Here is a 71,369-nt window from a genome sequence, read left to right on the forward strand (position 1 = left end):
TTTATGCCAATTCATATTTTTATGTATCAAATTGTGCTTATTTTCTAAAGAAATAAAAGAAAGTCTTTAAATGAGCTCTAAGATGTATCAAAAATTGCATATTTTGGTATTTGTGCCCCAATATTCTTATTATCATAAAAGAACTTTGAAGTCATTAAGAATTAATGATCCAACATGATGATATATTTTTCAAGTATATGAGTTTTGCACTTATACTCTGAAAATTAATTAAATTGCTCTCATGTTGATAAAATACTTAATATATTGGGCAAAAGATCTTAAATGAACGAGCTTTCATACTTATTATTGAAGAGAGGTTAGATTTCCATTCGTGCTTTCTTTGAATATCATTCGTGGTACTTCTTGAATTAACTTAAGAAAGATTCCATCTACACTTGAGTTGAAAACTATCCTTGGAATCACATTCGATGTGTTCTGCTCTGAAATTATCTTAATTGACTCTGATCTATGCTCATTAATCTTATTCTAACGTTATTGCCTTGAGTTATATGATTCATATCCTTGCAATAATTTGACATGCAAATCAGAGTACAATATTTGAGTATTCTTATCTTTGTGCTTAATGTTTCACAATCTTTTTGATGTTGTCAAAAAGGGGGAGAAATATCTAAGTATATGCTCATAATGCTGATTATGTTAAGTTGATTAAATCTAAAGCATTATCATGAAGTATATTTTAAAGATATATATTTTCTACTTCAAACAACTTAGCTATGCATTACTTCTAGAACACAATATATTGCATATACTCCAAGTTTTGTCATCATCAAAAAGGGGGAGACTGATGACCCAAAGATTGATTTAAAGATTGATTTTGATGATCACAAAACCTTGAAGTATAAATACTAATGTTTGTGTTGCAAGAAGAAAGATTATTTATTTTGCAAGGAACATAGCAAGTTGGAAGAATTCAAGAAGGCCTCCAAAGCTCTCAAGAAAAGTTAGAAGAAAGCCACACCTCATTGGCCCAAGATTCAAGTTCAAAGGCTTCAATTTAGAAGAGCAAGTTTTAAGAAAAAAAATTCAAAGGAAAGGCACTCGAGTCGACTCCTACAGTTCCGAGTCGACTCCAAGGAGCAACAGACAGCCGGACAGAAAGATTCATCTCAGAACCTGTCAACGAGTCGACTCCTGAAGAGCGCGAGTCGACTCCGATGCTTGCCGAGTCGACTCCTAAGGAAGCAAGAGTCGACTCCCAGAGAAATACAAGGCAGAAAAGTCAGAGAGCAGTTTTCGGGTCTGAGATTCGAGTCGACTCCAGTGGAACGCGAGTCGACTCCGATGGTTGGCAAGTCGACTCCAAAGAAAGTGAGAGTCGACTCTCAGAGGAACACAAGGAAAAAGTCAGAGAACGTTTTTCGGACTCTGAGATTCGAGTCGACTCCCGCAATACGCGAGTCGACTCCTAGACACCGCGACCCCAAAGAAGACAGAAGACCAATCTGCTGTGTCTGAGAGCCGAGTCGACTCCTAGAAAGCTCGAGTCGACTCCAAGGCAGCGGTACACCAAAAGGGCAGAAGACTTAGTTTCGGAAACTGAGAGCCGAGTCGACTCCGGGGAAGTTCGAGTCGACTCCAAGACTGGACGAGCCAAAAGACAGAAGATCGGGAGTTCGGGCTCTGAGCGCCGAGTCGACTCCCAGGACAGTCGAGTCGACTCGAGTTGGCCAAGTTGAAAATTGGCTCCGTGGACTTCATGGGATGAGCCGACTCCAAAAGTGCAAGGTCAGCTCCAGATTTTGGCGAGTCGACTCCGGGTTAAGTCGAGTCGACTCCCAGTCGAGAAGACCACTTTAATTCAAATCTGGAACAGTTGCCGAGCCGACTCCAGAAAAGCATGAGTCGACTCCTGCTACAGCCGAGTCGACTCCAGATCGCGCGAGTCGACTCCGATCCCAACGGAAACTTTGTCAGGAGTTGCAGACTGTGCACAACGGCTCTATTTTTCTCTCTAACGGCTAGATTTCTGGTTCCACGACATGTAAAGCTATAAAATCAAGAGGAGAGCTAGGGAAGACGGCATGGAAGTGGGAGAGAACATTTAGGAAAAAAATTTCAAAGAGATTACACGGAAAATCTCCCATAAGCACAAAAGGGCCATTCAAAGTAAATAGAGAGAAGAAGAGCATCCAAGTGAATCCCAAAGCTTCCTCTCCATCCGTGTGCTGCCTCGGTGATCTTCTACTTGTGCAAAATCAGAAGAGGGTCAAGTAAAGAAGAAGCCGAGTTCCTCCATCTACAAATTTATTTGAGGGCTTCTTCCCTTTACTTTACTTGTTTATATTTGCTATATTCGCTTATTTGAGAAGCTTGTACTTGATTTAAACTCTTGCTCAAAATATCTTGTAACTTGATTCAATCAAGGGATTGAATCAAGGGGTTAAGGTTTGTTGGTGAGCCAAAGGGAAAAACCAACGTTGTAAGGTTGTGGTTGGTGAGCCTTTGGAAAAACCAACTGGGTTGGATTGTGAGCCTGTGAAAACAATCGGGTGGTTCTAGTCGGTGAGCCTGGAAAAACCGACCGAGTTCGTTGTGACCTCGTAAAACAACAAGTTGGGTTGTGAGCTTGTAAAACAACCGGCTGTAATCTGTAGGATTATAGTGAAATTCCCAAGAGGTCTTGGGGAGTGGATGTAGGTGCTGGGGTGCACCGAACCACTATATGTTTGTTGTGTTTATGATGCTTTTTGTCATTGTCTATCTTGCTCACTTACTTACCTAGATAAATTGCATGCTTAACTCTTATCCGCGCATCCTTTAGTTGCAAGCATATTCAATTTACTTAATCAAGTCTCATTCGATAAATCAACCTATTGCTAAGTTTAAATTCCACTGTGCAACTATACAACTTAGCATAATTAATTAAAAAGTGTTAGAAGTAGATTAAAAGTTTTATAAGACCCAATTCACCCCCCCTCTTGGGTTGTATCTACTGGGCAACACAATAAAAAAAATTCAATGAATTATATATTAGAATAATTTATTATCTTATTAGAATAATTGATTACCAATTTTGTGCTAGCAAAGCAATTATTGATTGAGATCTAATATGTCATAAATGCAATAGAGAATTCAATGAATTATATATTAAAATAATTTATTATCTTATTAAAATAATTGATTACTAATTTTGTGGTAGCAAAATAACAATTATAATTAAGATCTAATATATCACAATTGTAATAGAGAATTTAATGAATTATATATTACTAACAAAAAAACAAATATTTCTTTGAAATGTTAGCAATATATATATTATTTGGAATCAAAAAAAATCTATTTTAGCACAGCAAAATTAACTCTGGGCCGGGCTTCGGCCCAGCAAAAATTAAAATTTTCTAACAGATAGAAATAGGAGAAGAAGAACAAAAAGCTAAAAAAAGGGGATAAAACGTACAAAAAAAGGTTTTTAAGCAAGAATAAAGATTAAAATCTTGAAACAAAGTTAATTGGAGCTCACCCCGATTGTAAGTTACAACCCTTTGCTTAGACGTTCAGGGTTTGAATCTTGGACGGTGCATCTCCAAAAACTTAGATCCGTGTAATTATGGTGACCCTCTTTTTCTTAAAAAAAGAAAAGAAAAATGAACAAAAATCCCGAAAGAATGGAATAAACTTGCTCTGTTCAAACTTTATTCAACCTTTGTGTACAAACTCCTTTTTTTTTTCAAATAATCATTAAAATCTGAGGAAAGTTCCTCCCTCATTTCTAAAATTTGTTTTAAAAAAAATCAAGACCTACCTGGTTGCCTCCAAACAGAGGAGGTGCATCAGGACGTTCTGGGATCGAACTCTCAGCCTCAATAACAGAATATTTTGCAGCACAACCATCAACCACTGATGGTGCCGCCTCCGCTGCCAAGATCATCCTCATAATTTCGTCCTCCTTTCAGATGCAGATGAACTCAGTGTGGCTGCCTCTCTATTTATGCCTTCACAACCTCTACTATAAATTGCACCTGGCCTAAGAAAGTGTTGTGTATCTTGGCATACATTGAACATGACATGGAAAGATCACTGGCTCAATTTTCTCATTCAGCAAGGACTTAAATTCTATCCCAATATGAACGGAAGTATTTACACCGAATAAGAATCCACTGAACCAACTGAGGAAACCTGAAACGTTAGCACTCAGTTCTTTCCTCTCTTTTTTTCTTTGGATCAACATGGTTCTATTTTCCATGCATGGATTTTTGCCATTGCTTTCTTCCAGATGTTTTTGTTTAGCACGCACTTACAGCATTTTCTTACAGGTGTCACTGCTATAAAGTAGAGCCTGTAGTCCCTCTTCAGCACGAGCGACTCGATTTTCTGTGAAGCAACGATTAGCATTTCAGCTTTTTCTTCTATTTTATTGATCTTGCTCTTATATCTAACTGAATGTTTAAATTAAAAAGGTTCTGGTTTCGACAGCTGCATTGCATCAGTAATAATTTGAACCCAGGATGAGGAAATCTTGTTGTAATTCTGATGATTTGGTCAGTGCTAGTTTCATCCAACATTGGACCAAGAGGATTGCATCCCAGGACTCCGTATCTTGTGTAGATTTGCAAATTTAGATGCATGAATATGCGGATAAGTCTTCCTGGTTCATTCACCAAATCTGTTCTGTTTTCAAATTGTTTCATGTGCAGAATTCATAAAATAACAATAATAATTACTAATAAGAATAAGAAGAGGAAGAAAAACAAGCATTAGAACTTGGTTATAGTTTTTCAGATCAGAAAAAGATGAACATGAACATATCTAAACATCACAATCTAGGGTGGCAATTCAGTATTAGAGCACATTAAACAACCAGCCCACCACTTCAGCTTTCTTCCTTTTGTCAATCAGATGTTGCATTTGAGACTTGCTTTGCTTACACTTCTTGAGCCCTGTGGACATAGGTTTCTTTGTTGAGGCAACATTTTTGTTTTGGCATCAACTGTTGCATCACTGATTTTATTATACTTCATCCATAAGAAATTGCAAACTATTTTATGAAGTATAAATCGATGCAGAACTTTACCTTAAATATCCTAAAATTTTTTGGAGATGAAAGATCTGTATTAATTACAAAAATATTACAACATTTATGGCATTCATATTTCTGTGATTCACTCCGATCATCAATCTAAACTTATATTTTATACTTGTATGTGTTCTTCAGACACTTCCACCCTCGAAATGTCTCCCTCATGGCCATCCTCCAAGCTCTCTATAATCTGTTTAAGGACGAACTCCTCTTCCATTGTTAGTTGCTTCATGGCCTGTTCAAACTGTTCTATCAAATCTGGATCAAAGACATTATGGACACACCCTGTTTCTCCATATCCGGGATCTTGTGAGACAAAATTGCCAAACTTTGGTGTGACATAAGAACCCGGGGAGAACACTTGGCCTCCTAGTTTAAGCCACTCTCTTAGACTTCCAGTCCTCGAGAATTCGAAACCTGGAACTTTGAGAGCTGTGAGCTCCTTTGCCATTGCTTTTCTCTTGGCACCCTTTTCACTCATTTGGTCAGGTTTTACATCTACATTTTCCTGGACACCAGCTTCTGTTCCAATGCTTTTCACCTCCAATTCTTCATGCTTCTCCTCTTGTTCAACACCATTGTCCTCCATCATCACAGAGTTTGTCGAACATTCCCTTATCAAGCTCTCTGAACCTGTAGGAAGTAGAACATCTGTGCTCCTACAAGTTTCAGTCATGTACTTTCCTTCCTCCAACGAGTAATTTCCTGCCACCATTGCATCATAGTCCTCCACTGTGAGGATGCTTCTAGTTTGTGTGACCGCACCATTGCTGTTATCTTCGATCAAACTGAAGCTTGTTGACGGTATCGAGTCATTGCCTACAATGAACTTGTAATCTCCATCCTTATCAATGTTAGAACTTTCCACATTATGGTGATGCTCCCTCTGCTTCTGCTCTCCTTCTTCTTTACCTTCTTCCAAGCCAGCCAACAACTCCCATGCATTAATCGTTTCTATGTTTGTGAGCTCATTTTCTGGATTTGCAGTATTATCAGACTCTTCAAGGTCCATGGTTTTGGAATTTGCGGGCTCAATTGTTGCCTCTCTCAGTGATGATGACTTGATCCTCCTAGCCACTGTGTTTGCAGTGCAGAGAAGAGCAAGAAATTTGTCTCCTCCATCCTTTGAGACGAGCAATTCCTCTAACCCATTAGTTTTCCTCTGTTTGCTTTGCTTCACCTCCTGTTGGAAGCTTCCCGACCTGGTTAGTATCTTGGAAGAAGCACAACCCATTTTCTATCCACCAATCTGCATGCAGAGAAGAACAGCTCATGAAACATCCATCATTCTGCAGATGTTTTAGTAGCTAAATGAACAGCATCTCTTCAGCAGGGTAAGAAGTGATTCATCTGATCAATCGTCGAATCACAGTCTGGGCCACTGATTGGAACACAAGTGAAACTATAAAAATAAAAGTAGCAGCAATTTTGCTCAGTTTTTTTGTGGCATGTTGGATGAGTGAGGACTCTAATTTCTGCCCATGTTTTGAGTTGATGGTGTTGTGGAAACAACAGAAACGTGTGCTTATATCTAAAATTTAACACCTTGTAGCTTAAGGAGACTTTAAAGTACATATATCAGGCATAAATTGTTCAAAACCACAAATTGGTGGTTGTGAGACTTCACATATCTCAACACAGGCGTTTGGCCGTGTGGGAGGATGCTAACTCCTCTTTCTTTTTTTATCATAGCATTTCCATCATTCAGTAAATACATCAGGGATACAAGAGTTCATTAATTCTTTTCAATTTTTTGATGACCTTTTTTTGCTAAGAAGCTGTTAAAATATTTGTAGAAGAAGAAAAAAATAAGAGAAAAAGAAAGAGACAAGTGATTTTATTTCTCCGTTCTGTCATATTCGGTACATCTCATGGATTATATATACTCATGTACAGACTCCATACAGAAAAAATAATATAGACTAATATAAGATCATATTAATAAAGAAAAATAATACTTGCAAGTTGTTTTGTAATCTCTAAAATCGCTCTAATAAGATTATGATAACAAAGAAAAATAATACTGACCGATATAGGATCACACTAATAAATAAACATAATATGGGCTGATACATGTTGTTATGTAATCCCTAAAATTATGCCAACATAAGCAATACTTTAAAAATCGATCATCATGTTACAAAGGCATTGGTTATTGAAACAGACATTAACAGTTGAATATACTTCATCAAAAAAAAAGTTGAATATAAAATTTTTGGATCTAGTATATGGACATACTCTAGTTATTTCAAATCTAAAATGAACTTTTGCATATGAGAACCATATAATCGTGTGTGTGTGTGTGTGTGTGTGTGTGTGTGTGTGTGTGTGTGTGTGTGTGTGTGTGTGTGAGAGAGAGAGAGAGAGAGAGAGAGAGAGAGAGGGAGCAGATGCCAAAAGAAAAAAAAGGGAAAATTATCAAAATATCAACTTGTTCTGAATTTTCTGAACAACAATTGAAAGAGAACAAAAGAGGGGCAAGATTGAAGGTTACTAATCACATACTATATATGATTCATATCTGCCCAAAAAGCAATTGAAACCCTTGTAGGCCTTGTCTGAATCACCATATCTTATACATCTCAGATAAGAATTCGAACCAAATCATCTGATGATTTGCATACAGACTAGAGGCATAAATTAAAAAGAAGAGGTAAAACAGTTGCAGAAAAGTATAAAATAACCACCACTCTTATACATCAAGTTCAGGAGCATTTGATATACTTACTCAATTGACCAGATTCATCAAAATCCTCTTGGTTTCTCTTGAAACCCTTCTGCTGAAAGTCCCCTCACCCTTTGAAGACCATTGTTCTGTCCCCAGATAAAAACAATGGCATGTCTGCTTTGGTGTTCCTCACTTCATCTTCTAACAAAATATGATTTATAAGACCAAAGGCGCCATATTCCAATTACGAGGCCCGGAGTTCAAGTCAATCACGCTCTAAACAATTCAGCCAATGCCTTTCGGATTGGGTGGTGTCACCAACCAAAATTTCAAGTTTGAACTTTCTCCCTTTGTTTGATACCAGCTGCCACCTATTCCGCCCTTGGTTCATAAGCAAATTACAGATCTACGCCATTCAGATTTTAATTGGAACCTTGGAGTTATTGTTTGCTAATAAAACCAAATGGTTGTGATTGTGTCGACTTGTCAATCGAGACCATTGCATATTTTGTTTGACGATTGCTTTTAGATTAGTTTGATATGATAAAATGGTCAATAGTCAGCTAAGACTATGTCATTGAAAATAATCAAAGCTTTTTTCTGAGAAGAAATTGTTCAAAGTTTCATATTTTTATCGTGCCAAAAAAAAAAGGTTATATATATATATAATCCTATATAAAAATGGACGGTCAAAGTGTTTTGGCTCTTGCCTCTATGACCATCTGCTCTATGATTGGTGGGCAACATGAGACCGATATGTGGGTTCTCCACCATTTTGTTATGTTTGTAGAAAGAGTATCGATTTTCTTTGGTGTGGTTGTTATGCCACTATATATATATATATATATATATATATATATATTGTGTTTTCTAGATGATTTGTTTTTTTTCCACTTATGCATGCCTTCATAGTCGCAACTCTATGGTTGTTTTTGTTCTGTTTGTAGAAAGAGTATGGATTTCCTTCGGTGTGGTTGTTATGCCACTATATATATATATATATATATATATATATATATATATATATATATATATATATATATTTGTTTTCTAGATGACTTGTTTTTTTTCCACCTATGCATGTCTTCATAGCCGCAACTCTATGGTTGTTTACTACAATTTTGCCCTTCCTAAAATACAAAATAAGCTTTGAGATGTGCATATTTGGTTGGAACGAAATGCTAAAAAACTTTTTGGCAAAAAAATCATCGGCAAACACGGTCCTCCATAATTCTTTCTATCTATGTAGATATTTATGCTGCGAGAAGGTAAAGAAGAGTCATGAATAACTTATGAGCTTCCTTGCTCCATTATTCATACATGTGAATTGATTCCACTATATTATACCCTCTTTTCATTGCTTCTTTTGTACGTAACCACTATAATTAATAAAAGTTTGGGCATCATACATCACTTCCCCTTTTATGCTTTATTTTTGTATGATAATAAACACAAATCTTACAATCTCCTGCTCTCAATTTCTAATTGAAGGCATAGACCATAGCCATGTTCAGACACTCCATTTGACCATTTTTGGACTAGAATTTTTATTCACGATCTATCTCTATAAGTTCACAATATGCCTAGAATTTGTATATTAACTCATACAAACATTTTATTTTCAAATAAAGTTTCTAGCCACCATCAGTTACCAAAGCAAAGGATATTTTAGGGATTTTAATTATATATAATTACGTAGACCATAGCCATGTTCAGACACTCCATTTGACCATTTTTGGACTAGAATTTTTATTCACGGTCTATCTCTATAAGTTCACAATATGCCTAAAATTTGTATAATAACTCATACAAACTACGTAATTATATATAATTAAAAGCCCTAAAATATCCTTTGCTTTGGTAGCCGATGGTGGCTAGAAACTTTATTTGAAAATAAAATGTCTAGTTCTCCATCGTTTAATAGTGATTAATATGTTATAACATTCAAGGTATAAGTAATCAATTAAATATCATTATTTTAACATTTTTATTATTCTTCCTTAGCATAGAAAGAACAAAAGATGATTTTTTTCTTTTTTGATAGTAGCACAAATATTCTTTTTATATAATTCTTGATATCTTAAACATAATTAATCTAGGACCAACAACTCTACTACACCCACCTATACTCTTCATAGAATTAGTTGCTCTTGCTTCAAAATAATATATAGAAATGCTATGAGACATGAGTCACACCTTCAACCTTCTAAAAAAAAAATTATATATATTTGTTACATGATGAAAGTTTTTGGAAATGGTTATAGCTCCAATCATGAATTCTAGGTGCAAGTTGCCTTTGAAATTTATAGTTTCTCCTCTAATTCAAGTTCCACTGATCTCAAGGTTGCTCCTCCTGGTGGCATCAATGATATTTCTTTCAAGAGCAGGGTCGAAACAAAACCTGCCGGCGGAACAACCGAAACGGTCGCGAGATGCCAAAAGTCGTGCCCGGAACGAGAGGCGCACTTCTTGTCGAAGATGAGATCCCGACCCTCGACTCAGATCTGGACGGCCCTTCGTATTCGGGAAATGCCGACACCACGCCGCTAGCTGCTGCTCCCTGGATTTATTTAAATCGGTCCATTTTGACTTCAATGCAGAGCGTAGACCAAATCCATTAGTTAAAACTTGTTTGCGTCGTTGGGTCAATTTGATAAAAATAAAAACTTTGGGGTCCCCAGCGGAAAGAGTTGGGTCCATTGAGTGGTTGTTAAATGTCGAGAGCCAAGCTATTTACATCCAATTCGTGCAAGGTGGCAGTAGCAAATCACATCAAAAATTAGGATCTCTATGGCAAACATGATGAGCTAATTGGATTTGGATTATTCTGATTTTTCATATTAAATTTGATTTGGATTCTACTTTTTTTTTTTCATAATCTATTAGTTAAAACTTGTTTGCATCTCCTATATATTTTCTTCTTTTTTCTGACTTTATAGATTGCATGCACACCTGTTATATGTGTGTCGCCGATGTACCAAAAAAAAAAAAAAAAACTTGTTTGCATCGTTGGGTCAATTTGATAAAAATAAAATTCTTGGGGTCCCCAGTAGAAAGAGTTGGGTCCATCGATTGGTTGTTAAATGTTGAGAGCCAAGCCATTTACATCCAATTCGTGCAAGGCAGTCATAGCAATCACATCAAAAATTAGGATCTGTATGGCAAACATGATGAGCTAATTCGATTTGGATTATTCTGATTTTCATATCAAATTTGATTTGGATTCTACTTTTTTTTTTTTTTTTTTCTTCCGAATTCTGCTTTCAATTTTGCAACAAAGAACTTTGGAATGGATTTCAAAAATTACTGTTTGTATTTATATTTTAGTTTTCTGATAGTTTTGCTTCCATCGTCGCCATCCTTATATGGGTAGACAGACTGAAATAATGGCTAGAATGCGCATATTTGTAGCATTATTTGTATTTAAAGAAAAATATAATTGTTAATTATTTTACAAAATCCTTCTTGCTTGCAAAAAATTCGTGTTATCTTAAAATGGATTGTTTTAGCATCCAAATCCAATAAATAATATTTCCAGTAAACATGCCAATGGCATAGCTGATTGAGGGTTGGTACCAGCAGGCTAGGAATCCAGTTTTCACAATAACAAAAGTTGTGCATCTCTACATTAACTTATACCAAATTTTAAAAATATATAATATATAAATATAAGATATTATCGTTAGAGCAGAAAAATGGGTTGCGTCCCGTCACGAGGTATTGTCCGCTTTAGAGAGTCCCCCCATCTTTCCAGGATGGGAGATATCCCTCACGGCTTTGTCGAAAAGGCACCTTGCAAGGAAAAAAGGAATGGAGACCCTTTATAAGCACAACCCTTTTCACTACTCAAGCAGTATGAGACTAAAGGTTTGTGGCCCCCCTTTACACCCCTAACACTACCCCTCCGAGTGGGAAGAATTGTGCGGGGGGAGGTCCACGCACCCGGGGCATCCTATCTGTTAGAGCAGAGAAAGAGGTTGCGTCCCGTCACGAGATATTGTCCGCTTTGGAGAGTCCCTCCACCTTTTCAGGATGGGAGATACCCCTCACGGCTTTGTCCAAAAGGCGCCTCACGAAAGAAAAAGGTTTATGGCCCCCCTTTACACCCCCTAACAATTATTATTTTTTTAACAAATATGATGGGATAATACTACTAGGGACTTTGGATCTCTCTCAGATGGAAAGGGATGCGAATCAAGATTTTTGACTTCTGTTCCAAGTGAGATGCTATTAATATTCAGGATATTGTTTCAGATATTGTTGTCCAAAGTTTGATTTTATATACTCATCAGTGCAGCTTTAAGATCTAAACTTTGATTAGAAAAATAAATTTTAAATTCTAGCCATTTTAGATGCTACTAATCATAATCAACAATGTGAATTTTTAACTCAAAAATATTATTCATGAATTCTATATCTCCTACCAAATACAAGGAGATGTAAAATTTTTTACAAACAATTAGTAAAGCAGCAGATGCATGCATGGTTTATATCAACTAGAAAGCTCAAATATTTCACTGCAACAAATCTAGTACATATTGTGGTTATAATTTTTTCTTTTCTTTACTTTTCTTTTCTTTTAAGTTTTTAGTAAACTGAATTATCATACCAATCTAAAATAAATACATTCGTGAGAATCAGAAAATAAAATATCTAAAAGTTCAAAAAGAATATCTATCACAATCGTCTACAAAATAGATCTAGTATGATCAGCTACATATGTCGTCATTCAGTCTGCAGCACTGTTAACCTCTTTATAAATATATGTTACTCAAAAAAATTATAGAGTTGCTCTATTCTCAAGCAACTCTATTTTAGAGAATGGGTATTGATATCTAAAGAAAGTTAGCCTGATAGCCACCTAACATCTGTCCAGATGTCTCTCTCAAGGATGATCGGAGAAGCTTTCAATTTTTTTTTTTTTGCAAATAACATAATGTTCCATGTAGCACGAAGTCTACCATCGAAATTGTAATATCAACCAATCTAATACTGTTTGCAACTAAAATATCACTTAGCACTTTTAATAACAAAACTAATGGTATTTTTCAGGAAGAATAAATCTATTGATATGTTTTACCTATCTCTGCGAGTTAAATTGTTTCCCTAGCATTATGATATGGGGTTATCAGTTACTTCCAATTTGCTCCCAGTAATGCATCAAAAATCGCAAACCAACAAGATCCAATGGTGAATCTGTTACAAAAAGAGATCCGTTACATTGAGATCCGACGGCGAACACAGCAACGGAGTGAGCCCAACCGGAACCGTTACTGTACCCGTCCAAGACCCTAGTGACTGCCCCGAAACCTCACCACATCGACCGCGCCGCCTCCTTCACCGGTCGCCGTCGCGGCCGAGTCGAAGTCGGGCCTGAGCCGGCGGTGCTCTCTCCATCCATGGCCGCTTTTTCTCGTTTTCTCTCGAGTAAGAAGATTAGGTCGATCTGTGGAGCGATTTCTTCTTATCGGTGTTTAGAATCCTCTCTTTCCTGTCCCCCAAGGTAGTTCTTTTCCCTTTCCTGGAATCCTATCTAGGGTTTCTTTAACAATACTTAGTTATTAATGTTAGATTTCCTGAGGGTGCAGTTAAATTCCATTGTAGATTTTTTTTATTTGTTTTTTTTAAGAATGTTGGCCATCAAAATTGAGATTTTTGATGCCTAATCAAACTCTTTGAGGTTTACTTGTGGTCCTTCTGCCCTCCCCCCCACCCTCCATTCTAAATACAATTCTTATTTGGAAGAAAAAGTTGTGTATATTGAATCAGCCTCATTTAGGTTTGTCAATTTTGTTTTGCATCATACAGCCTCATCCATGTTCAGTTGGACATGGCAGAATTGGACTGCGTTATTTATGGGCAAGCTCAATTTTAATGTTTTTTCTTGCTCATTTGAGTGATTTTGTTGGAAGAGCGGGTTGCAATCATCACCTAATTTACTAAATAAATCATCTATGAGTAGCCTCCTAGTAAGGTTTTCTTTATTGTAATTTATGTGTATGAGGTTTTATGGATGGAATGACAAATAGATAGACAGAGCTCTTATAGAACAGAGCAAGATGGATGAAGTGGATGCATGACTCCAGAGTTTGAGTGATTATCCCATGCTTATGAGCATTCTCTTATTTCTTTTAAGAGAACAATAAGGCTAGTGTTATATCACACAGTATATATCAGGCATCTAGGAGGGGTCTAGAACATAAGATAGAAACATCGGAGAGGAAAATACAAAATTTTCAAGTGGTAAATGTAGGAAAAGAATGGAATTTCATGTCTTTTATGTGTAAATTGTAAAGATTTTTATACTTTATTTAAGTATTACGATCATTTCTAACAAAAACTGAAGGATACCTTAGTGAGAGAGCGAATAGGGTTTCATTGGGATGGTTGGTAAAGAAAAATGAAGGGCTAAAAGAATCTGTATAGAAACTATGAGAAGATATTGAGAAAAGTTTGGTGATCGAGAAATTACCTTCAAGGAAGAAGCATATGTAAAACTGACGCTAACAAGGTCCGCCATACCGGTACCGGTCGGCGTACCGGTGGTGGCCCGAACCGGTACGAAATCGGTCCCATACCGGTCCGTACCGGTGGCATACCGGTCCGAACCGGTGGCTTACCGGTTCTTTAACAATAAACTACCGGTACCGGATTCCACGCTGATCCGGTACCGGTCCCAGGCCGGACCGGTACGTACCGGCCCGTACCGGCCGGTACGGACCAGTACGGCAGACCATGGACGCTAATGTGGGCTATCCTCATGTCATTACTCTCCTTAAAGGTTTAATTCAATCCATGCCTTATTTAAGATGCATTCTTGATGCCAATTGATTTTAAGAAGGTTCAAGGAGGTTTTTAGTAGGAGGGACTGGAACGCATGATGTGAAGATATGTACCCATGCACCATTCTCCTACTTACCTGGTATGTACACAAAATCCAGTATGACTGGTACCATAGGATACATTAATCCATGTGTAATAGAGTTAAATGATTTTATTCCTTTTAACCATATTTTGAATGTCGGGAGTAAAAAAGGATGTCCAAATGAGTTGAGGAAGGAATTGACTTTGGTCGTGGATTTATCTTTGGGTTGGCAATACCATGTTTTAGACTCTTTTCCTAAGCTTTAGAGATTACTGTGCTTTAGGGAGTGCTTATAGGTAATTATAATGGAAAGGAACATGGACCTGTTGTTTGTAACATAGAGGTTAGGGGTGTCATGTAAAAAATTGAAAGCTGTGGATTTTAATTCTATTCTCAGTTTGCATAATAGTATTAAATTTTGATAAAAAAATTGAAAGATATAGATTTTAATTCTATTCTCAATTTGCTTAATAATATTACATTTTGATTGCTATGGACGATGCATATGTAGTATGTCTGGACCACAATTATCTAGTCTTTAGACCAAGTTGTCCTTCAAAGATTATAGAGTATGGTATGTCTTGAAGTCTGGCTGCTTTTGTTTCCTTTGGTCAGGCTCCTGCTAGGGTGGAAATTATTTGTTATGTGATGACACTAGAGAAAATTCTAAGATGTATCAATTCTGCAGCATGTATTCTTAAATTTATTAGGGCTTTCAATCCAAATGTGTAATTTCTGTTGGAAAGATGATGAGATAAGCAGCCACTTGTTTTGCAAATATGAGGTTGTTTAGCAAACCTGATTACACTTTCTTGAGTTAACGAAGATGAATTCCTATGGAGTGAAAGGGCACTGATTTTTAGTGGTTTTTCTAAGTGCCAAGGTGCTAGGCACTTGACTCCTTGCATTGTGTTTTTGGAGATCTGAAAAGAATGGGATAGTATTTGAAGATAAATTAAATCCACTCTCTTAAAGTTGATAACATGAAGATGTTATTATCTTTCAGTTCATATATTTCCAATGTCTGCTAGCATCTATAACTTGGTTTTGGGTCACTTTGAAGTTTGAAGTATTAAGATTCATTTTTTAACTAACATCTATGTGAATCTAGCCATGATGAGGCTGCTTCAATCATCCCTCAGCACAATTTAATTCTCACTCATTCAGAAACTTGAAACCTAGCATAAATCTCTGATAAATCAAACTGTCTCATCCACCTTGCAGTTTCTAGGTCTGTTAGGCTGGCTGTTTGTGGTGAATCAAAAGTTAGGGTCTTCTTCCCATCTCGAAAGAAGTACAATTGTTCTTTAGGGATGCTCTGATTGGGGATGGTGACTAAATAAATGTTTTATCTTTATTATTAATTAGGCTTTCTCAGTAGCTGGCAAGCACCTCTCATAAGGTACATGATAAGTTGACATCCCTGAGAAGAAGGTGGTATTGACTTTTCTCATTTTCTTTGTTTCAAATCTCTGGTAGATTCCCTTTTTTAGGAACTTCTTGTCCATATTTTGTATGATAAAGAATCATAAGACATTTTACAATTGGATTATTGGTGAGGGATTGCAGCGGCATCATCTTCCTCATGATTTATGACCAACTTGATAGACCACATGTAGAAGCAGACCAAAGGCAAGGTTCTTTGTATTGTCTCTAAAAAGTCCAAGGAGCTCATAAAGGATCCTTCTGTTGTGAAAGGTGGTCAAAAGAGATGCTAGGCCTCTTGAATCGTGCCTCCATCTTTGTCGGTGGTCCTTTCAATGTGATAGAAGGTGGTAGTATCTTGTCTCATGTTTTATGGGTGCAAGATTTAGTCCTCTCTCTTACCTATTATTCAATATCTACCAATTATCTCCAATAAAAGAAGAAAGTGCAGTGGATTTCACGTGTTCTTATTACTTTATCTAAATCCTTTAGACCTGTGAAGCTTTTGTTGGTCCAAGTTTGTTTCTCTTCTTTATTTTCTCTTTGTACTTGACCACTCATGTAAAGCTATCAGATTCTTTGCAGATCATTCTTAATCTTTTTTTATCCTTAAATCATTTAGAAATTTTAGTCTGTAAACTTTTGTTGAATGGTTGCTGAATATCTTTTGTAGAAGCTATCCATTCATTTTTTGTTGAAAGATGTGCTTTTGGAGCATCGCTGGCATAATAATTTTATTGATTTGTGGCTGATTAACCTTTTTTTTGGCTGTAATGCATGCCAAGTTTGCCTTGGATCTAGCGATGAACTCAATACCTTGTGCCTAGCCAGTTAGAGTTGATGGTAGCCATTCAGCTTTCTTACATGTCAACTGCTTGGTGGGCATAAACCATGACATAGATCAAGTGTGGTTATTTGTGTAACTAAATATACCTAGCAAATGAATTCTGCCATGGCATATAATTTCTGAACTTACCCGTAAGATTTACTTGAAAGATAGCTTTTAGAGTGGTTGAACCTGTGCTTTGGCTGGTCCAAATTGCACAACCATTTTGGTGACTATTTGCCGCAATAATTTCTGCTTTATATACTTTCTTGATGCTAGGAATTAGTTTTCTTATTGTTTTGAATTGGCGTTCCTGATATATAAGGTTAATTTATCAAATTCTTTATGCTTTTATTATATAATATCCTAGAAGCAAAAGTGTTGGATGGCACAGGGGACTATATACCTGCATAGATTATATTCATGAGTATCTCCAACTTTGTAGCTGCTCTAATATTGTCAATCAACTGTATTTTCCACTCTAAAACCTTCAAACATCTCAATTATTATGGTTTTCATGATAATGATTCAATTAAGTTACTTTCTGATTCTTCAGGAGGGGGGGCATGTGCAAATTACTAGCAACTTTTGCTTGCAGGACTTCTTGGACGGGCTTCAGTAATGGATGTTGCTTGATGCCAATGTTATTTGTACCAAGGCTCACATTGGTTTCTCATTTTTCTCTGTGTTCATGTCCAGATCAGAGAGAATACAAGACTATGTCATTTTCAATGCCCATTGGAATGTCTTCTTTGGCAGTTCAAAGATCAGTTACAAATAAATTATTTGGCCTGCAAAGGTGGCAACCTGTTAGATTTAGAAGCAACGCGTTAGTGACATTGGATACAGAAGATGATGTGGCTAGGTTTTCTCTTAAAGACCCAAGTGCCAAATCACAAGCTCAGACAAAGGGAATGAAAATGCCTAAGCGGCAGAAAATGTCCAGGAAAGCCAAACTAAATGAGCTCAAGTGGTACCGCTTGAAGGCAAAAAAGAAGTTGAAATCTCCCAATCCTGAAGTCAGGATTAGATACAAGCTTGAAAAGGTTGGATACATGATTAGTTTTCTCTCTCATTTTATCCATTTCTTAAAAATTGTTTTTTAAGATCAGTGAATTTTCATCACAGTCATTTATTACTTTCAAAAAGATAAAATTTAGAAACATTTATCTTCTCCAGATCCCTTCATCAGCTGCAAGCTTGTGAAAGTAGTTTTGGGTTCAATATCTCCTTAGAGTGTGCTATTTAAAATTCGGCTGCACTGTAAATATAATTTGATGAAGATATTTATATTTCCTTTATTCTTGATGTATAGTTTATGTTTTAAACCCTTCCTGACTGGCATATGTTTGTAGTTCAGGCTAAAAGGAAAGAAGAATGGCTGATTGAGAAACTGAGGAAATATGAGATTCCAAAAGCTCCAGGACCCGAACATGATCCTGAAATCCTTACTGAAGAAGAGCGGTTCTACCTCAAACGTACTGGTGAAAAGAAGAAAAATTATGTCCCTGTTGGGAGACGGGGAGTATTTGGTGGTGTGGTTCTCAACATGCATCTCCACTGGAAGAAACATGAAACCGTCAAAGTAGTATGCAAGCCTTGTAGACCTGGCCAGGTTCATGAATATGCTGAGGAGCTGGCAAGACTCAGCAAAGGCGCCGTGATTGATATAAAACCTAATAACATTATAATATTTTATCGTGGGAAGAACTATGTGCGACCAGAAGTTATGTCACCTCCTGACACACTTTCTAAGCAGAAGGTAACAATTTTAACCATGTTATCTTATGTGATATATCCATTTCAGTGCAATTCATTTGCATATTGTTAATGTCCATTCACACAGTGGTGGGAGTACATCTGACCCTCCCTGGAGCCCTCAATGGTGGGAGCCTTGTGCACTATGCCACCCTTAAATATCCTTTTGCACCATCATGGCCGATCTTGTTCAGCATGATTAATCCAATGGACATACAATACCTCTAGAAACCTTAGTTCTCTTATCCAAATGTTGTTACTCTGGTACAAGGCTCATGCCACATGCTCCTGCTGACCAAGTTGGGAATTGCAATTCCACTTACATAGGTCACCCCTTAAACATGTCATTGTTGAACTTTGCTTATGTACATGCCAAAGAGATTCTTAACCTCCCAGGAACCACCAAATCACCAAGGCATTCGCTGCTTTGGCACCATGTATTCCTAATGTTCATCTGTGCATTTTTGCTCCTGAGCTACATTCTTAACAGTGTTAATGAAAATTTTAGAACCTTATGATTTATGAATTAGTGAGAACTGTTACTGTTTCCATCAGCTAAAGATATATTTTTTTCCTCTCCTCAGTTTCTCTGACTGACCCGTTGTAAATGTTTGCAGGCCCTGGAGAAATATAGATTTGAGCAATCTCTTGAACACACCAGCCAGTATATCGAGAAGCTGGAAAAAGAGCTAGAGGAGTACCAGAAGCATGTTGCCCTGTATAAAAAGCATGAACAGACTACTACTGGCAACTCCATGAATACTAATTAAATGGGTTTTTCTTTACTTTTTTGGTAGAAATTGTTTCTTAATTGACTTCTATATGTTTGATCACAAAGGACCTTTTTCTGCAATCCGCATTGACTACAGCCCATTATCTTCTTACATATACTTTTGTACGATGAAGAATTCCAACAGATCACTTGATAGAAGGTTCCCACCAATTCGATGAGTGAGCTGAAGGCACTTCACTCGTAGTAGGATTGCTGATCGCCACTACCACCAACAGAGAAAGGAAAAATCCTGGTCTGTGTCCAAGCCGATATAAATTTCCTCATTTGATATGAACTGACGGCCTGATAAGTTGTTGCAGTGTTCTAGGAGACCTAAAAATTAATTAAAACTCCAACAATGTTGTAGATAATGTTAGATAAATATGATATTGTTATTTTGTCAAGAATTTCTTGTTACATCTGTATTGGCATTCCTCTCTATCCCATCTTTTTCTCTGATGTTTTCCTAGAATCATTGTGATAGGTTCCAAGAATCTATTGTGAATAGAGAAAATTCATAAATTATCCAAGATTCTATGTATGCTGTTGTCTATTGAAAATTTTAAACCATTTTTTCTCTTAATTTTAAGTACGGTGTCAATCGTATGCACATGTTCCTTGGTTGGTAAAGAGATCTTGCAACTTAATGATGTTGCGGTTTGGTCCCACCAAGAAGGCATGTCATGGGGTAAATATCATTTGCCTGATCAATTTCTGGTAGATTCGAGTCGGAGAATGCTAAAGCTTTGCCTGCAAATGTACCTCGGTCGCCAAGAAGATGACCATGAAGCTGTTGTCCTTTCATATCCTTTGCAGTGAAGCAATTCTCTCTGCATTCAGCCTTGATGTTTTATTATGGTTTTTGGCCGGCTCGCTCACTGATTTGTAGAATTGCCAACCTCACCATGCATGAGCTTCTTTGAAACCCTAGAGACCTGCAACCATATCGCATATAAACTGCAAGAAATTAATTTAGCCTTTATGGAAAGCCTTACAACTTACAATCCAATAACTCAATGTATAGCAAAAAATTATTTAGTAAACTGGGGTTCTGTGCTCCCTTTTCAGGAGGAAAGAGAAAAAGAAATGCCACATTCACTTGCTATGGTTACATGCCAAAAGTTGCACTTCCAAAAGGAGAAAAGACAGAGCAAGAACATAACAAGTTGGTGGTGAGATGAGCACTCCCTCCACTTGCACTTGTTGTAGTTCCATTGGCCTATGGTTTACAAAAGCATCAAGAAGTGCCCAAAAGGTGCATCTTTCTTTAGTGTATGGGTTTCTCATAGTTGTTTGGTACCTTTAAACTTGTCTTTGTTGCTCTCTTCCAGTATCCACCAAACCAGACATCTTAAAATCCCCCATCTGTGTGGTGTTCCATTGGCAGAAAGTTGCACATTATGTCCTGGTCAGGAGGGATGGACACTTGCCTCCAGTACAAAGCATCATCAACATCTTTGGTCCCACGCATGGGGTAAATGTGCTAGATACTGCCAAATAGTTATAAAAGTCTTCTTGAAGAGAAGAGAAAAACCATAGAGAGTAAGGTCCAATAACTCATTCAACTTTACAAATCTGAAGGGTACTGATACTGAGGGAGTTGCAGTGCTTTCTGGTATCTTTTGGTTCTGTCACAATGAAATTTTATGTTGACAACATAGTTTAACTGCCAATGCTATATATGTAATGGGACTGATAGATTATTGTTGTATGCTACAAGATGTTATCATTTGGGCTATCCTGAGGCTTTTTACAAGTGTTATGGATTTGAAAGTCCCTCAGCGTACAGATACTGAATTCTTTATTCACTAGAGAACCAGTGCCAAAGGAAGATTCCTGAACATCTGGTACTCATGGTGTTTGAAGTGTGGCCCATGACAAAGACAGCAATGAGAGGGTAAGTTATTCTTCAATACCCAATCCTCAAGCAGCAAGAAATAAAGTACCCTCAATATGTTGGTTAGGGTAGAGGTATCATCATATTCCCACCATCAAGCACTCCCCTCTCTATTCCACTTGTCATGATGCTATTGGTTTGCAGTGTTGCCACACTGGTTTGAGACTTTGTGAGCAGCCAAGTTTCAAAATCATCTATAGGAGGACCATGGGTGAGGTTATGTTGTTTGTGACAATGTGAAAGAAATAAGTCTCTACATGCCAATTATATTCTTCAAATTAGTATGACTCATTTTTTTTTCTCCCACTCACCTCTGCTTTTAGTACTTAGTGCCACATATTACCTTACTATTTGTCTCAAAATATGCATCCTGTCGGTTTCTCGGGGCACCATTTGCTGCAGAGTCATTGGTAACATCAGCTTGGATAATTGAATGATATATAATAGTTTGCAATCTCTCTCTGGTCCCCTTCAATTTTGTTTATTATTTCTCCCATATTGGCCCTTAAGAAACTCTTGCATATAAGCAAACCGCAAAGTTTATCTGGAAGAAGACTTTACCATTGCGATCAAGTGGATTCAAGACGAGTATAGGAATGGAGACGGACAGCCATTGTATTGTGACATATGCAGGCTGGTGAGAGATTGTAGCTCCTTTCAGGCCGCTCATATCTACCAAAAGTCGAATAGGGTTGCTGACTGAGTTGCTTTCTTTACTGCTCAATACTCGGAAGGGTCTTTAGGAGAGTCATGTGTCTGTTCCTCCTCTCTTCGCCCCAATTTTTTTTTTTATGACTTTGCTAGCTGTACTCATACAAGATCAGCATGAACAACCATTGTACCAAAAAATAAAAAATCTAAAAATTTATGCAAAACCAACGGACAAATCTAGAGCTTTGTGTGGACATACTGATCACTGCTGCTCTTTCATTATGCAAACAATCATTCTAATTTCTACTTTAATCACCAGTACTTTTATTGCATATATCCTCCTATAAAATAGTTTAGGTGAAATTTTTGTCATAAATATTAGAAGGTAGTGGTTAGATTACGAAGTCAGAACTGATATTAGGAGTATATTCAAACAACCTTTCGTTTAAGGACGGTCATTGCTTGGTGGCTTTTGGTCCCTTGCGTTGAGCTAGAGGCTTTGAAGGGGAAGAAACTTGGACCCCTATATTAGAGGATGTCACATGACTACATGAGAGAGTGTGATTGGACCTTTCATGGCTCGAAAAGGGATCTTAATGGTTGGCAACACATTATTTAAAGGAGACATCTTCCATTCCACTTTGACCGGAAAGCAGGTGGATGACCCCAGTGCTGGATTTGTGGGAGATGGTTTTGCTGGATCAGCGAAGAAGAACATCCTGTCCCCTCATTTAAAAATAAATAAATAAATAAAAAGTAAACATTAAAGATATGTTTGGTTGAAAGGAGTTGGACTATGGAACGAGAATAGAAATAACTCCCATTCCAGCTATTTAGTTGGGGGAGTCTCATTCCTCCGATTCTAAAAAAAAATAAAAATATTCAAATTTTCTAAAATTCAATTCCTACTCCCTCCTGATATTTAAATCTTATTTCAATTCCGATTCCAATTTCGGTCGCGAACAAAATATATCGGAGAATATAGCCATTTCAATTCATTCCTATTCCAGTTCTAGTCACGAACCAATTGTACCCTAAGTGTATTAAGTTATAGCTGCCATGTGGAAGGCTTGTGTAACTTTGACTTTTCAAAATTTAAAAAATTTAGAATTTGAAATTATTGGGACGAAAAAAAAAGATGTCTGGGGAAGAGGGAGGGGCTATCTAGGCTTTCCGAGGTGGTCAGACACCAAGCAGTGCAAGATTGACTAATATATATATATAGGGGATTGATAACCTACTCTCTGTTATGGTAGATTATCAATCTACTCATTTTTCATTGGACAAAAAATACCCTTACTTTTTATGACTGCTAAGGGTATTTATGTCTTTTTACAATCCCACATTAACTCACCCTCTCAACCCTCCAATTAATATTCTCTCCCTCCCTCTCTCTCTCTCTCTCATATATATATATATATATATATATATATATATATATATACAAATACATACAAATACATATATATATATACAAATAAATATATATATATACATACAAATACACACACACACACACACACATACACACACACACCCACACATATACACATATACATATATGTACATGTATGCACATATGTATATGTATGCATATATATATGTATGTATGTATATATATATATGTATACATATATATGTATACATATATATATACATATACATATTTGTATACATATATATACACACACACATATACATATATGTATACATATAGATATACATATACATATATGTATATGTATAGATAAATGTATATATATAGATATATGTATACATGTACATATATGTATACCTGTACATATATGTGTACACCGAAGAGAGAGAGAGAGAGGGAGAGAGTATTAATTGGGAGGTTAAGAGGGTGAGTTAATGTGGGATTGTAAAAAGATATAAAATATCCTTAAGAGTTATAAAAACTAAGAGTATTTTTTGTCTATGAAAAAATGGGTAGATTGATAACCTACCATAACAGAGAGTAAGTTATCAATCCTCATATATATATATATATATATATATATATATATATATATATATATATAATAGATTATTGGGCTGCAATTTTTTTTTCTGGGAACAAGAAATTCTATTATTTTGATATTTAACTTGGTTTCCTAAACACAAGGCCGGGAAACCCTAATAATGTGCTGTGCCCCCTTGCATCAAAATATCAAATAGAAAATGTTTTGGTAATATGGCTGGCAAAAAGTTGCAAAACCAAATCCGGCTAGGAGGTCAGTTTTATATTAGCATCCCAATTTTCAACATTTATTAGATTTTTAACAACCAAAGTGGATCAACCATCATTTTTTTCTTGAACACCCTACAGGGTGATATATTTTGGTTCCATAATAATAAAAATGACTGTTTTTTTTTTTTACTTTTTTTTTGAGCAAATGTAAAATGTGCAGTCCAACTTCAATTATATTGAGTGAGTGCTAGCTTTTCAGTCTAAACAAGCATTTAACTTTCTCCTGCTACAATAACAGATACTTGGATTTTACTTGGATTTTACTTGGATTTCATCATGGCACTGGTGACTGGTGAGCCCAGTGGTCTCTGCACCACTTGGTCAAAAACGAGTCATGCTGCGACCAAGGGAGGGGAATGCAAAATAGCTGGCCTTTAGCCGGTCCCCAGCCTGCCAAGCCTTTAACGTGGTCAGACTCAGGGAGGGGGAGTTCTAGTGTGAATTTTTGAATGCTGGACCCCTACCTTCTTTTTTTTTTTTTTTTTGCTAAAGGACTCCTACCTTCTTTGATGTTGCAGTTGGACTGGTCTTTGCTCCAAATTCCAGTACAAAACCCAATGGCAGATGAGTACAATGCTGAAGCTCCCCCAACCAATATTATAGCTTGTCTTCTTTTGGCCATTTGAAGCTCCCCAACCAACGAGAACTGAGGTCTGGTTCCCTTCCCAATGCCCTTTTACCAGCCCTCCCCTTTATTTCCTGTGAGGACCCAGCTTGGAACAGCGCAAAATAAAGCACCCAACACAGAAAACAAAGGCAGAGACAGGGAACTATCACTGTTCAAAACACAAGATCTGCAGCCTCCCTTTCAAAACACAATGTTGAAATGTATAATATTATATAAATACCACAACATCTAGCTGACCAAACCCATGCATCAGATTCCATTTCTCTTGAGATTAACAACTCATGGGCTTTGGTTAAGGCCACCCTCTTCTACGGTTCTACCTCTCTTTGGTTTCCCCTCAATAGCAGTCTGATTTTTGGGAAAATATATGCTTCTCCTGTGCCTTCCTCCGAATGTGTTGTTCTCCTGTGTCTTGGTTCAGATGATCTTGTTTTAGCTTCTCTTTTTCTAACCTTGCTCTTATTTCTCCTCAGTGGACATTAGTCTGGGAACTGCACCGTTTTTTTCTCATTTGATTGGTGTTTATGGGCCACCACCTTTTATCATCCATTTTTGTAGGGACAAAAGCTTAGATCTTTCCATGTGTTGCAACAAAAGGAGGCATGGGCAGAGGAGATATAATCTCAGGTTAATGTCTCCTCTTCAGCTAATGCTGTTATTGAATCTTTAATCTCACTTTCAGCAGCTGGAGGCAAAGTTATTCCATTGAGATGAGAATCTCATGCTTGAGATATGAATACACAAAGTAAGTTCTTCCTTTCCTTCATATTTGTGGGCTTTTATCAAATTTTCCATTCCAAGGGAAGCTTCTTCAGGTTTTTCACACATTCCATTCCAATGAACATAGGTAGTGATTTTCTTTGCAAATGTTTCAAATTTATCAAGTAACAGACGAAGCTTGTGATTTTTCTTCTTGTCTTCAATCTTCATTCTTTAGATACTCTTCTGTTGCCTGTTGGAATACTCAAAACATTTTGATAACCTCCACGAAGCTTCATTTTCTTCATGGATGAGCCATCTCCACCTGAAGCTCCTCGGGACCTTCCCATTGCTGAAGAGTTCCAGGATCCCACAGAACCAAACACAAGGACATTGACCATCAAAATAGCAGGATCCTCGGCCGATAATGGCGAGAAGTCTGCTCCCATCTCTCCTTCCATTTCAATCTCTCCGCACTTGAACTCCCCCTCCCCACCTTCCTCTGCATTTGTTTCGGCATTACAATCGCCTTATATATCTCCAAGGGCCTTGGAACCGCCACCAGAGAGCAACATCACTCCATCAGCGACACTCCCATCTCCAACCTCTTACTCTGGTTCTCATTCTGATGACATCCCAAGCACTTCCTACACTCCCCCATCAGAGAGATATGATTTCCCCATCGACCCGAGTGATCAGAAGCCGAAGTTCTCCGATGCGGCCCGAATCTCATTCTCCTTCCCTGTCCCCCGAATCTCTATCACCAAAGGCGGCCCTGTCTCCCCTTCCTCCAATACGAAGCTCCGCAGCTGTGATGTCTACATTGGATTCCATGGCCAAAACCTTAATCTCATTCGCTTCTGTAAGTGGCTCAAGGCTGAGCTTGAGCTCCAAGGAATAGCCTCCTTCGTTGCTGATCGAGCGAAGTACTCGGATACGCAGAGCCATGAGATTGCCGATCGAATCATATGCGCGGCGACCTTCGGCGTTGTTGTCGTGACTCCGTCAACCTTTCTTAATGCTCTCAGCGTAGAGGAGATCAGATTCTTTGCTCAGAAGAAAAATCTCATCCCTCTTTTGTTTGATACCGAGCTTTCGGAGATCGGGCGTCTTTTCGATGGGAAGTCAGAGGATAAGGAATGCAGGGAGGCCTTTGAGGGGATGACCAGGAGCAACGAGTTTAAGCTTGAATCAAATGACAGCAACTGGAGGAGTTGTGTATCGAAAACCGTCACCATCTTGCAATCAAAGCTTGGAAGGAATAGCATCGCCGAGAAGGAGACTGAAGGTTTTGAGGAATTACCGTTTCCTCGAAACAGACATTTTGTTGGGAGGGAGAAGGAGCTGACAGAGATCGAAGCTGCCTTCTTTGGATGCAGCGATGTCCATGAAATGGAGTGTCCAAAGCCTGTGCTGGCTAGCCGTGGATTTTCCGATGGATTTGCTGATGAGGAGAGTGATACAGTGAGAACAAATGGGAGATACATCAGCTTGGAAATGAGAAAGTGCAAAGAGCCTACTTTGGAGGCTTGGATCGATCCGGCGATCGAGACGACAAGCAAAGGAAGCCGGCTGCAGAAGCAGAGATCAAAACACAAGAAATCAAGAAGCGGGGGCTGCAAGGGTCATGGTAATGCGAGCGTAGTATGTATAAATGGGATATCGGGAATCGGCAAAACAGAGCTTGCACTGGAATTTGCTCACAGATACTCTCAGAGATACAGGATGGTATTGTGGGTTGGCGGAGAGGCAAGGTATTTCAGGCAGAATATACTGAATCTATCGATGAATCTGGGACTGGATGTCAGCGCCGAAGCTGAGAAGGAAAGAGCGAGGATAAGGAGCTTCGATGAGCAAGAGTTCGACGCATTCCAGAGGTTGAAGAGGGAGCTGTTCAGAGATGTGCCTTACTTGCTGGTCATCGACAATCTTGAGACGGAGAAGGAATGGTGGGAAGGAAAGGACCTGCATGATTTCATTCCAAGGAACACCGGAGCTACCCATGTCATTGTGACGACCCGGCTCGCGAAGGTGATGGTCTTCGAGCCCATGCAACTCCCACCTCTCTCTTTGGCCGACTCGATGCTGCTGATCAGAGGAAGACGGAAGAAGGACTACCCTGCTGAAGAACTGGAAGTGCTAAGAAAATTTGATGAGAGATTAGGAAGATTAAGCTTCGGGTTGTGGGTGATTGGATCGCTGCTATCCGAGCTAGCGATCTCTCCATCTGCGCTGTTCGAAGCCATCGAGAGAATCTCCATCGGCGAGAACTTCTTTTGTTCGGGTTCTACTGATGATGGATCCTGCAGGAATAATCCTTACCTGATGAAGGTCTTGGTGTTCTGCTTTGCCATTTTGGATAGAGATAAAGGAAGAAGTCTTGCATCACGAATGGTTCTTGCCGGTGCTTGGATTGCTCCTGCCCCCGTCTCCTCAAATCTATTGGCTGCTGCAGCTCATAAGCTGCCTGCAAAAGAGAATGGCCTTCATCAATGGGGAAAAGGTCTTGCCATGGCCTTGGGCTGCTACACCAGCTGCTGTTTAGCTCACCATTCTCGAAAGAACGAGGTGGAATCTGCTCTCGCGCTGGTTAAACTTGGCCTGGCAAAGAGAACCTTGAGGCACCCGGGTTGCTGGATCCAATTCCACCCGATCACGCAAATGTTCGCAAAGAGGAGAGGTGGGCTGCCGCCGGCCAAGGCCACGGTTGAGGGCGTGAGGAAGGCGAGCAATGCCATGCTGAACTCGGATCACCTCTGGGCTTCTGCATTCCTTGTCTTTGGGTTCAAGTCAGAACCCCCCATTGTCCAGCTGAAGGCAGTGGACATGGTCCTCTTCATCAAGAAAGCAGCTCTTCCCTTGGCGATCCGATCGTTCATGACCTTCTCGAGGTGCAACTCGGCTCTGGAGCTGCTGAAGGTATGCACGAATGTGCTCGAGGAGGTGGAGAAATCATTTGTGTCCCAGATACAAGATTGGCAGCATGGCTCGCTATGCTGGAAGAAGCAGCTGCATTCGAACCAGAGGGTGGATGAGTATGCATGGCAAGATGTGACACTGCTCAAGGCCACATTGCTGGAGACCAGAGCTAAGCTGTTGCTTAGAGGAGGGCATTTTGACAGTGGGGAGGAACTCTGCAGGACTTGCATTAGCATTAGAACTGTGATGCTTGGGCATAATCATGCCCAAACACTGGCTGCTCAAGAAACACTAGCAAAGTTGGTTAGATATAGAAGCAAGATATGAAGGAGCATTGAACTTTTTGCATTTCAATTGTGCTGATTGATATAAATCCTAGCTTTGTTCTTAGAGTTTTCTTACTCTGATACTTGATAAGTACATGTAGTTCCTGTTTTTCATATAGAAGAGCAGCTTAGAGGAAGGTCATTTTAGTAACAGAGTTGACCAGGTTTTCGGATAGAACAATGGCACAAGTGTATTTAGGGTCTGTAAATATAGACTTTGCATGAAGTTGGTGGTTATGTGAAATATTGTTTCCATGGGATGCAAAGCGAGTCCTTGGCCAATAATAGCCTCAAAGCTGGTTTCGACCTGTCCTGGAGACAGAAGCTGGATCTTAGTTTGATTTTGTTGAGTTGAACAAACACGAACCTGACCAGGTGGAACCCAGTCTAGATATAAAAATGGTAATTTGTGATTCGGTCCGTCAATCCGACTTCTGAATAACCCGCTTTAAGCATATTTCGGTTTGACATAAATAAATTTAGATCGTAAATAGGCTAATCCATTTAAATCTATATATTAAATGGGTTGGGTTCAGATTTAAATCTTTAACATTTGATCTGTTTAGTAATTAGGTTGGGTCATAATCTGATCCATTTAATCTATTTAACTGTTTGAAACTTAATTTATTTCTAACCTATTTAATTCGATCTACTTAAATGGTTAAAAATTCATCTAATCTATCTAATCTAGTTTGAACTGTTTAATGAATGAGTTACATAGACGGTGGGTCGGAGTAGATTATCTATTGGTCGGATTCAAAAATTTTGATTTATTTAATAAGTAGATCGGATTGATCGATAATTTTTTTTATTGAATCTCCATCCAACCTTATTGTCCCTAATGCTATTTTTTAAAAAAATTACCTATATATATTTTTTTAAATTACCTATCCAATCTGCACTAGATGAAAAGCCAATCAAGTGAGGGCTGGGGCGCGCCAGACCTTGGGAGATCCGCATGCATTCAGCTTTTTTCTCGGGAAGGGCCGTTCTGAATCAGCATTCCCTCGGAAAAGGAAGCAGAGAAGAAACAAACACATAGACCAGTAACATACTGGCGTCTAAATGCAGCTACAGCCTGCTGTGGAATGGCTCGTTTGCTGTTAAATTTTGGCTGGGTTGCGGCCATGCATTCACCATTTGCTTTTGTCACTTTCCCCAGGGGTTGTGAAAGATTCTGCAGCACTTTCGTCTTGTCAAGTTGACCAATCATCATGCTTGTCCCCTTTGTCAAATCCTTGCATCATTCTATTTTTCTTAGATCTTCATGTTCTTCCCTAACTACCATATCTTTCTTGCTATACCCCTCTTATGTTCATCTCAAAATCTCATGTAACGAATTGATGGGTCATCCATCCTTCTAAAAAAAAGAAGGAAGAATAAGATATACCTTTGCACTCCCCTGTCTAACAATCTTTGCCACAGCTAGAATGTAACATGTTCTCTGCCAACATTATCCCTCCTCTGCTTACTCTTTTGTAGCCTCCCTCAGGACCCCTAAGTATATGTTTAAGCCTAGATCCCAGCTTTCTTGTAGATGAATCTCTCAAATGGAAATGGAGGACTCAAATAGTTATAGATGAGGTAGGGAAGGGGAAAGATTGTTGCATGAAAGCACCCTTGGAGACAAGTCTGGAATTTTGAAAAAAAAATGGAAAACTTCACTGAGATGCATCAAGAAAGGATTCAAAATAAAAGTAACGTTATTTAATCGGAAATAGTATTGATAGCAGATAGAGAGTTGAAGATGAGTTACAGCATGGAGGGATATTTAAAAGAGGGAGGAGCTTGAAGAGATTATATAATTAGAGAGGAGTATGAGAAAGTAAAGAACATAGACCGGTAATTGCCAGCTGGCACTTCTAGTTGGAAGCTGTAAGTCCAGCCTGAAAAATCTAGCAAAATTTGACATAGAAAGCTTTTTATTTCACACTTTCCATATGATCTAGCAAAATGTAGCAGCCAAGTAGTCCCATCCTAGGTTGAATCACTAAGGATTTCTATTGTGTCCAAAGAGATTTGATGGCCAGGAATGGATTTGAGATTGATAGTTGCTGGAATATAGCATTCCAAAATGTTGAGTAGCTGCAAGGAAAAAGGAACCCGGTGATCTATGGTTTTTTTTATTGGAGCAACAGAAGAGCAGCAATCGGGTCTACTCCGCCGTTGGATGATCCACTGCTCCTTTGAGATCTGTGCAGTGGATGAATGATAGAGTTGGAGTGCTTTAAGATTTATGTAGATTCAATGATGGATGGGTGTGAAAGGAGGTCAATTCTTCTTTTGCTTTTCCTATATTTTTTTTTGGGTAATAAGGTTTTGCCTGGTTCAGCAGCAATTTATACCATCATAATTTGTTACTCCTAAGTATATTTTAGTTAGGAATCGCTCAAAGGCTCGTTTGGTTCGCGGAAAACATTTTTTCTCCTAGGTATATGATTTTTGAAAAACAGATTTCTGAGAAGAGGATGCCTAGAAAATTACTTTTGGCATGTTTGGTTAACAATGGAAAAATGACAGATTTACAGAGTATTTATGTTTAGTTGACCATTCACTTTCCTGAAAAAATTATGTGTAATTCCTATTATACCCTTAATAAAAATTAGGTCTTTAATATTTTTTTAATGCTGAAGGACTTTTTTGAGAAAAAATAAAAATGGAGTGATTTCCGACTCACAGAAAAGTAACTTTTCATATTTCTCATGAAAAAGACTTTCCGATGAAACGTGGAAATCATATTCCTTTATAATTTTTTCATCCCTCTTCTTTGAAAACTCTAACTAAACAAGAGACATCTCATTACTTTCCCATTGACTCCACTTTTCCCTCTTTTTTTTCCGACGAACCAAATGAGCCCTCATATAAATGATAAATTTAATGTAATTTATCAGTAATGAAGTAATTCTAAATAATTGAATTTTCAAAAATATTTGGTCAAGGAAAAAAAAGCTGAAAAATTCAAGAATTCATCAACAATCCAGAAAACATTGTTTTTAAGGAAGAAAATTAGAAATATCAACAAGGAAATAGATATTGGTACTCTCTGTTTTTTTAGTCATAATATACCGTTGACTCATTTTTAATGAGAGCGAACACAGTGGAGGTGTATTCTACAAAATTCAGTGTACCTATAAATCCACGTTAGAAGGAGGTTAGGATTTCAAAATTTCGATCTTCCGCCTTCTTTTCTCGCTCTTCCCCTTCTTCTCTTTCGACTCTTCTAATCTCTCCTCTCGATTCCGACCCTCCCGCCCTGCTTATTCCCCCCTCTCTCGCCATTAATGGCTTCGGCTTCCTTCAAATCCGGCACCAAGAGGTCCACGATCGGCGGCGCCGCGGAGGACGCCGGCTCCTCCAACCGCCGCGGTGGCGGCCACCGCCAGTCGAGGAGCCTCAGCCGCTACTCCGGCCGGTTCCCACGGCCTCCGCCGCCTGAATCCGAAGAGTTCCTGTCGCCGAGGGCTAGGTTCGTGAATAGGGCGGGCTTCCCTGAGATTAGCCTAGATGATCTCGCCTACGAGTTCTTTGGATCCAAAGGGGAGGAGGACGAGGAAATGAGGCCGGCGGTTGTCCGGTCCGGAAAACGGGGTGGTTGCGTTGGCTACGGGGCAGAGACGGACTCATTCCGCCGGCGGGGGAGGTCGGTGTCGAGGCACCCCAGCCGAACGGCAGAGGAAAGAAAGGGCATTTTGGAAAACAGTGGTGGGAGCAAGGGCGTTTCTGAGAGCAGATATAGGAGGAAGCGCTCCGTGTCAGCTGCTCGTCATCGGTACAGCGACTCCGAGGTACATCCGATCAGTTTATGGTTTCAACTTCTTAAAGTTATCATTTTGGTGATCTGGAACCTCATATGAACTCGGAAGTCTGTCATTACGTGAAGCTGTTTTAGTGTAGTGCCATGTTTATGAGATTGATCTCTTTTTGTCTGTCATATTACGTTATGAATTTTTTGGTGGAATTTAATATGTGGTACCCTCCAAGTTAAGATCTTTGAGAGGATGCTGCACTGTTGTGTACCAGGTTCTGGACTAAGACTTATGTTTTAGGTACTCTTGTTTGTCAAATTTCTGTTGATGTTTGTTAATAAATGCAAAGGCTTCTTACGATTGTTAAGTCATAATCACTTATAACTTTGTTGCCATATTGTTATAACTTCTTTTGACCCTGTAAAAGACTATTGTAGGATACTAACTGTCCTTCCAGATACTATACTTCAGGACCACCTCAAGTTTATCTCTTTTACAAGCTCCAACACACACCTCGACTGATCTAATCAAGTCTTTTGGACTTGCAGAAGCAATCCTAAAATTATATCTGTGAAGATAGATGCATGGATGAAATGAAATTGCTAATTGGATCCTTGTTTGATGGACCCATAACATTATTTTCCCCTTCTCTGAACTGCTTGATAGTGAATTAATTCAACCCTTAAAGGTTATATGTGCGTGCAAGTATATGTTTAGTCCCACATCAGCTATACACTAAGTAGATTTTGGATATTTATACAGGGCAAGAAATCCAAATAATACCTTCTGGCTAGCCTTTATAGATGAGGTCCTGGGTTATTAAATATGGCTTTTGATTCTTAATATCTTTGTTTTTGAAGATGATATGATGTAAAACACCTTGCAATCAAAACTTCCCATCATGATAAGTAATTATTGAAAAAGGAAAGCAGAAGAACAACAATAACAGTCGGTCCTCCTGCAATTAAAGTGGGGTGGGGAGGGTTGGGGGAGGCAGGGCGGTGGCTAAGGAATAAAACTCCTAGCTGGTCATACATAACAGGATTGAACAAAGCTCATGATTGACTCTTACATGATCTCAACCCTCCCTTGAAGTTACACCAAGATTATTCTTGGCTTACCCCAATGGATGGGTTTGGGAACTATCTCTACGTGTTACCTGGTTTTATGCTTAACGCCTATTGACTAGTGTCCTCATCTATGGAAGGCACTAGGTTGTATGACAGTAAAACCTGCAGGAAAAACCAAAGCTTACGAGGGTCTAACATATCCTCAAGGTAAGCTAGAAATGAAATAATTGAATGCAGAGACTTTTTGACCACATACAGCCACATCAAATAGGAAAGCACTACTTGAGAAGTATAGAAACAAAAATGCATCAAGGGTGGCAGTTTAGTTTGCTTATGGTGAACATCAAACCTTTGTTTGTTTGATTGATCCGGTGTGATATTACTTAACAAAGCAGAATGTAGTTATATTCGTTAGGAAGGTTAAGGCCTTATTATGGATAAACATAAATAAGCAGTAGAAGTTCAAAGCAAGGTTTTAAATCTTGTTCAACGGGGCCGTCGTGGTTTTCCCATGGAACGGGATGTGCTACTTACTGCCTCACCCCATCCCAACACTTGTGATAGGGGATGGCCCAAAACGTGCCGATCGGGCCGCTACGACAATGGTGGGATAGTTCTATCCCGACACTTGGGATGGTACCCCATCCCGGTGTCTCATGGGACGTTCCACTGGGACTTGAGTCCTTGGTTTAATGTGTTTGCTTGAATGGCTTCTGCTAGGAAGTCATTCTTATAAGACCATCTTCACTTTCTAGAGATCTGCATTCTGAGCTTTCATTCTGCAAAGAGGCATATCATTCTATACGCACTTTCATAAAATGCATCTTTTGGAATGCTGATGATGTTATAAAAACTGTAGAAGCAGTCATACGCTTTCTGTTGTAGTGGGACAGATATAAGATTTGTAGTGAAAAGGCTTGTTCATTTTTATTAGTCGCATCTAGTCTCTTTTAATCACATTCTTGTTCTTCTCTTTGTAGATGGTGCATATGTTAGATCTAGAAAAGGTATGATTTCATACATAATTCCAAAGTGAGGTTTTTCACCTAAAAAAAAAAAAGAAAAACCGAAGGAAGCTTTTGTTGAGAATGTTGGGCCGCTTAATGCTCTCATATTTTACTATCATACTACAATTTAGTTTTTTTGGCTTGGTGCATTCATCTTGAACCTCTAAACAAACATGAAAAGACACGTCCTTTTTTACAGGGTCATTCATCTGCACTAACTGATGATGAAGCACGGAATAGTCATAGACGTAGAAGTGCAACTGAGAAGACCATAGAAGCAGTTTATGCCCAGAGAAAGGTTTGTTACAGCTCAAGGAAGATAGTTTAGAGTGATTATCTCCAATATGTGTTTGTGAATACTTTGAGAGGGGTTAAGAGTTCTATCACTTGAGGAAGCTATTCATTGTGACTTTATATTTCACTTCTCTCAGAAAGAACACCTTATTGAGGATGGTAAGGAGACTAGATTGTATGAAATCATGCGTAAAGAAGTAAGGCATGCAGTTGATGAGATCAGAATGGAGGTTGAAAAGGTGAATTTAGGGTTTTTTTGGAATAATATCTTAGTTTATATATTCATCTCATTATTTCTATAATCTTTGCTGTTTCCGCCAGTGCCTCAAGTGCTAAATTTAGATGTTTACATTTAATACCAATTTACATGATATGTTTGCAGATGATAGCGAAAACAGAGCCCTCAACCATGTTTAATGGTGAATATAATCTGTCAAATGGCTCAAATGATTCTCAAGCTATTGCTGAGATCAGAAGAAATTACACAACCAAACTGGAGCAGGTATGGATGAACTAACTAAATCCTTCAGGATGCTTCTTTTGAGAATTAAATAGTTTCATTGGCTTTATAGTTGATATTTTGATTCATGATTTGGTTCTGTTCGATGGTTTCATTAGTCACCTAGACCACTGTCCACTCTGCCATTGCATTCCCAAGAATATGGAAACTTAACGAGATTCAATTTCCCCCAGCATGGGAATAAATGGGGAATGTTTTGGGAAATATACAAGAAATTCATGGGACAAATTGAGTGCAATGAAGCTACATGTATACTGGGCATTCCAGGATAAGACTTTGTTTCGTGTCTGCACTGCCTTTCTGTTCCATAAAATCTTTTTCTTTTTTGGCTTTTCCATTACTTGTTGCATGCTTTCATTGCTTACCATGCTTGAGAAAATAATATTTCATTTAGTCGTGCAGGTTGACATTCAGCTTCTCGCATCAATAATTATCTGTAATTCGGATCTTTTTGTTTATCTGTGAATAATTATTTCTTTCACGTGTTTGTAATGTTAACGGTTTGTTGAGATATACCTTTTGGATGTAGCTATTTCTTGCGAACCTCCTTATTTTTATGGTAATTACTTTATTACATTATACTTGAGGCAAATAAATATTCACCTTGTTTTTGCTTTTCAGTCAGAGAAACGTACCTTGGACTTGTTGGCTGAATTATCAGTTAAGGAGCAATGTGATCAGGAGCTCACTAGCGCTGTTAGAGAGTTACTTCCTGTTTCAAAACAAACATCCGTACTGAAGAGTCCATCATGGTCCAGAAGAGTAAGCTTGCTGTCATGCTTCCTTTTAGTGTGCTGATGTTATTTCAGGTTTTCATTCTTTTTCCTTCTTTCATGGATTCATGTTCCAGCTGAGCAATGACAGAACTAGGACATCCAAATGTTTGACTGAAGAGGCAGGGAGATATATCGAGGATTTTCTATTAAACGTTGAAGACACAGATATTTCATCCTATGATGGAGAAAGAAGTGAAACAAGTTCTACTATTGGAGGGAGCGCAAAGATCAGAGATTTCATTATGCATAATACTCTAGCAGAAACTCATGAAATTTTGACAGGAGATGCTTCCATGCCTGTTGAAACAGACGGGGTTGTACTTCCTTGGCTGCATTGGGAAACTAGTAATGATGGTTCACCAACACCAAGCCAAGGCAAGATCTTCTCAGTGGTTCCAGGAAATAAGCTGTCTCCTGAAGTAAAGGTAACTATCAATATGCGCATTCCCTACAAGCATTTGTCTATTCACTATGTAATTTTGAAAGTGATGTTGCAAGCTAATGGATCTGCTTGGATAATCATCTTTTATTATTCCCCTTTTTCTTTTAGAAAACTCTTCTTGTGATGATGGAAGTGATATCATAGAAATTGGACAAAGTGCAACAAATGCCTGATCTACTAAGCACCATGAACATCTAATTTCTTTCCAAATTTAGTATGTTGTAGCTTTTTCTTTTTTTTCATTTCCTGCTCATTTCACTTAACATCTTTTTAGCAAATAAGTCTACAGCAGTTTCTCACTTACTCTACACGTCATCAGGAGAACTACTTTCCCAGATTTATAGGTTCATCTGTTCAGTTTAAACGGTTCAAAGACCTTTGTTCTGCAAGTTCACAATATTCAGCAAATTCGTGGCTTTTAATCTGCAAAAATTAATGGCACTATAAGTGCAAAATACTGCCTTTTTTGTCCACTGTTATCATGAGTTTAGTTGCACATTGCATGCCAATTGTGCAATTTTCTTTTTATTCCCATATATTTTCAAAATTATAAACAATATATATCAACAATAATGATCAAGTCCCTTTTCCTTGCCCTGGGGGTTGGGAGGGGGATGATAGCTTGTTGAGTTGGCAAAGCTCCTGCTTTTCATTTCACTTCATTTGCATATGGATATTCTCTCTTTTTTATGCATGAATTTTTTACAATTAGATGATTAGTGTGCGTGTGTGTGCATTTGTTTTTGGGTGTCTATGTGTTTCACTTCTTTTGTTGTATGGATATTCTCTCTTATTTATGCATGAAATTTTTACAATTAAATGATACGTGTGTGCATGCGCACATGCATGCGTGCAAAATGGATTCTCAGAATTACTCGCATAAGGAAATGCAGCACAGATCACATGGTCCAGCATTACCTTATGCCATCTTGCTGCGCATTTGATTGCTCCGGGTTCTTGGCAAGCGAATGTCATATGGATGGTTATACTTGGAACTTACTTCATGTGACTCCAGGTCGGAGTCTTGTGATTTTAATATCTTTGGATCATGCCGTACTTCGTCATCCTTTCCTTGCCTCTGGTTTTGATCTGGTGGTACTTGCAGAATCCTGCATATTGTTTCTCTCCAGTTTCATGTTGTTTTTTCTGCTTCAGTCTTGCTAGCAAATATCTTACCTAACAAAAAGTGTTGTCTTCCACCTATTTTTGAACTAATTTGACCTAAGTCCTGTTGTGTATGGAATGCAAATAAACAACATCTTGATGTCTTGGTGTTTCAGGAAGCAAATGGTGCATGCGATGACACTAATTATTTAAGCAGCAGTCTTGGTAGCTGGAGTCCTGAAGTTAATAGCAGCTGCTCAGTTGTTCTTGGAGACTTTGCAGGCAGCAGCATATCTGGAGAAGTAGGAAGCCTTCATAGTAGCTGCTTTGTTACCAGACCAAAAGAATATTTATTTGACTTGGATGACTATGTACAACTTCAAATTGGCGAAGATCACCTCTTTGAGAGGTTTAGGCAGAAACAGAGAATAGACTCGGGCAGTTTAATACTATGTGGAAGAACTTTCATTTAGTATGGATTAGATCTATCAGACGATGATATAAAGAGATTAAATGCGATTAAATGCTTATTTTCCTGAGTTGGTCGCATGGAATTTGATCAGTCTCATCATCTTCTTCTTTTTTTTTGAAGAAAAAGGAAAAGATTATCTTACTGTTTTTTGGAACTCTTCCATGGTTAACAACCATGGGATTTATAATAGATGTTACCATTGTTACTCTCCCATACTGATTTGATTACTTGAAGCATACAAACAGATTGCTTCAAGCTGATATAACTACAATACCCTGTACTTTTTGGTCATGACAGTCAACCTTGTTTCATGAGACTGCTGGTTTTTCTTTTCCCCCCTTTTTTCTATTCTTAACATTACTACCATTGGAATACTAGTCTTGGACGATGCCTGAAAGATGCAACTCAAGGAGCATTCGTGACCATTTCTTTATTATCTATGCTGTAAACAGATACTAGGTCTCTTTGGTACTTGAAGTTCATGTCAATATATGTAGATAAGGTGAGATTCTACGGATTGGTATTTCCTTGTTTGAGCTGCTTTTTTGAACAATTGAAGTCTGATCAATTCTAGCTTGGGCTGAGCATGAGGGCCATATGGCAGATGGCCTTCGTCTGAACTCTCTCACATGAATGATGGCCTGCTAGATGCAAAATATTGTGCTCATGTTAAGTTTCTCCTTTTGTATTGTGAGCATATAAACTGTAACGTTTCATGGTACAAGCAGCATATATATCATACAAAGAAATTAAGTGCCCTTCAGTTTTTGTATATATAGCAAGTATCCATCAGTTAGGGGCATTTGGAAGAGGGCTGCCTCTGATGTGTAGCTCATCACTTATAAAAAAAAAAAGAAAATGTATTGGTAAATGAAAATGTTGAGTATTTCTTTTTATTCTCTCTCCTGGTGTTTTATTCAATAATCTGTTCAGAAATTTTATGAGAACTGCTAAAGTAAATGGAAAAATTAGTGGAAGGGAATCGGTGCCTTTGTTTCAGAATCAATCTAACCCATTAAATGAACCATTATTGATGATAATACATTACCATTATCACCATATTTTAATTACGATATCTAGATTATATATGTACAAGTTGACAATCATAATCCATAATATAACAATATCTAGTTACCCCGAGATAGATCTCATATTTTTATTTAGTCTGACCAATCCTTGCAAAATCTAGGAGAATTTTTTTGGAGAAAAATTGAAATCCCTTAAGTCGCAAACTCTCAGTAACGATCCGCTCTAGTAGCTAATCGCTCCCAAAATCCTGTAGCTGTTTAGCTGCTGTAACTTATAACAGCTGTACTGAAAGTTGTAAACTCAGAACTCGTCTATCATCGGGTTGGCTAAGGAAGTGCTGATTAAGGTCGATGCTTGGTCAGGCACGACTAATCTAATGGCTGCTCAACTGGATGACTTTCAAGTCATTCTCGGGATGGACTTTTTGCACGCTGCCAAGGTCCTTCCAATGCCATACCTCGGCCTAGTTTGAACAAAACATCAATCTGAGCTTGAGTTCCTATTGGAATTTTGAGTCAATTGAGGAGTACGTTTATTTATTTCTGATTCTAGGACCAGTAGTTCTGGGGAGCCGAGTAGCAAATGACCCTATATTCATTGGTGTTCGGAGGAGAAGCAGTACTCCCACCGGAAGTCGAACTACCTTCATTACGGGTGGCGAGTTATCCCGAGATAGATCTCATATTTTTATTTAGTCTGACCAATCCTTGCAAAATCTAGGAAAATTTTTTTGGAGAAAAATTGAAATCCCTTAAGTCGCAAACTCTCGCTATGTTTATACATGAACCCAATCTTTGCACCATTTCATAGCACGGTTTGAAATTGGGTTCAAGAAGTATTTATTGTAGAGCTCGCCACTACCATTTTTATCTATTTCAGAAGCAAAAGAACCATGACTCTGATAGTTGGATGTCGAATCTTCTGGCCCCTTCTTGTGCTCCACAAATCTTCAAGAGAATATTAGCCCCTCGTCCACCCCAAGGCTCTGCAGCAGGATCTCAGCAAATGGGTGAGAACCTTCCACTTGGCGCACACAACTCGAGCCCACAACCACAAGATCACCTTATCTGGTGACCATGTCACGTGTCACAGTTCTATTGGGCATCCTGATCAAGCCTCATCTTTCCAAAGTTCACCAGATGCCCCATTTAGATTCCCATGCCCCCACGCCACCACTTCAGACAAGTCTATTTTGCTCTCTCCAGCTGGTTTCTCTTCCAACAAACACATTGAACATCCCCAAACCATTCGGAAACTAGAAGAAAGAGGGAGGGGAAAGAGGAATGGCAATGGCAACTCAAGCTCTTCTCTCTTCAGTGGAAGCTGGAAGACAACTCCTTGGAGGAAAGCCCCTTCAATATTCTACTGCCACCAGGTCTGCTGGCTCTCCAAGAAAGGCTTCATTTGCTGTTAGAGCAAGTTCAACACCACCTGTTAAGGTCAGTGGACTTCAACTCATCCATTGCCCTAGTGTACTTCCTTCGGACTGTCAAGTTTAATTTTCCATATATACTAATTTCATGAAACACTTCAATCCAAAATGCTGGATCACAAATACATCCTCATGGAGTACATGGTATCATCAACTTCTTCTGAATGGTTCTATAGATGGAAAGTATTTGCACTAGATTGGACTGCATCAGAATTGAATTAAAAATATCATTTTTTTTTCATTGATAAATAACTATGAAGTCAATGTAGTCGGTTAACCAGGACCGAGCACAGCATGCTCGATCTGATGCCCATGAATAGCAATCTGAAAGCAGAAGAGCTTCTACTGACTTGCAGGCTTCATTCAGTTTCATATCTCCTTTCAATTGCCATTTCTTATCCTTTGCTGACATGAATTATTTGGTGCAGCAAGGAGCAGACAGACAGCTCTGGTTTGCATCAAAACAATCTCTCTCTTACTTGGATGGAAGGTAATCTAGGATTCATACCAACCAGCTACTGAAAATTAGCTTCTGGCAAGCACTGAGTCCATAACTTACGGAAGCTAATCTCATGTCTCCCACAACCACCTTTGCAGCCTTCCAGGTGACTATGGCTTCGACCCACTGGGCCTATCGGACCCGGAAGGCCCCGGAGGATTCATGGAGCCGAAATGGCTAGCCTACGGCGAGGTCATCAATGGAAGGTATGCCATGCTGGGTGCAGTAGGAGCAATTGCACCCGAGATCCTTGGAAAGCTTGGTCTGATCCCACCTGAGACTGCTCTCCCTTGGTTCAAGACTGGCGTCATTCCACCAGCCGGAACCTACAACTACTGGGCCGATCCTTACACTCTCTTTGTGTTCGAGTTGGCGCTCATGGGCTTCGCCGAGCACCGGAGATTCCAGGACTGGGTTAGGCCAGGGTGCTTGGGGAAGCAGTACTTCCTAGGCTTGGAGAAGTATCTGGGGGGCTCAGGGGACCCTCCTTACCCTGGGGGACCTTTGTTCAACCCTCTGGGATTGGGGAAGGATGAGAAGTCCATGAAGGATCTGAAGCTCAAGGAGGTGAAGAATGGAAGGCTGGCCATGCTGGCCATCGTGGGCTACTTTGTTCAGGCCCTTGTGACTGGTGTTGGACCCTTCCAGAACCTCTTGGATCACTTGGCTGACCCAGTGAACAACAACCTCTTGACCAGCCTCAAGTTCCATTGAAGGGTTCGTTGCCTTCTCATGGCTCTGGTGATTCCTTGAACCACTCATGTAGCATTCTCCGAAAACTTGTACTAGCTATGCTGCTGCCTTTAAAAATCCTTTTTAAGTTGTACAAATGATACTTGATATGCTAGCTGTGACATGTTTAAAACTTCATGACAGTCAATGAACCATGAAAGGTACCAAGGAGGCAATCATATAAATAAATACCCACAGGAATTAGTGCATGAATATAAGGATGACAATGCTTAACTATTTAGTCTGTTTATCTTTGATTCAAACCATTATAGATCGGCTTACTTTATCTATTTAATAAAATGATAAGGTTCAGATGTAGATTGTGGATCCGTTTGCTAAACAAGTCAAGTTCGAGTTAATAGATTTTTGATCTATCTTGTATCAAACCTAATCCGTATCCTATCCAGTCCAATCCGATTGCCACCGCTATATGAATGGAACTCAAACTGTTTTTGAAGGAAAAAAAAGAAGAAATTAAACTAGAGAAGTTCACAAAGGCTTACCAGCTAGCGTACAACATTCCCCAATATGTCTATGAATTTGCAGATGAACACAAGCAATGGTTAGAGCATGAGTGTGATTAGCTAGCACATGCATGCAAATTGGGCTCCCATCTTCACTCTTGGATCAAATCTTGCGACGTCGTTTACTGAGTGTTTGATATCAGCTATCCTCGTACATTTGTTTCTTGCCATACTATAGGATATTGCCTACAATAGCATGAAGCGTATAATAGAAAATTTATATAAGAAATTACCTCGTAAAGTATAATATTACAAGTTGTGGTTTAGTTGTTGAGAGCTTGCAATCTAGATAAGGGACACTGGTTTGAATTTTGGATTATATGTTTTATTTCATATGTGTGTTTAGTCCCACAACAGTTAAGTACTTGTACAGAGCCAAAGAAACTAAATGATACCTTTTATCTAGCATTTCTAGATAAAATTCTAAATTGTCGCAAATAATATCAGAGCGGATTCAGCCTATGGTCTATATGGACCAAGGGACGCTGAAGCATGGGTCTATTGGGGCTGACCATAAGTCAATCAAAATGCTTATGATTATATTTGAATAGATCAGGACCCCATATCGGCTATGCATTGGCTAGAACTTGGATATCCATACAGAATAAAAAAATCCAAATAATACATCTTGGATACCTACACAAAGTAAAGAAATTTATATAATACCTTCTCGACCAATTATTAATAAGATTGGTCCTGTTGTCTCGACGAGTAGAGAAGACCCTCGGTCGTCTCCACCTCAAATGGTAACAGGTTTCAAAGTTCAGCAGTTACTTTCCATAGTTTTATGCCCTTGCCGGGTTCGCATTTTCTCGGCATTCTTGATCAAGAAGCGATCAGCAAGCGGCAGCAAAAGCCTGGAAAGGAGACATTAAAGTTGAGAGGGCTGATTGGATACCCAAAAAGATTTATCCAATAAAAAAATAATGAAATAATAAAAGAATATAATCTAACCGTTCAAATTAAATTCAGCTTTGTCCTTGATTACTTGTTTGTCTTGTGAACAACCCGAGTTGAACGGCGTCCTTGCAATTTTATTTAAATCTAGAGTTTAGTTCAAAAAAGAGCTTCTTTTTTTTTTCAGTGTACTTCGGCATGCTACAGTACTGCTTCTTCTGGGCCATCAATACTTGCAATGCCTGATTCTTGCACTTCTTTATCGGTTCCTTTTTTTCATAAAATAACCCTCTCAGAATATATCGAGTGCTGGGTAAAATTTTTGAGGTACTGAATCAAAATTCTATAATTGGTTGTTCAAAATAGCAGAGATGTCGGATTGTATCTTTCCCATAAAAGAATGTTTGTTTTTCTTTCCTAGCATTGTCCATTGGACCACGCATTGCACAGCTCTCAAAGTACTCCAATCTTCTCCTTCATTCATCTACATCGATCTTGAAATAGTTATTGCCTAATCTAATAGTAGATTCACACGAAGAAAGATGAACCCTTTTTTTTCCAAAGACATAACCCCCGTCCAGAAGTATAAGAGGACATACCAACGCTTAAAAACAATGATAAAATATTAAAAAAAATACAATGATATGGTAACTAAGGGTGCAAATAGGTCGGGTCGGGTCAGATTCTGAGTGATCCCGATCCGATCCAATTTTTTGTTCGGATCCTAATTTTGGACCCAGATCTGAACCGGTTGAAGTTCAAGTCGGGTCCGAGTCGGGTTCGGATCGGGTTCGGTTCGAATTGGGTCCATTTTCTTTGCGCTTTTGGGAAAAAATTTGGGCAAATCTAATTTGGTCATATCATAATTATGAGGTGCTGGGTGACCCATGACTTGAATGACTTGCAATTGACCTCCAGTTAGAACAGATGACCCTGACTTACTAACTAAGTCGGTCTACAAGCCAAATTTCATATCACACTATTTTTTATCTATATGACTGGTTGGACGGAACTTGGTGTCTCCCAGCTCCCCTCTCACGAGGACAAAAAAAATCCCAGACCTTCTTCCAAAATCCAATTCCATTGCAGAAAACTAGCACATGACCCATATTCAGTTCAGTGTTCCCTCACTTTCTCTCTTCAAAAGTTAAAAAAAAACAAAAACCAAAAAACAGAAGGAAAAAAAAAAAGCCCGCTACCGCGACACCAGAGGCATCAACAGTGTAATAGATCAAGAGAGAATCCCGACGGGCCGAGGTTCCTTTGGATTCTGTGAACCTATGCTTGTTGCGATCCTTCCACGCTTGAACCTACTCCCCTTAGGGCTTTTACTCCTCTCTCTCTTCGGGTCCATTCGGGTCGGATCAGATCCTTTCGGTAAATCCAGATCTGACCCAAAAAATGATTTGGGTCCAATTTTAGGACCTGACCCAGACCTACAGGTCCTAAAATTTGAATCGAGTCGAATCTACGCAGGTCGGATCACGGGTCAACCCGACCCATTAGCAGCCTTAATGGTAACCTATAGATGGGTAATAACATCAGAAAACATTGGAGTTCATCCACAAAAAAAAGGAGGGAAGAAATTTACTACAAAATTATTTAACAACGATTTGCCATAAAAGCTGTTGGCTTCTCCCTATTATACCATTCTCTATTTTTCTTTTTTATCTTTTCTACTTTTTTATTTTTAGACCATAATTGTAAATACCGGGCCAGATGGGCCGACTGAGATCATAGTCTGCGGCCCATCTGGAATAGCCTGCGAGGCGGTTATAACCGCCTACCAGCTGCGGATACGGCCGATCTTCCTCTCCTCTTCCCCGAAGCAGGTTATAAAAGCCGAAGGAGTTCTTCATTGAGGCATCTTTCCCTCCTTAATGCCTCTTTTCTTCATGCTTTTCCTTTGATCCACCGCTGAGCCGCTGGAGGAAGCGGCACAAGCTACCGGAAGAAGCTCCCCATCTCTTCCTCAGCTAGGTAAGCCCTCAATCCTTTTATTCTTGCTCTGTTAGATTAGATCTAGCCTACCTGTTCGTCCTTTCCTGTCTAACTAAAAATATGCTAAACAGATCGTTGTTAGAACCGACGAACAAAGTTTAAATTTAATTTACTCTTACCTGTTCTACTCGAAGAATAGTGGTTGTAAGAGGTCGATCCACAGGGAGGCAATTGGAGTTGCATAAAAATTAGAACGTTCACTCGGATTTGAAATTGATTTTTGAATGATAAAAGAAAAAATATTATTTTGAGGATGTTTGAATGATTCTCTAGGCTACTAGAGAATGTTTTCTACTTGAAATTGACAAAAAGATAGGTATTTAAATTCGAAAAGTATTTATATATTGAACTAATCAAAGAAAAGCTTTGGCATAAAATGGATGAAAACAGTGCTAATAAAATTGCAGACTGGAATATAGATTGCATGAAAGAAGATTTAATGTATTGCAGAACAGAAATTAAAATTTCAGAATAAAATACAACTTTCTACCTAAATAAACTCTCAAAAATTAAAACTCAAAACAAAACCTCTCAATTAAAATAAAACTAAAAATAAGAACAACATGCTCTGAAACTCAAAACATAACTTCTCGATTAAAACTTTCAATTAAAATAAAACTAAAAAAAAATACATTGCTCTCATAAACTCAAACTAAAGAAAAACATTGCTCTCATAAATAAAAAAAACTAAACTTAAACAGAAAGCTAAAACTAAAAAAAAAGAAAATCACAATGCTCTGTTTTCAAACTTCGTTGAAAACAGAGCAAGGCATTCTCTCTTCTCTCCCAAACCGACCCCTCTCCCCTGTTCTTCTCTTTTATGTGGACCCTCCGGCCACCCACCTCTCCAAGCTTTTTCTCCTTCTCCTTTTCCCCTCCCTTTTATAGGTCCCCACTAGAGATCAGCCACATGGAAAATGGGCGCTTGGGATCTCGGGGAACGTTGATCACGGACTGCTGGGAGGATGCGGTCTTCCGTGATGAACACAGACGGGTGGAAGAAATGGCATGAGGGGATGCTGGGAGGAGTCGATCACGGGATCAACGGGCGATTGCGGACGTGATGCTGCGATTTGCTGGAGAATCACGGCCGGCTGGATCGATGCTTGGGCTCACTCGTGGAATCATTGGGAGGAGGAAGAGGGTAGACGAGCGTGAGATCCGTGGATTTCCTTCACGGGATGCTGTGAGGAGTTGACCGTGGATGCAAGGAAGGAAGGCACGGATGGCTGGGAGCATGATCGTCGGGATTGCACGTGGAAGAGGAAGAAAAACGGAAGGGAGGAGACGCGTTGGATTGCTGATCTTCCCTTCTTTGGGTGCCGGATTGGAAGCGGGATCGACGGGATCACGGAAGAGCTGGGATTTGCTTCCTATTTCCTTCTTCTGGCGTTGCTGGGATTTCGGCTTGCAAATGGGATTCGCTGGGAGGAGCTGGAGTCTCCTGGGATCGCACGGACCGCGGGATGAAGCTGGGCGTGGTACGGATGGCTCGATTTGGGAAGGAGCTGGGCTGTTGCGGAAGGAAGGAGGCGCGTGGAGGGGCTTGAACCTTTGGCTTCACGGCTAAAGGGACTCTTTGAAACGGACGGCTGTGATGATGGCGTGATCCGTGGCTTGCTAGGAGGACTCGTTGATGATGCGGACGGAGTGGATTTATTTGGGATGTTGATGATTGGCTGGGCGGATGGTCGAGAAGAAAATGATCGCGGGGCCTTGATGCGGGACTGACTTGATGGATGACGTAGGATTTCATGTTTGTATGGCAGCTGGGGAATTTGTTGAGCTCGGGCCGCCGGGCATTGGGCTCAAACCCAATGTTATTGGGTCTCTTGGATTACTTGCACTCAAACACAAATACAACGTTAATTAGTTAATTTTATTATTAATGATTAATTATAATACTAATTAAAATGGTCTGATGATTGCACTTTTGTGCTCTCATCACACCCCCCAACCAGCTTATTGCTAGTCTCTAGCAATTTAGTGCGACAATGATAAAATGAGAGTGCAAAAGTTTTATTTATTATATATATATAAATATACATGAACTAAGATAAATACTCACTTTCGTAGAGCATTACGATTGCACTTAGCACGTGCAACAAGCCGTTAAACCCCTAGGTTACCCTAGTGGACGAGTATTGTCTCGTGAGGGTTTGCAGTGATGTTACCCACAAACTTCGATCCCAAAATAAAATTTGGTTTGTGAAATGAAAGTCTAATTTCAAGTACATAACTGATAAGAATTTTCAAAGCACACAAGGTTTTAATTACTAAGTAGCCCAAATTCTAGGTTAGTATGCAATTTAAGTTGAAGTCATTAAGTTTTCCGTTAGGGAGTTGTAAGACTTATTTATACTTGAGTGCTCAGTAAAGTTTGGACCATGCACAAGCTAAGATTTTGGATCTCCAAAATATTGCTAATATTGGTAGTTTCCAAGAATTGATCGGACAAGACCTATTTGCTGATTCAAAATCATCTTATCTGCAGAATTTCGAGAGCTGTGGATATTTACTTTAATACTTCATGGGCTTTATCTGTAATATTCCAGTTTACTCGAATTTTTACAACGACGGCTTTCACACTATTGTCTTTCTTAAGGTCAATATACATTTTTTTTTTCATCATTTTTTTTTTGTTTTTTGTTTTTTTTCATTAAAGAGAAATTATAGTGTATATATTGTGCACTTATACTCCTGTGATGATTCCTCCATGTAGCGAGCAATTAGTCGACAATTCTCACACCAGTTGGCATGAGGTGTCGGGCATCAAGACTCCCCTATGGACCTATGCTCGGGTTCCTCATCACAAGCCCGCTGACCTTTGACAATAGGTAGCCCTTTTCGATGTACCTGACTAAATCCACCGAATAGTTTTTTTTTTTTTTTGGGGATCAGAAAAAGATGGTTCATCAGGATTCGAGGTTGCTACCATATTCTCAACACAATGTCGAACCTATACCTTAGAAAATGCAGGCCAGATGTGTTGTGAAATTCAAAGCACTAATTAGCTTACAACTCACTAAAAGGAACTTAACAAAAAGAACTCACTTTGCACTACTTCCAACTAGTCATTGGGCTCTTAGATTTTATATACCTTGTGTGTTGTAAATTTTTTTTAAATTTTCAAAAAAAATTTTAAATTTTTTTTTATTTATTTTTATAAAATTTCAAATGCTTAAAAATACCCCCAAACCTAAATCTAACATTGTCCTCAATGTTAAAGAAAAATTAAAGCAGTAAGAGGACAGAGGAGAAGTTACCTGATATGGGTAGGTAAATTAAAAATTGGGGCAAAATCCTCCAAACCTGCATGTTAGTAATTTTTTTTTTATAGAAGATATTTATATGTTGGGTTGCCTCCCAAGAGCGCTAAGTTTTATGTCTTCAGCCAGACAAAATGTAAATCTCCTTTTTTTTTCAACCATTATCTAAGAATGGTTTTGGACAAGTCCGATGAAGAACAGTCGGCTGATGACGATCTATGCTCATAAGGGGAACGGAACTAAGAGGCGCATGCTTGACCCCTTCCTCGGAATGGGCAAGATAAGCTTCTAAAGGGTCCTTATTATAAGTTTGTAAGAAAGTCTCCTGAACCAGACTTTCAATCATGTCAACTTCATTGATTTCTTTGTCGCTGGTGGTTGTTTACTTATGTTGAAGACATTAAGCTCGACTTTCATGTTGCCAAAAGATAACTTCAGCATCCCATTTCGACAGTTGATCACAGCATTTGCTGTGGCTAAGAAAGGTCTACCTAAAATTATAGATGTGTGACTGTCTGGATGTATTGCAGGTTCAGTCTCAAGGATAACGAAGTCCACAGGATAGTAAAACTCATTTACTTTTACTATTACATCGTCTACAATCCCCTTGGGGTACTTCACTGTCCTATCTGCTAAGGAAAGGGTAATATTTGTAGGTTTTAATTCTCCCAAACCTAATTTTTGGTACACATAGTAGGAAAGTAGGTTTACACTGGCTCCTAAATCTAATAGAGCTCTTTGGATGATCGTCTCTCCTATTTTTATTTCAATAGTTGGGCAACCAGGGTCTTTGAATTTCAGGGCAATCTATTATTGAATGAGAGATGAGGCTTGTGCAGCCATAACAGCTTACCTAGGAATACTTGTTTTTCTTTTGACCGTGGTGAGGTCTTTCAAGAATTTTGTATAGGAGGGAATTTGTCTTATGGCATCGAGAAAAGGTATATTTATTTGAACAGTTTTAAAGACTTCCATGATTTCATCAAAGTTAGATTGTTTCTTGGAGTCCTGAAGTCTACTGGGAAAGGGAACCTTGGGTTTGTATGTTTCTATGGGTTCTTCCCTTTTTTCCGGTTTGTTCTGTTCTTGACCCCTCTTCTGAATAGGGTTCTTATCGGATTCAGTTTTATTTTCTTTTTCATTTTCAGGAAGTTGGACTTTATTGTCCACTTGCTTGCCAGACCTTAAAGTGGTAATTGCCTAGACTTCATAGGTCGGATTTCCATTAGAATTGATTTGATACTGACCTATCTGACCTTGATTTTGTTGTCTACTAGGGTTAGGCACTGGTTGACTAGGTAGTTCACCTTTCTTCCTATCCCCTAGAGAGTTAGCTATTTGGCTCAGACTAACCTCAAGTTTTGCAATTGCTTGCGCATGGAATTGATTAGTCTGGGCTTGGGCTGTATTGGTCTGTTGTTGTTGCTTGATAAAATCTTGTTGTTGTTTCATCATATTAGCCATCATGGTTTCTAATTGTAAAGGTTGCTGTGGGATAGGGGTATTATAAGGCGGTACAGATGGAACCAAAGGTTGGTTCATTTGTGGTGGACCTATCCTGGGGAAGTTGTTCTGAAAACCTGGTGGACCACCTTGATGCTGAATAGGTTCATTTTGCTTGTATGAGAAATTTGGGTGGAACCTATTATCAGGGTGGTAAACTGGGCTGAACGAGTTGGGAGTGGGCTTCTTAAAGGCACTATATGAATTTAGAGCATTTGCTTGCTCGGCCTTTATGTTAGGCAGACTAGGGCAGCACTCTACTAGATGCTCAGGACTGTTACACAAAACATACAAACTATATGAATCGTGATCCACTTTCATGACGGGATTTGACTCTTTGTATGAACTCGAACTAGTGGAAACAGTGAAAGCATCAAACTTTTTACTCAAATTGTTCATTCCAGCCACCAGATTGGACATGACATTTTTGAGTTCTGGGTCTGCTTTCATTTCATAATTACCTGGTTTTCTAGACCCAAACTCATCTCTAATTACTTCCTCACCATAGCTACTCCAATTTTGGGCGTTCTCGGCTAAGTCAACAAGAAATTCATAGGCTTGATCCGGGGTTTGGTCCATGAACCTACCTTTGTGCATGGACTCAATCATGTTTCTATGTGCCGAAGGTAGTCCTTTATAAAAGAAATATACTAGATCAGCCTTGTCAAGCCCATGGTGCGGGCACTTGACCAAAAGATCATGGAATCTTTCCCAAAGTTGGAAAAATTCCTCCTCAGATTTTCCTCTAAAAGTTCTGATGGCATCCTTAATTTTTTCAGTTTTTACCATGGGATAGAACTTAGCCATGAACTTCCTAGATAGTTGTTCCCAAGATGTGATGGAATTTGAAGCAAGGGAATACAGCCATGCAGCGGCACGATTCTCTAGAGTCATGGGAAATAACCTTAATTTAATACCCTCTTCATCTAAATTTTGATTTCTAAACATTTGACAGATTGTCAAAAATTTGTTTAGATGAATGTAGGGTTGTTCACTCTCGAACCCATGAAACTTGGGTAACATGTTTATTGTTGCAGCCCGAATCTCGAATTGGGCTGCATTATTAATTGGTAATACTATGCAAGTAGGGGGACTAGCGGATGCGGGTGCAAACAACTCATTCAAAGTTCTAATATGTTCACCCATTGTAGAGATTGATGGTTTGTTTACAGTTCGCAAGTTGTGATGAAAAGTTCTGTCAATCTCAGGATCAAATGGGGTTAACTTATCCCTTAATGACCTTCTACCATGCATACATTATCAACATTTCATTATATTTGACTCCTAAAATGAACGAAATCCTAAGAGAAGAGAAGGGCTAGACACAGATGACCACAACCAACACCACACAACAATTTGACCCTATTAGTCTCAGAACTAAGTGAGGTTTAGTAGCTTCTTAAATCTAGTCGCACAGAGATGTATCAGGTTAAAAAGTTCCTGAAATTCTCTTCTAGATTAGACAGCTCCTAATCTCCCTTTCAGATTAAGCTTGAGCTTACCAGTTAAGCAATCCAGTAATCAGTGACCAGGAAAGTCCCGGGGTGTGTGGTGGTGCCAGAAGGGATACACCGATACCACAATACCCGTAACAGTTCTCACTGTTGTAAAACTTTCCTAGACATCACCAATTACTAAATTCTCACTGGAGTGGCTTTCAGCAGCTTCTTTTCAAGAGCCTAATTGAGCTCGAAAACCCTAAGGCCAACGTCTAATTTGATTTTAATTTAATTTGGCTTAGAATAAGTATGCAAGGTGGTGATTTTTGGGCTAAGGACAGGTAATGACTTTCCGACCTTATCTTTTTAGTGGGTTTTGCCCTTAATTACTTTATGCAAATGCTTAATACTAAATGCAACAAATAATCAATATATTTTTTAAAGTTTATGCAATGTCATTAGGTTGTATTGATTAAATGAGCAAGCAAAATTTTTTATATTTTTTTTTTATTTTTTTAATTAATTTTATGTTTTTTTTTAATTTTTAATATAGGAATAACTTGAATGTAAACTAAAACTAATCCTTATGCGTCAGTCAATCTCCGAATGCCCGTTGAATAAGCTCTGGAGATTACTCCATGAGGAGTCCCGATAGAGGTATGATAACCTCGGAGGATTGCACCCTATCAATTACTAGCAAAAATAATAATTTTTTTTATATTTTTTTGATTTAAATTTTTTTTTCTTTTTAAACTTCAAATTTCGAATCTCAGAATTCAAATTTTGAATTTAAAATTTTTTTGAATTTTTGAATTTTTGAATTTTTTATTTTTTGAATTTCAAATTTCGAATTTCAAATTTCAGAATTTAATAACTACGAAATTATTAACTAGAAATTATCAAAATAAGAAAAATTAATAAAAATAAGAATAAAAACTTACTACCGGAGTACGTTTACTCCGGGCATCCAAAATTTGATTTGATCTTCGTGATCGTTCTTGCTTCTCGATTTGCCTCCCCGGCAACGGCGCCAAAATTCTGTTCGTCCTTTTCTGTCTAACTAAAAATATGCTAAACAGATCATTGTTAGAACCGACGAACAAAGTTTAAATTTAATTTACTCTTATCTGTTCTACTCGAAGAATAGTGGTTGTAAGAGGTCGATCCACAGGTAGGCGATTGGAGTTGCATAAAAATTGGAACGTTCACTCGGATTTGAAATTAATTTTTGAATGATAAAAGAAAAAATATTATTTCGAGGATGTTTGAATGATTCTCTGGGCTACCGAGAATGTTTTCTACTTGAAATTGACAAAAAGATAGGTATTTAAATTCGAAAGGTATTTATATATTGAACTAATCAAAGAAAAGCTTTGGCATAAAATGGATGAAAACAGTGCTAGTAAAATTGCAGACTGGAATATAGATTGCATGAAAGAAGATTTAATGTATTGCATGTGGAGTGATTGATTATAACCCTATTTGATTTTGATGAGCTCAAAGCATTTGAGTATATCTTATGTTTACTAATGAATTCAATCTAGTATTTCAGTGATATCCTTGTAAATTTATGGTAAGTGTCTCTAGATTTGGTTCAAGACAATTTGGATAAGTTAAGAAGTCAATGTGAACCAAAGTCTGAGACTCGAGTCGACTCCGGGATATTTCGAGTCGACTCCAAGCGTATCAGAAGCACTGGCACAGGCTCGAGTCGACTCTGGGACATTACGAGTCGACTCCGACTGAAAACAGACAGACGAACAGAAAGATACAACTCAAAACCTGTCAGCGAGTCGACTCCTAAAAAGCGCGAGTCGACTCCGATGCTTGCCGAGTCGACTCCAGAGTAGTATGAGTCGACTCTAGGGAGTTATAGATAGAAAGAGAAGTCATTTTGGACCCTGAGAGCCGAGTCAACTCCTGAGAAACGCGAGTCGACTCCGATGGTTGGCAGGTCGACTCTAAAGGAAGCGAGAGTCGACTCTCAGTGTTATACAAGGCAAAAGTCAGAGAGCAACTTTCGGACACTGAGAGCCGAGTCGACTCCCGCAAAGCCCGAGTCGACTCCGAGACAGCGCGACCCCAAAAAGACAGAAGACAGTATTGTTGTCTCTGAGACGCGAGTCGACTCCAAGACAGTTCGAGTCGACTCCAAGGCAGCGCTACTCCAAAAAGACAGAAGACTGTTTTTCGGATACTGAGAGCCGAGTCGACTCCAGAACAGTTCGAGTCGACTCCAAGACTGCACGAGCCAAAAGACAGAAGATCGGGAGTTCGGGCTCTGAGCGCCGAGTCGACTCCCAGAATTTCCGAGTCGACTCGAGTAAGTGAAGTTGAAGAATATCTCTATGGATTCCTTGGGATGAGCCGACTCCAAAAGTGCCAGGTCAGCTCCAGACTTTGGGGAGTCGACTCCGGGTTAAGTCGAGTCGACTCCCAGTCGAGAAGAACACTTTCATTCAAATCCGGAACAGTTGCCGAGCCGACTCCAGAAAAGCATGAGTCGACTCCTGCTACAGCCGAGTCGACTCCAGATCGCGCGAGTCGACTCCGATCCCAACGGACACATTGTCAGGATGTGCAGAATGTGCAGAACAGCTAGTAAAGTGTGTCTAACGGCTAGTTTCCGAGGGGAATGGCTTAAATAGCCACAGAGAACTGTAGCAAGGTAGAGAAGTAACATTCCTTTCAAAGAAAACACAATAACTTCATCTGCCAAAGGGATTTCAGCGGAAAAGAAGGAAGAGAGCCATTAACTCCATTCAACCAACTCTTCCCAGCATTAAAGAAGTCTCCTTCTGCCTTCAAGTCTTCAAGACATTCAAGAGGAGACCCAAAGTTCGAGAAGCCCTCCACTACATCATCATAAACTTGTTTGAGGGCTCTTAACTTTTCTATTATTCATATTGCTGAATATCTGCTTATTTAGAAGCTGTATTTTTCTCTTTGTTCTTTCTATCCATTTGGTCCTTACTTGATTCAATCAGGGGATTGAATCAAGGGTGTAAAGGTTTGTTGGTGAGCCTAGGTTGAAACCAACGTGTGAGGGTTCAATTGTGATCCCGAGAAAACAATCGGGTGGTTCTAGTCGGTGAGCCTGGAAAAACCGACCGAGTTCGTTGTGACCTCGTAAAACAACAAGTTAGGTTGTGAGCTTGTAAAACAACCGGCTGTAATCCGAGGGGTTATAGCGAATTCCCAAGTGAGGCTTGGGGAGTGGACGTAGGAGCGAGGGTTAGCTCCGAACCACTATAAAATCTTTGTGTTTGTGATTGCCGTGTCATCTCTTACTTTCATTTCATTCACTGCACATAGCATCTAATTAATTAACTTACAAAAAGTATTAATTAGTTATCCACAGACATTTTAATTGCAATAATTATTTTAAAACCCAATTCACCCCCTCTCTTGGGTTGTCTATCTGGGCAACAAGTGGTATCAGAGCCTGAACTCTACTACCCAAAGAGTAAAAGATCATAATGACAACCCCATTTGGATCTTCTCACATTGAGGGCCAGTCCACACATAGACCTCCATTCTTTAATGGATCCGACTACTCATATTGGAAGGCTAGGATGAGAATATTTATCCAAGCCCAAGACTATGAGATGTGGACCACCATACTAAATGGACCATACATCCCATCCATTCATGTAGAAGGTGTCACTGTACCCAAGCTTGAAAAGGATTGGGATGACAATGACATAAGGAAGGCACAACTAAATGCCAAAGCCATGAATGTACTTTATTGTTCTTTAGATAGAAATGAATTCAATAGAGTCTCTACTTGCAATTCTGCAAAAGAGATTTGGGATAGACTTGAAGTGACCCACGAGGGCACAAATCAAGTAAAAGAATCCAAAATAAATATATTAGTTCATAAGTATGAATTATTTAAAATGAATTCTAATGAAACAATCACTTGCATGTTTACTAGATTTACTGACATTGTCAATGGCCTAAAAAACCTTGGCAAAAATTATTCTAACAGTGAGCTTGTCAGGAAGATTCTTCGTTGTCTACCAAGGTCATGGGAAGCCAAAGTGACGGCAATCCAAGAAGCCAAGGACTTGAATAAGCTTCCACTTGAGGAGCTTCTTGGATCCTTAATGACGCACGAGCTTACAATGAAACAGCACAGCGAAGAAGAATCCTCTCATAAGAAAAAGGTAATAGCTCTCAAATCTACTTCTTCTAACAAGGATTTATCTTGCAGTAGCAGCAGTGAAGAAGAAGATCATGAGGGAGATGATGATGAGGCTCTTCTCGTACGTAAGTTCAGAAAATTCATCAATCGAAAGAAGTTCTTTCATCAAAGGAGAGGTCCTTCAAGTTCCTATTACAAGGATAAAGGTAAGGAAAGAGAAAATGAGGGAATCGGATGCTACGAATGTAAGAAGCCGGAAAACTTCAGAGCGGACTGTCCTTTGCTCAAGAAGGCTAGCAAGCACAAGAAAAAGAAAGTCCTCGTCTCCACCTTATCGGACTCCGATACATCATCTTCATCATCGGAGGAGGAACAAGAAGAAAAGGCCAATTTATGCTTTATGACAAACGAAAATGAGGTAACATCTGAAATGCATTTAGATTTTACATTGGATGAGTTATATGATGCGTTTAACGAATTAATGGATGAATATAAGACAATAAGCCTTAAGAATAAAGAGCTAAAACTAACCAATCAATCTCACCTCCATAAATACGATAAATTAGTTAAGGATAAGGATTTTATCACTAAAGAAAATTTAGAACTTAAGACAAGCAACCAAATGTTAACTCAAAAAACTCATACCTTAAGTAAAGATAACGAAAAACTAACCAAGGAAATTTCTGAACTTAAAAAGGATAAGCAAACTATTGGAGGTAATTTCACAAAAGACTTAAATGCACTAAAAACAGAAAAACAAAAATTGACACTAGAACTTGAAAAGTACACGCCTTTTGTAGAAAAATTTACATATAGCTCAGAAAAATTAAAAATGATACTCAATAATCAACGAGCTGTGTTTAATAGAGCCGGTTTAGGGTATAAACCTAAGAATAAGCAAAAGCTCATTAGTAATTTCTTTGTGAAAGAAGGGGAAAGTGAAACTAAGAATATAACCTGTTTTTGCTGTGGAAAAGCAGGACATAAAGCTAATATGTGTGACCATAGGAAAGGAAAAGCTAAAAGAAAAATTAAAAAGGTTTGGGTTCCAAAAGAAACCAACATTACTAACCATGAAGGACCCAAGAAAACTTGGGTACCTAAAATTGTATGATTTCCTTGTGTAGGAGTGTCTTGCAGCCAAGGTCGACAAAAACTGTTGGTACTTGGATAGTGGCTGCTCAAGACACATGACGGGTGACAAAGACCAATTCTTCACCCTTGAGCCCAAGAAGGGAGGTGCTGTGACATTTGGAGACAATAACCAAGGTCACATCATTGGTATAGGTAAAGTACAAATTACCCCTTCAACTTTTATTGATAATGTTCGATATGTTGATGGTCTTAAGCATAATCTACTTAGCATTAGTCAATTATGTGATAGAGGTTTTGATGTGTTATTCAAACCAACCTTATGCATCATAACCAACTCAAATGACAATAGTTTAGTTTTCAAAGGAATAAGACGTGGGAATGTGTATGTAGTAGACCTTGAGGATCTTGCCAAACATAACCCATGTTTAGTTGTTAATGAAACTAAGGATAATGATGCTAGTTGGTTATGGCACCGTAAGTTAGGTCATGCGAGTATGGACACAATATCAAAACTAGTTAAAAGAGATTTGGTGATAGGTTTGCCAAAACTAAAGTTTGAAAAGAATAAGATATGTGAAGCTTGTCAATATGGCAAACAATCAAGGAACTCCTTTAAATCCATAAATTGTGTCTCTACTTCTAGACCTCTAGAACTACTACACATGGATCTATTCGGACCAACTAGAACCACAAGTCTAGGAGGAAATAAATATGGTCTAGTTATTGTAGATGACTTTTCTAGATATACTTGGGTCATGTTCTTAGCTCATAAAGATTAAGCATTTTCAGTTTTTAAGAAATTTCATAAGGAAGTAACAAATGCTAGAGATACTTCAGTCATAGCTATTAGAAGTGACCATGGAACCGAATTTGAAAATCATTTATTTGATGAGTTTTGTAGTAAAAAGGGAATAACTCATAATTTTTCTGCACCTAGGACTCCGCAACAAAATGGAGTTGCAGAAAGGAAAAATAGAATCCTAGAGGAAATGGCTAGAACCATGCTATGTGAAAGTAACCTCTCTAAGTACTTTTGGGGAGAAGCCATTAATACCTCATGTCATATACTAAATAGAATTTTATTGAGACCCATTATAAAGAAAACATCTTATGAACTTTGGAAAAACAGAAAACCAAAGGTAAACTATTTTCATGTCTTTGGATGTAGGTGTTTTGTTCATAATAATGGAAAAGATAATCTAGGTAAATTTGACTCTAAATCTGATGAGGGTATATTTTTGGGGTATTCTACAACTAGTAAAGCCTATAGAGTCTTTAATAAAAGAACCCTTGTTATTGAAGAATCAATACAAGTAGTTTTTGATGACTCTAGTGATAATTCTTCTAGCAAGAGAGTTGATCTTGATGATGATGCTGAAATACTTGAAGAAAAGATTGATGAGATGACTTTACAAGAAGATGAACAAAAATTAATTGAAAATGCATCATCAAGCCAAGAGGCTGTTGTGGATCATGGGCTGACTAAGGCTTGGAGGTATGCTCATGGGCATCCTAAGAATTTAATTTTAGATGATCCATCTCAACCTGTTAGGACTAGAGCATCTCTTAGGAACTTAAATAATCATCTAGCTTTTGTCTCACATTTTGAACCCAAACACATAGAAGAAGCTGAAAAAGATGTAAATTGGATAAATGCAATGCAAAAAGAATTAAACCAATTTACTAGAAATAAGGTATGGAACCTAGTTGAACGACCCTCTGAATATTCAATTATAGGTACCAAATGGATATATAAAAATAAACTTGATGAAAATGGAATTGTAATTAGGAATAAGGCTAGACTAGTAGCAAAGGGCTATAATCAAGAAGAAGGTATAGATTTTGATGAAACCTTTGCTCCTGTAGCTAGACTTGAGGCAATCAGACTATTACTAGCATTTGCATGCTCTAAGAATTTCAAATTATTTCAAATGGATGTAAAAAGTGCATTTCTAAATGGGTATATTAATGAGGAGGTGTATGTAGAACAACCTTCTGGTTTTGAAAATCATCAATACCCTAATCATGTGTATAAATTGAACAAAGCACTTTATGGTTTGAAACAAGCACCTAGAGCATGGTATGAAAGACTTAGCAAATTTCTACTAGATCATGAGTTCTCTAGGGAAAATGTAGATACAACACTATTTTTGAAGAAGAAAAACAAAGATATGTTATTAGTGCAGATTTATGTTGATGATATTATTTTCGGTGCTACTAACAATCGCCTCTGCGAAGAATTTGCTGACTTGATGCAGAGTGAGTTTGAAATGAGCATGATGGGAGAGCTGAACTATTTCCTCGGGCTTCAAATCAAACAATCAAAAGAAGGGATCTTCATCAATCAAGCTAAATACATCAAGGAGATGCTTAAGAAGTTTGATATGGAGGAAAATAAGTCAATCAGCACACCCATGAGCTCATCATGCAAACTAGACCAAGATGAATCAGGTAAATCTGTAGATCAAAAGCTGTATAGAGGTATGATAGGATTTTTATTGTATCTCACTGCGAGTAGACCTGATATCATGTTTAGTGTATGCATGTGTGCTAGATATCAGTCTAATCCTAAGGAATCTCATCTAATTGCAGTCAAGAGAATCTTTAAATACCTAATAGGAACAAAAAATATAGGTTTATGGTATTCTAAAGAATCTAGCCTGAACTTAATAGGATACACAGATTCAGACTTTGCTGGTTGTAAACTTGATAGAAAAAGCACCAGCGGGTCGTATCAATTCTTAGGAGAAAATCTAATCTCATGGTTTAGCAAGAAACAAAACTCGGTTGCATTATCTACTGCTGAAGCTGAATATGTTGCAGCCGGGAGTTGTTGTGCTCAAATCATGTGGATCAAACAACAATTGAAAGATTATGGAATTAAACAAGATAAAATTCCTATTAATTGTGATAACACTAGTGCTATTAATCTAACTAAAAATCCAATTCAGCATTCAAGAACTAAACATATTGAGATAAGACATCACTTCATAAGAGATCATGTACTGAATGGTGATGTGACACTTCAATTTGTTTGCACTGATGATCAATTAGCTGATATCTTCACAAAACCCTTGTGTGAAGAGAGATTTAGTGTGCTTAGGAGAGGATTAGGAGTGATTGATCCATCCTAGTGATATTCTCTTCTAGTTCATTGATTTTGATGATTATCTTGTGCTAAATATGGAGTTTCTCATCAAATCAGATCATAACTTAGTGATTGTCCCTTGGTTGGTACGAAAATAGCATGACTTTTAGGTGCGTGCCAGAGTTCGAGTCGACTCGAGTAAGTTTCAGAGTCGGCTCACATGGGGGAGTCGACTCGCACATAGACGGGAGTCGACTCGAGATCGATGGCGGCATAAGGGGAGTCGACTCGCCCATAGACGGGAGTCGACTCGAGGTCGATGACAGCATTAGGGGAGTCGACTCGCGCATATTTGGGAGTCGACTCGAGGTCGAGTCGACTCGAGACTTACAGGAGTCGACTCGCGGTCGGGATCCGAGTTTTTAACCCTAATCCAAGCGTTTAATCAAAACTTCTATTCACCGCCGCCACTGTTCACAAACCCTAGAGCCGTCTCCTACATCGTCGCCGACCGTCCTTAGGGTTTTTCCCGTCGACCTTCTTCCGTCCATTAGGGTTTTACCCCATCCCTAGGTCAACCATGCCCCGCAAGTCGGTTGTCCCAAGCCGGAAGAGGCCCCAACCCGCGAGCGGCACCGAGCGACGGTCCAAGGCTCAGAACGATCCCGTGAGGCCACAACCTCCAGTTCGTTCCCCGCCAAGGCCGGTACCCTCGCGACCGTGCGCCGGAAAGGCGGTCTCCACCGGGAGATACGTCAACTTCGACTATCTCTCCCGGGAGGGCTTCACCATAGGAGATAGGTTGAGGGCCCAGGGACTCGAGTTCTTTTGTTCCCTAGATCTCCCCACATACCCAGGTCTAGTTAGGGAGTTCTATGGAACAGTACATAGGGGAAATGGTGGGATAGAGGGGACCGTAGCGGGTGTCCCATTATTTATTTTGGAGAATATCATTGCTCAAATCCTCCATCTTCCCCAAGTAGGGGTATCTCCTACTCATCCTGAGGATAGGACTGAGGCCCTTACGGCCATTTTAGGGAGTCTACCCTAGTCCCCACTCGATGAGGTGTCCGCTAGTTCACTGTCAGTTGAAATGCGGCTCCTCTTGAGTATCATCTCTAGGACCCTTTTTCCTAAGACCGGCCGCTTTGATTTTGTATCTGAGAGGGACCTAGCCCTTATGTTCTACATCCTTCAGAATACTCCAATTAACTTCCCCAAACTCATTTACAGATACCTATGTGAGCCACTAGACAGACCTAGGCTCACCCTTCCTTATGGGATGCTATACACTCTTATCTTTAGGGAGTCTGAGATCCCCATTCCTGAGGGGGAACCCTCTCGCGCACTGCGATGGACAGATCGCATGGGTGAGGGAACCCTACACAGGATGGGATTTCATAAGGTAGAGGAACCTGGGTCAGGAAACCATCCTCCTCCACACCTACCACTAGACGCTCCCCCAGTTCTGATCCAGTTTCAGACTTTCCTACCTTTCCCTCCACCTCAGCACCCTCCACCTCAGCCGGACCCTCCTCCTCAGCTCCACCCACTCAGCCGATGGAGGTCCGGATTTCTCTTGAGCAGCTCCGGGAGTTGCGGCAGGAGATTGTGCAGGATCTTCGGGACGACCTGCTGAGGGAGCTCCGAGGTCCAGCCACTGCCCCTTCTTCTGCGTTGGTTCCCTCACTTTCAGCCGTGACCGAGATGACGGCTCATCTGAGGGAGGAGATCTTCAATGTCAGGAGCCTGATACAAGCCCAATTCTCCAACTTGAGCGATGTCACAAGCAACACAAGACAGATGCGAGATGACATCCGACACGACATGGGCAGCCTGAATCAGGGGGCCGAGCGCTTGGCGAATGTCTTGATTGCCAAGTTGGACACACTCCAGCAGACTCTGACCGAGCTATCCACGACGCATAGTAGGGCCACCTCGGCCATTATCACCCAGCTAGGGAATGTCACGGATGGAGTCAGTCTCATAATGGAACAATCCAGACTGAGGGGAGGAGCCACATCCTCGAGGAAGCCCTAGCTTATTTTGTTTACTTTGACATGTATTTACTGCTTTACTTATTGTATTCACAAATGTACTTACATATACATCAATACAATGAGTAGACAATTTTCTTCAATATTGTGCACATTGATCTCTACTTGCTTGTGTGTTCTGCTTTCTTCCTTTTGATACGATGACAAAAAGGGGGAGAAATATTTAATAGATATGTAAAAGGAATCAAAATGAAAATTAATTAAAAAAAAACTCTTAAAACACACAATAATTTGTTCTTAGTGGGTTTGATACCTCGAGGCTCATTATCTCTCTGTTGGGGCTCCTAATAGAGTAATCTCCAGAATCTATTCAAGGGATATTCGGAGATTAGTTGAATCCTACTTAAGAATAAATTGGCAGATTTTCCCTCCAAAAACTAAAAATTTAAGTTCAAAAGCTTTCATACACTAAAAAAAATTTCAGAGAATCAAAACAAAGTTGAATGCATGTGTTGAGGGGGAGAATCTGAATTTTTAAGAAAGCAAAATCATTAAATATATATAAGCCAAACAATTGATTGCATGACATGAAGGCTTATATAATTCCAAATGAAAGGGAGAGCCTTAATGTCGAAATTTATTGTTTCACACCTTTCAAGTCTGGATAAATTAAAACTAACTAGACACTTGAATTCATTTTCAAATTTTACTATAATTCTCCTTGTTTGTTGAGCAATTCACTTTACATATACTCAATGTTTTGTCATCATCAAAAAGGGAAAGATTGTGGAGTGATTGATTATAACCCTATTTGATTTTGATGAGCTCAAAGCATTTGAGTATATCTTATGTTTACTAATGAATTCAATCTAGTGTTTCAGAGATATCCTTGTAAATTTATGGCTAAGTGTCTCTAGATTTGGTTCAAAACAATTTGGATAAGTTAAGAAGTCAATGTGAACCAAAGTCTGAGACTCGAGTCGACTCCGGGATATTTCGAGTCGACTCCAAGCATATCAGAAGCACTGGCACAGGCTCGAGTCGACTCCGGGACATTACGAGTCGACTCCGACTGAAAACAGACAGACGAGCAGAAAGATACAACTCAAAACCTGTCAGCGAGTCGACTCCTGAAAAGCGCGAGTCGACTCCGATGCTTGCCGAGTCGACTCCAGAGTAGTATGAGTCGACTCCAGGGAGTTACAGACAGAAAGACAGAGAAGTCATTTTGGACCCTGAGAGCCGAGTCGACTCCTGAGGAACGCGAGTCGACTCCGATGGTTGGCAGGTCGACTCCAAAGGAAGCGAGAGTCGACTCTCAGTGTTATACAAGGCAAAAGTCAGAGAGCAACTTTCGGACACTGAGAGTCGAGTCGACTCCCGCAAAGCCCGAGTCGACTCCGAGACAGCGCGACCCCAAAAAGACAGAAGACAGTATTGTTGTCTCTGAGACGCGAGTCGACTCCAAGACAGTTCGAGTCGACTCCAAGGCAGCGCTACTCCAAAAAGACAGAACAGAAGACTGTTTTTCGGATACTGAGAGCCGAGTCGACTCCAGAACAGTTCGAGTCGACTCCAAGACTGCACGAGCCAAAAGACAGAAGATCGGGAGTTCGGGCTCTGAGCGCCGAGTCGACTCCCAGAATTTCCGAGTCGACTCGAGTGAGTGAAGTTGAAGAATATCTCTATGGATTCCTTGGGATGAGCGGACTCCAAAAGTGCCAGGTCAGCTCCAGACTTTGGGGAGTCGACTCCGGGTTAAGTCGAGTTGACTCCCAGTCGAGAAGAACACTTTAATTCAAATCCGGAACAATTGCTGAGCCGACTCTAGAAAAGCATGAGTCGACTCCTGCTACAGCCGAGTCGACTCCAGATCGCGCGAGTCGACTCCGATCCCAACGGACACATTGTCAGGATGTGCAGAATGTGCAGAACGGCTAGTAAAGTGTGTCTAACGGCTAGTTTCCGAGGGGAATGGCTTAAATAGCCACAGAGAACTGTAGCAAGGTAGAGAAGTAACATTCCTTTCAAAGAAAACACAATAACTTCATCTGCCAAAGGGATTTCAGCGGAAAAGAAGGAAGAGAGCCATTAACTCCATTCAACCAACTCTTCCCAGCGTTAAAGAAGTCTCCTTCTGCCTTCAAGTCTTCAAGACATTCAAGAGGAGATCCAAAGTTCGAGAAGCCCTCCACTACATCATCATAAACTTGTTTGAGGGCTCTTAACTTTTCTATTATTCATATTGCTGAATATCTGCTTATTTAGAAGCTGTATTTTTCTCTTTGTTCTTTCTATCCATTTGGTCCTTACTTGATTCAATCAGGGGATTGAATCAAGGGTGTAAAGGTTTGTTGGTGAGCCTAGGTTGAAACCAACGTGTGAGGGTTCGATTGTGATCCCGAGAAAACAATCGGGTGGTTCTAGTCGGTGAGCCTGGGAAAACCAACCGAGTTCGTTGTGACCTCGTAAAACAACAAGTTAGGTTGTGAGCTTGTAAAACAACCGGCTGTAATCCGAGGGGTTATAGTGAATTCCCAAGTGAGGCTTGGGGAGTGGACGTAGGAGCGAGGGTTAGCTCCGAACCACTATAAAATCTTTGTGTTTGTGATTGCCGTGTCATCTCTTACTTTCATTTCATTCACTGCAAATAGCATCTAATTAATTAACTTGCAAAAAGTATTAATTAGTTATCCACAGACATTTTAATTGCAATAATTATTTTAAAACCCAATTCACCCCTCCCTCTTGGGTTGTCTATCTGGGCAACATTGCAGAACAGAAATTAAAATTTCAGAATAAAATACAACTTTCTACCTAAATAAACTCTCAAAAATTAAAACTCAAAACAAAACCTCTCAATTAAAATAAAACTAAAAATAAGAACAACATGCTCTGAAACTCAAAACATAACTTCTCGATTAAAACTTTCAATTAAAATAAAACTAAAAAAAATACATTGCTCTCATAAACTCAAACTAAAGAAAAACATTGCTCTCATAAATAAAAAAAACTAAACTTAAACAGAAAGCTAAAACTAAAAAAAAAAGAAAATCATAATGCTCTATTTTCAAACTTCGTTGAAAACAGAGCAAGGCATTCTCTCTTCTCTCCCAAACCGACCCCTCTCCCCTGTTCTTCTCTTTTCTGTGGACCCGCCGGCCACCCACCTCTCCAAGCTTTTTCTCCTTCTCCTTTTCCCCTCCCTTTTATAGGTCCCCACTAGAGATCAGCCACATGGAAAATGGGCGCTTGGGATCTCGGGGAACGTTGATCACGGACTGCTGGGAGGATGCGGTCTTCCGTGATGAACGCAGACGGGTGGAAGAAATGGCATGAGGGGCTGCTGGGAGGAGCCGATCACGGGATCAACGGGCGATTGCGGACGTGATGCTGCGATTTGCTGGAGAATCACGGCCGGCTGGATCGATGCTTGGGCTCACTCGCGGAATCATTGGGAGGAGGAAGAGGGTAGACGAGCGTGAGATCCGTGGATTTCCTTCACGGGATGCTGTGAGGAGTTGACCGTGGATGCAAGGAAGGAAGGCACGGATGGCTGGGAGCATGATCGTCGGGATTGCACGCGGAAGAGGAAGAAAAACGGAAGGGAGGAGACGCGTTGGATTGCTGATCTTCCCTTCTTTGGGTGCCGGATTGGAAGCGGGATCGACGGGATCACGGAAGAGCTGGGATTTGCTTCCTATTTCCTTCTTCTGGCGTTGCTGGGATTTCGGCTTGCAAATGGGATTCGCTGGGAGGAGCTGGAGTCTCCTGGGATCGCACGGACCGCGGGATGAAGCTGGGCGTGGTACGGATGGCTCGATTTGGGAAGGAGCTGGGCTGTTGCAGAAGGAAGGAGGCGCGTGGAGGGGCTTGAACCTTTGGCTTCACGGCTAAAGGGACTCTTTGAAACGGACGGCTGTGATGATGGCATGATCCATGGCTTGCTAGGAGGACTCGTTGATGATGCGGACGGAGTGGATTTATTTGGGATGTTGATGATTGGCTGGGCGGATGGCCGAGAAGGAAATGATCGCGGGGCCTTGATGCGGGACTGACTTGATGGATGACGCAGGATTTCATGCTTGTATGGCAGCTGGAGAATTTGTTGAGCTCGGGCCGCCGGGCATTGGGCTCAAACCCAATGTTATTGGGTCTCTTGGATTACTTGCACTCAAACACAAATACAACGTTAATTAATTAATTTTATTATTAATGATTAATTATAATACTAATTAAAATGGTCTGATGATTGCACTTTTGTGCTCTCATCACTACCTCTGAAACAAAAATAGGAAAAGGAAAGAACGAAAACAAAAGAAAAAGAATAGGAAGAATAAGAATAAGAAGAAGAAGAGGGAAAGAAGGGGAAGAGATTACCCGGTATGCTCAGCCGGAGCCGTCAACGGCCGGAGGCCCTTCCTCCCCTCTTTGGTCGCAGCAAGCTCAGCCGCAACAGTGGCCGCATCCATGGCCACGGCCATGGGTTATTTCCCCTACCCCAATGGGAACGAGGGAGGAGCTGCCGGCTCCAACTGCAGGCTCCATCGGCTCTCGGTCGGAACTGCGGCGGGCCGGAGGCCCCTTCCTCTCGAGAGGGTGGTCTCGACCCCCCCCCTCCATTTCTACCAAGGAATAGAGGGGGCCGGCCATTGCGAGCGCGGCCATGGGTTTGGCCGCGGGTGCCGCCAGTCGCGGTCCACCTCTTCCGTGAGGGGGAGCGGCCCTCCTCCTTTCTCAAGAGAAGAAGGATGATGAAGAAGGGGGGGTCGGCTGCTATAGGCCGAGCAACGGGCGATGTTGGCCGGCCGCCGGCACCACCGACCTCGGACCCGTCTCCCTCCCGAGCACTCCCACGAGCTTCCTTGCTTCATGTGAGAAGAGGAGAAGAGGAGGAGGAGATCGGGAAGGGAAGAAGAAAGAAGGAGAAGAGAAGAAGTAAAGAAAGAAGGGAAAGGAAGGTTCGGGAAGGAAGAAGGGGAAAAAGAAAAGAAAAAGAAGAAAAGCAAGGGGAAAAAAAAGAAGAAAGAAGGAAAAAAAATGTTGTGGGCTGAAATGGGCCTGATTTCAGGGTGGGCTTCAAATAAATTTGGCTTTAGAAGTGTGAAACTGGGTTGGGCCCTAGTTCGAGCCCTGTGTTCTTAAAACCAAAACTAACTGAGCCTGAAGAGCTCAAATTTTAATATAGAGACTAAATTGAATATAGTTTGAGGCTAGATTTTCTTTAAATTAATTAGAACTGATATGGGTTAATTATAAATTAACTAATTGTGTTTCTGGACCTGAATACAAATAGGCCTAGTAATTGAATCAGGCCAAGGGCCTAATCCATAACCTAATTAAACGTCGAACTTGAATGCAAATGGGCCCAGACCTGAACCAAAGGGCAATTGGGTCTAAACCAGAAGTAGAATTGGCTCAGACCTGAACCAGAAGCTGGCTCATATCTGAATCAGAGGTTGAATCAGATTTGAACCAGAAGTTGAATTAGACCTGAACCAGTAATTGAATCATGACGTAGCACAACTACGGAGAAAGAGGAGAAGAAAGGAAGAACAAGAGAGGGAGAAGGAAGAGGAGGTTATAAGGACGCAGGAAGAAGAGAAGGGGAGGAGGAGGAAGAAGAAGAACAAGAAAGAGGCTAGAATTTTTTCATTCAATCATCAGTTGCTTCATACATGAGAAGGGTGGTCTTTATATAGACCTTACATATTGACCCAATTACATAAATCCAATTGACCAGTCTAATAACAAAATAATGAACCAAATTAACTTGACTAAGACAAAAGTAAATAATATAATAAAAGAAAATGACTCGGACTCAAATGGACCCAATCCGAGTCTGACTCAATCTAGGGGCTCAGGATCATCTGGATGAAGGGCTCTGATGTCCCCATCAACTCCTCCAAGGTGAGAAAAATGACCCCATCAAGTACAGGTCTGGTCGGCTATCGTACTACTCCAGAAGATCGGGGTCAAGGCGCTGTAGCTGGGCTCTGAAAATCCACGTCATGTCAGACTTTGGTCGACCTTTCCACCGAACAAGGTAACGTTGGTAACCACCGTTCCTGGTTGAAACAACCTGCTCATCCAATATATATTCTATTTGTTCTCTGCATGCATGAAATTGGGAAGGTGGTGGCTCAACAGCAGGTAATAGGTCAGGGTGTCCAACATGGGCAAGTATATCAATAAAGGGGTTAGAGGGCATGAATATTATCTTTTTGTATGTGACTAAATCTTCAATATTAAATGTCGCACTAATCCCATAGTCATCAGGAAGATCTACAACATACGCATTCGAACTGATTTTCTTTAGGACTTTGAATGTCCCGCACTACGAGATTGCAACTTTTTGAATGTTCTCGAAGAAAGTTGTTCATGTCTAATTCTTACCATGACATAATCGCCTACATTCAATTCTTTATAACGTCTGTGCAAATTAGTAAGGGATTTATATTTTAAGTTATTAGAGTGAATATGTTTGCTGATTTTCTGATGCAATGAATGCAGGTGTGATGCAAATGATTATGCAGACTCAGAGACTCTATGTTGATGAGACATGGGCATCAAGACTATGGGCTGCCTAGGTTTTATCCATTCATCACTTCGAAGGGACTCATACCTAAGGACCTATTGACTGAACGATTATATGCAAACTCGGCGGTCGGTAACACTAAATTCCAGGTCCTAACATGCTCACCTACTAGATACCTTAAAAGATTTTCTAGACTACAGTTAACAACTTCCGTCTGGCCATCAGTTTGGGGATGATAGGTCGACGAAAATTTTAATTTAGTACCAATCATGTGCCAAAGAATTTTTCTAAAGGAGCTCACGAATCTAACATCTCTATCAGATATAATAGAGTTTGGAAGGTCATGAGGTCTAACGACTTCATTGAAATAAAGTTTGGCAACTCTAGAAGCGTTAGAAGTCCTAGGACATAGGAGAAAGGGAGCCATATTTGAAAAATGGTCTACAACCATAAATATGGAATCGTGCTTGATGTAGGTATGTAAAAGTCCTAACACGAAGTCCATACTGACATCTTGCAATGGGATCGCGGCACTAGACATAAAATCTAAGAGGTCGTCCAGCCTAGGAATGGAAAAATGATACTTAACCGTGATTTTATCAATGGCACGGCTATCAACGCACATCCTCCAAGAGTCATTTTTCTTGGGAGTGAGGAGTGCAGGTACAGCATAGGGGCTCAAACTCTCACGAATATATCCTCGGGTGAGGAGTTCGTCAACTTGACGTTGCCGTTCAGTGTGCTCGTTTGGGTTGAGCCTATGATGGGGAAGATTTGGCAAGGATGCTTCGGGAACGAGGTCAGTCACGTGCTGGATGTCACGCATCGGAGGAAGTGTATCTGGAAGATCCTTAGGGAAAACAGAGTAGAACTGCTCCAACAGGGGAACTACTACTGGTGGGTGCTCAAGGTTCGACTCCATACTGATGGATCTAGCCACAAGGGCAAACATAGGTGATTGACTTTCGATATCTTTCATTACCTCTTTCGAAGTAATGATGTGAAGTGGTTCATCTTTTCGTAGAGTGGCACTCTTCTTTTCAGGGGCGGACTCTCTAGGAGGCAATGAGTTTAGTATAATTTTCCGATCCTGGAACATAAAGCTACACGAATTCGAACGCCCATGAAGTGTGACGTCCATATCGTATAGCCAAAGCCTCCCTAGGATGACTTGACCTACGTCCATCGGAATGCAGTCGCACCAGATTTCGTCTTTATAGGATAGTAATTGAATTGGGACGAGGCATCTTTCCGACACCGAAAGAGATGTCTTATCTACCCAAGCTACTTTATATGGATTGGGATGAGGGATAGATTTCAGGCCGAGGCGGGAGACAACTTCGGAAGCAATGGTATTAATACAACTTCCGCTATCAAATAGGATTTTGCATATTTACTCCAGAGGATTAGTTCTTTCTAGATCTCCTTGCGGAGTCCTGCCCGAAACCTAGAGAGAGTAACAGTCTCCTCTTCGATTACACCGCACCTCATATGAAACTCCTCAAATCGTGCAATGTAATCAGCAATGGTTGATGTCCCTTGAGTTAGTTTCTGCCACCTATCCATAAGGCGTTGTCGGTAAAAGAATGGCAGATACTTCTCATTCAGCTTTTTCTTCATATCCTCCCAGGTAGTGATACAAGGAAGTCTTTGGGTCTCACACATATGTTCAACATTATGCCAGTACTAGTGAGCTTGCCCAATAAGCTTCATTTTAGCGAATCGTACTTTTCTATCGTCAGTCATTTCGTACCACTCAAAATAATTATCCATGGCTGCTCTCCAATCAAGATACATGCTTGGCTCTAGTTGACAAGCAAATGTAGGGGCATCTACTCTTACGGTACGAAGTAGTCGTTCGTCAAGATCGTGCTGGTGATCAGGAGGATGTTGGTTCCTAGGGGGATGGGGAAGACCTACAGGTGGTGTGGCCAAACCAAACTCGGGATAAGCTGTGATTGGGGTTGACGGTTCAGGAGTCCTAGGATGTTGCACTAGAGCACGGATCTCTCGCTTGAATTCGTCATGATCAGCTCGTAAGGCAGCGATTTGCTCCACATGATCTTGCAGAACTCTGGAATCCATTGTGGCTAAAGGGATCTTAGAGTGAGTGAGGAGGCACTCCCTACCACTACGGGTTGGCATGCAAGGACTACCTAGTTGATGATGTGACATGCAATGCTACCAATAAACCTTAACTGACCAAATGTGATGCATGACAACCTACTAATGCAACCTACTATGAATTCAGAAATCAGCAAATTTTCATAAAAGTAACTTAAAATTAAATGTTACTAATTTGTACTTTGGTTATTTCAGAATTGAAGTAGGAAATTAGTCACCATAAGAAATTAGGCTGCAAGTACGTATTACGGTCGTTTTAATCCGAAAGTAATCTGATCAATGGATGTTGAGAAAGATCCGGTCGCTAGGGTGTGCTAATTTAATATCTAGATATAGATGGTGTTTAGAATGGGTGTGATAGTAGATGTTCTAGGTTTTAAAGTTTGACAGAGAAGCAAGTTTTCAACATAGGACTGTCATGCAAGAGAACTAGAACATAATTAAATAAACAAGCCCAAGAAAAGTAGAAACCTTATTATCTGTCATGAACTAGGCGACCAGAATGTATGCTCGTGGGCTGAGGCGATGATCGGTGCGCGGTTGTAGCTGATGGACCCTTCAAAGAGCTCCAATTGGATTTCTGCGCAGCAACTCGTTGGGCTTGCTGTGAAAATGGGCCTGTTGAACCCAAAATAAAGAAGAACGGCTGTGGTGGGGCCAGATGGGCCTGATGGGTCTTCGGCCCAACAAGAAAGAGGGAGGAGGGGGGGGGGGGACCGGGGAATGAGCCAGATGAGTGTGGAGAGGGTTTCTGTTGCCCAAGATGACAACCCAAGAGGGGGGGTGAATTGGATTTTCTAAAAATTGTGTTTCCTAATTTTTTACTTTAAATTGAATATAGCGGAATGATAAGATGTTACTTACTTAAGCTCTAGGTAATTATAAGTAATGCAGTGACAAA

At 39.6% G+C, this 71,369-nt stretch overlaps 5 protein-coding genes across 9 annotated transcripts; 4 read left to right on the plus strand and 1 right to left on the minus strand.

The window, feature by feature from the left end:
• Positions 1-4,930: 4,930 nt before the first annotated feature.
• On the minus strand, positions 4,931-8,077 carry LOC103718460 (uncharacterized). Of its 2 annotated transcripts, none has more exons than XM_008807297.6 (2): positions 7,767-8,077; positions 4,931-6,287 (listed from the first exon to the last, which is right to left on the minus strand). In XM_008807297.6, the coding sequence occupies exon 2, from the start codon at positions 6,270-6,272 to the stop codon at positions 5,151-5,153; it is 1,122 nt and encodes a 373-aa protein (XP_008805519.3). In that variant the 5' UTR covers positions 6,273-6,287; positions 7,767-8,077; the 3' UTR covers positions 4,931-5,150. The 2 variants fall into 2 exon arrangements, with proteins under 2 accessions (XP_008805519.3, XP_088571800.1); XM_088715674.2 differs by lacking the exon at positions 7,767-8,077 and adding an exon at positions 7,544-7,731.
• A 4,860-nt stretch (positions 8,078-12,937) lies between these two features.
• Positions 12,938-19,433, plus strand: LOC120112132 (RNA-binding CRS1 / YhbY (CRM) domain protein). 4 transcript variants are annotated; one of them, XM_088715675.2, is made up of 5 exons: positions 12,938-13,209; positions 17,379-17,440; positions 17,522-17,868; positions 18,183-18,584; positions 19,198-19,433. In XM_088715675.2, the coding sequence occupies exons 1-5, from the start codon at positions 13,106-13,108 to the stop codon at positions 19,348-19,350; spliced, it is 1,068 nt and encodes a 355-aa protein (XP_088571801.1). In that variant the 5' UTR covers positions 12,938-13,105; the 3' UTR covers positions 19,351-19,433. The 4 variants fall into 4 exon arrangements, with proteins under 4 accessions (XP_088571801.1, XP_038986706.2, XP_038986709.2 ...); XM_039130778.3 differs by having other exon boundaries at positions 12,939-13,209; positions 17,379-17,868; XM_039130781.3 differs by having other exon boundaries at positions 12,939-13,209; positions 17,421-17,868.
• A 5,263-nt stretch (positions 19,434-24,696) lies between these two features.
• Positions 24,697-28,770, plus strand: LOC120105655 (uncharacterized). The gene has a single exon (XM_039118326.3). The coding sequence runs from the start codon at positions 25,785-25,787 to the stop codon at positions 28,722-28,724; it is 2,940 nt and encodes a 979-aa protein (XP_038974254.1). The 5' UTR covers positions 24,697-25,784; the 3' UTR covers positions 28,725-28,770.
• A 3,060-nt stretch (positions 28,771-31,830) lies between these two features.
• On the plus strand, positions 31,831-38,236 carry LOC103718476 (uncharacterized). The gene is made up of 7 exons (XM_008807326.4): positions 31,831-32,508; positions 34,746-34,844; positions 34,978-35,079; positions 35,223-35,342; positions 35,982-36,122; positions 36,211-36,561; positions 37,859-38,236. The coding sequence occupies exons 1-7, from the start codon at positions 32,005-32,007 to the stop codon at positions 38,153-38,155; spliced, it is 1,614 nt and encodes a 537-aa protein (XP_008805548.2). The 5' UTR covers positions 31,831-32,004; the 3' UTR covers positions 38,156-38,236.
• A 2,092-nt stretch (positions 38,237-40,328) lies between these two features.
• LHCA3 (PSI type III chlorophyll a/b-binding protein) lies at positions 40,329-41,944 on the plus strand. Its single transcript, XM_039130797.2, has 3 exons — positions 40,329-40,622; positions 41,044-41,105; positions 41,213-41,944. The coding sequence occupies exons 1-3, from the start codon at positions 40,467-40,469 to the stop codon at positions 41,826-41,828; spliced, it is 834 nt and encodes a 277-aa protein (XP_038986725.1). The 5' UTR covers positions 40,329-40,466; the 3' UTR covers positions 41,829-41,944.
• The last annotated feature ends 29,425 nt before the right edge of the window (positions 41,945-71,369 follow it).

The sequence above is a fragment of the Phoenix dactylifera genome, chromosome 2, assembly GCF_051530095.1.
Source record: "Phoenix dactylifera cultivar Ajwa chromosome 2, Ajwa_hap1_PhDact_Kaust_v1.1, whole genome shotgun sequence".
In the NCBI taxonomy this organism is placed as follows: domain Eukaryota; kingdom Viridiplantae; phylum Streptophyta; class Magnoliopsida; order Arecales; family Arecaceae; genus Phoenix; species Phoenix dactylifera.

Coding starts and splice junctions, on each gene's coding strand:
- LOC103718476 (XM_008807326.4), top strand. CDS start 32,005: ATGGCTTCGGCTTCCTTCAAATCCGGCACCAAGAGGTCCACGATCGGC. Junction 34,845..34,977: donor CAGTTTATGCCCAGAGAAAG/GTTTGTTACAGC, acceptor CACTTCTCTCAG/AAAGAACACCTTATTGAGGA. Junction 36,562..37,858: donor AGCTGTCTCCTGAAGTAAAG/GTAACTATCAAT, acceptor TTGGTGTTTCAG/GAAGCAAATGGTGCATGCGA.
- LOC103718460 (XM_008807297.6), bottom strand. CDS start 6,272: ATGGGTTGTGCTTCTTCCAAGATACTAACCAGGTCGGGAAGCTTCCAA.
- LOC120112132 (XM_039130778.3), top strand. CDS start 13,106: ATGGCCGCTTTTTCTCGTTTTCTCTCGAGTAAGAAGATTAGGTCGATC. Junction 17,869..18,182: donor TTAGATACAAGCTTGAAAAG/GTTGGATACATG, acceptor TTTGTAGTTCAG/GCTAAAAGGAAAGAAGAATG. Junction 18,585..19,197: donor ACACACTTTCTAAGCAGAAG/GTAACAATTTTA, acceptor AAATGTTTGCAG/GCCCTGGAGAAATATAGATT.
- LHCA3 (XM_039130797.2), top strand. CDS start 40,467: ATGGCAATGGCAACTCAAGCTCTTCTCTCTTCAGTGGAAGCTGGAAGA. Junction 40,623..41,043: donor GTTCAACACCACCTGTTAAG/GTCAGTGGACTT, acceptor TATTTGGTGCAG/CAAGGAGCAGACAGACAGCT. Junction 41,106..41,212: donor CTCTCTTACTTGGATGGAAG/GTAATCTAGGAT, acceptor CCACCTTTGCAG/CCTTCCAGGTGACTATGGCT.
- LOC120105655 (XM_039118326.3), top strand. CDS start 25,785: ATGGATGAGCCATCTCCACCTGAAGCTCCTCGGGACCTTCCCATTGCT.